Genomic DNA, 71,020 nt, shown 5'->3' with positions numbered 1-71,020 from the left:
AGCATGGTGGGCGAAACAAATGGTTATGGAGCAGTTGTACGACAGTTAGGATGAGTCATACAATGAACTTCAAGGGTGGATTTCAGTGATGCTGGAGTACGTGTGGAGGTATGTTGTCAAGCAAGATAACATTTTCATTGTCTCTAATAGATACAAGGGTCTTCTTGCTGTGATTTGGCATTTCGAGGTTCCGTAGTGGTCTGTCTATTACATTCGCCACATCTCTGTCAACTTCCACAAGGAGTACAAGAACAAAGACTGACGCAAACAAATCATGAACATGGGTAAAAATATTGTATTTGAAATTGTATTTGTAAATGTTTTGAGTCCATTAACTAAAAAGAATGGTAACATGTTTTATCGGAATACATATGCAGGATACGAGCTGGAACCACACCAATTCAGGCATAGGCTCGCCAGGTTGGAGACTAATATAGTGGGGGTCGATCATTCTCTCTGAAAATGGTTGGGTAGCATAGAGTCGTGGCAATACGTTCAATGTTTCAATGATGGGTACCGATATGGTCATATGACGACCAACCTTGTTGAGGCGGTTAACTCTGTTATGAAGCATACATGTTACTTACCAATTTTATTAGTTTTCTCAGTTATGTTTTACAGGCTGGTAATCTTGATACCGAAATTGGAGTTGAGACAAGCAAAACAGTTGGAGGTCGGACACGTGTACATCAAAGATTTCAGGAATACCATAGAAGACAACACTCAGAGGGCGAAGTCGATGAATGTAGAACTATATTCTCAGAACTTGGAAACTTTTCAAGTGACAAAGTGCATCGACTGTCGCGTAGGGATCCAAACACTTCGGTACCCGTGTGCACAAGTGGTTGCAGTGTGTGCAACATTCAATATGAATATCGAGCAATATATCGATAATGTGTACACGCTTCAACATACATTACGTATTTGGGGTAATGAGTTCCCCGTACTGCGGGATGTATTGACATAAAAAATACCTCCATCTACGTTCAAGATGTTGCCAGACAACTCACTGCACAGGAAACTCAAAGGTTGACTGGAGACGACAAGGATTCATGGTGACATGGATGTTAGAAAAGAGTTCAAACTAAAGCGTTACACCATATGCAGAACAGGTAGCCACAATTGGAGCAATTGTCCTCATCGAAACATCCGTACTAGCCAATCTTCACAGTCAAAAGGAAATTGAATGTTGTACCCGATTTTTTATGGTATTGCGGAAATGAAATTTGTAATCATGCTTGATACTTTGAAAATGAATTGTTTTCTTTAAGTTTAATTCAAAACTATTAGTGTTTAATGTTAGTTAAAGTCTTTAATGTTATGTTTTTATTTAAAATTGGCTTATATTTTTAAATAATTGTAAACACATATACAACTTTTAATAATTTAAAAGGATATTATAAGTTATACAAAAAATTCAATAAGTTGAATGAATGTGGAATTATAAATCAATTCAACAAATATGATATAACACTTGAAATTTACAGGTATCAAAATTGGAATAAACCAGGAGTGGTATCATCATTCGGGGTGTAGCGATTTACGGGCCTCCATTGGTGGCGTGGTTGTTGGGGTGTATTGAACACATCAAGAAGATCAAGCGTCGAATCGAATGTCGCCGGAGGCGGGGTGGACTACATAGTATCATCGACAAGTTTCAATCCAAACATATCAAACATCATTGGCGATTATGATTGTTGGTAATTAGAACTGCAACCTCCCATCTCCGAGTGATATGCGTTGCTGTAGGACCCCTCCCCAAAAGCGTCAACCCATTGATCCGATAAAGTGTGTGGGTTCGGAGGTTGGACCTTCAGATCGGGCTTCGCTACAGGTTGATTCCCTCATCTGTACCCGTGATCTGGTACTACCATCAATTCCCCCACCATATAAAAAAGGGCTCCCTTTGGCTATGTACCAACGTATGTACTCCTCTGAGAGACTAAAGCCAAACATACAAAAGTGCATCTGAGGTCGCCTCTTGAACCGAGTGTTCCATAGTACTATATATAGTTGATGTTCCACAGCCCAATCCGCTTCGTCTTTTCCCATATTAGTCTTACCTTGGACATCATCAATTCATGGTGGAACGTCCGGCACAAATTGTATTTCTTAACTACTTTTAATATAATACATGCACATCAAAATATATAATTTACATACCTTAATCGTATTTATTAATTTCGAATTTCAAATAACACCAACTAAAACAAACACAACAAATTTAGATTAGAACTAATAACAAATTTAACCTGCCTTTTATCTTCTCTTCTATTTGAAATTTTAGTTCTAAAATATGGGGAACCAAACCAAAGGCCCACCCCCCTTTTATATATAATAAGGAGCCAAGGGAGGGAGGCAGCCTTAAGTCAGGTAAGTGCGTTTTTTTGAACATTAAAAGCCAAGTTGACCTTTAGACCTACCACATCACTGATGTTGCTGACGCGGCCAATGTGATGCAACCGGTTAGACAACTTTCTCTATTTTTTATTTTTCGGTCCTCTCTTTTTTTATTTTTTTAAAATGTCCCAACATTTTTTATTTTATGCGTAAATATTCTTTTTCATTCTTTTTTTCAGCCAACTCCCATTCCCACTTTTTTTTTTCTTTCTCATTTTTTCCCAAACTTTTTTTTCTTTATCCTTTTTAGTTCTGCCCCCCTTATATTTCAGTTTTTTTTTAGTTACACCCCTTATCAAACAGTTAATTCACATTGCAAAAATAATTTAAATGAAAATTATTTTCCATTGCCAACATTTCAAATAACTATTAATATACATAATTCAAAAATTATATGTAACACCCCAAACCCAGCCTAGAAGTTAAGACCGAATCTAGAGGAGTTACATCAACACATCGAAAACTGATTCAGTAATTATCCAGAAAACATTCAAAACTTTACTTAATTTGTGGCGGAAAATATTTTTGGAGTTTAACGCTGAAAACCAATATCCATTTTGTTGACTTGAGTAATTTTGCAGTTGCGCGTTAAAAATTATTAGCAAAAACTAAGATAAGCTCAGAAACAGATTTCCAACCCAAAAAATCAAGAAAATTTTTACATTATTGCAAAACAATCCGAGCTCCTACACGCCATCCGATTCTAAGTCAAAGACTTACCTAAAGACACAAAGATAAACCAAAGGCGAGCTATAAAGCCTAGTGTATAACCTACATCAATTATAATTAACAAAACGTAATACATAAATCAGAGTAACACGGAGAATATAATAATGAGTATAAGAACAGAATGGAATAGACCAGGTATCCTAGAGATTTCCATAATGCTAATGTAATAGAACAATACAAACCAACCAGAACAGGATAGAGCAGAACTGAACAAAACTACGCAGAGGATGTATGTTCATGCAGATGCGGTATTTTTCAAATAGATCAGAATGCAAATTTATCAGAAAACATCTTACCTAACTCCGTTACACACCAAAATAGAGTTCCCCCAGAACTCGCCCAGCCAAATCACACCAACAGATAATTGTGAACAGTGTCACCAGAATATTTGTAGTTAAAACCGCCATATCAAATATATATGGTCAAGCCACTATATTGCAGCCAAACTGCCAGAACAGAACCGTAGATAAACCACCAGATAATGTAGACCATTAAGTTGTCAGAGACTTCCTTCCTTCACAACATCCCAAGTCCCATGCAATGCGACATGGCATGCATATATATAAGCAGAAAGATGAGCATGTAAGTCATGCTATCGTACAGTAACAGAGTCAATAGGCATGGGAGTCCATGCGTTATAAACAAATTTTCAAACTTAACAAAATATCAGATTTGTCATAAAGTCACATGCATGGTTATAAATCAGAATCAGTACCCACAACTTAACAGAATACAGATCATACCTGGATAACTCGCATATATTATACAATAGCACTTTATGTTCTGACAGATCCTACGTACTTAGGTTCAACATAACAGACATACGTACGGTTCAGAAGTTGTTCATCTTCAGATCATCAGATATCAAGTTATATAGTCTAATTCAGATCGTATGGACCCTGCAGTAGGTCTACATTCGTCTCAAACAATGCTTGTGGCCCGAGAGTAAAATTTTAATAGTGGTTTACACGCCCGTGTGCTTGCCTGTGTGTGTCACACAGCCTAACACACGTTCGTGTCACTTGCCCGTGTGGTCCTAATTCGCAAACAGTGAGTTACACGGCCTGAACACACGCCTATGTGGCTTCAATTTTTGTGAACAATGAGTTACACAGCTTGACACACGAGTGGCTCACACGGCCTACTACACAGCCTGGCACACGACCATGTGGCGTCAACAGTTTATTTTCTGGCGACTAAACTTGAAACAAAAGTTGGGTTTTCAGTACCCACCTGATACGGATTCAAAGCAGAAGCAACAAGGATGAGTTCTCGTCCCTAAACAACAAGCAATTGTCCAACAAACGATTAATTTGCAATCAAATCACTAAAAACTAACATTCCAAAATCGAAGTTACGTCGAAGAACATTCGACACCAAAACTTTAAATCGAACTTACCGACCAACGAACTAAACTAGAAGGAGAAGTCAAACCCCATACAAAATCAGTTCAGCATAACATAGTAAGGTAGTTTGAAGAGAAGAACCAAAACGAAGAAAAATAAAGAAAGAACGAAGGAATGACAAAAAATAGAAATAAAAAGTAAAAAGAAAACAAAATAATGTCATCAACCCATGAGGTTTAATTAACCACCCGAAACAAACTACCACACAAAGAAATTCAAAAACAAAACATTCATTATTACTTCCACAGGGATTCGAACACCAAACCACAGAGTACACAAAAGCTTAATCATCAAACCAGCAAGCTCATTCTTGTCATCAATTGTCTAAATTAAACTTATAACTCACATGTCCAAAGATAGGGATTTAATCAAAAATAGAAAATTTTCAAGAGGTAGGATTTGAACCCAAAACCTCACACACATAACCAGAACACTTAACCACTGAACCAGATCAATTCACTTGTTAAAAATTTTCCAAAATCTAAACTCAAAATTGTGGGATGACCGCTCTTGGTTTCAAACTCAATTTCTTATAACCCGGTTTCTAGGATGTTACATTATATTTTACAAAATATAATTTTACATCGGCAACATTCCAGAATAATTTCATATAACTTACTTTTTACATGATTTAAATTTTCCTACATTTTTTTTAAAAAAAAAGTTGAATTTTGAAGCATAAAAATTACGAAGGAACATAAACGACCAATTTTAACGACAACATGAGCAACTTTCTTAATACTAATAAAACATAAGTAAATGATGATTTCAATTTTGTTTAAGACCAACAGCATTGTGTCTTACAAATTGAAAAATACCATGTTTAACCGCAACACAAGCAAGTCGACTAAGCAAGTTTTTCGATGCTAATATTTTGCAGCTCGGACGCTACTGATATTGATAATCTCACCCGTTAGTTGTATAACCAATTTGAACCCGTTATCTTTCTACCACAGCCAACGAAAAGACTTACATAACCAATTTGAAGTCGTTACTGAATAAATCACTGGCAACCGAGACCCCTATTTTTACTTGAAATTGTCACCGCATATGAAATTAAGGAATCAAATCTACACTTCCGAAAAGGATCATTAAATTTGTAGGTGTTGGAGCTTCTCTAGATTATCGTTAAATAAAACATGCATTCAAATTATAAAATTTTCTAAACAAACAGAAACACAAAAACATAAACATAAAAAAAAAACAGTGATCTCCTTCCCATTCATTCTCTAACTTAATAAAATTTTTTAAAAAAATTCTTCACCTTAACTGAACTGCACTAGGATATATATAGCCATTTGGTTAATCTAAAAAAGGACGACTCGACCAAAATAAAAAAAATTCATTTTTTATTAATTTTAAAACAAAACTAAAAAAAAATGGCAGCACGGTGGTCACACCATCTATGGCTCCACCAAATAAATTAATAATTTTAGCTTTAAAATAAAAATAAAAAATCACTTTAAAAATTTTTTCAAACATAATAAAGTTGTTGGTGCCACCTTATTATCTATTTAGCTCCACCACTATTATTTATTTTTTGGCCTTCGAAATATTAAAAAATACTGGTATTAGAGTGGTATTTATACAGGTCACGCCAAATAGATTGGCTCCACCCAAAAAATTGATTTTTTAATTCTAGCAGCCAATAATTGGCTGACGTGGCAAGTGAGTGGCACCAATCACTTTGGCTCTACCTACTTTCAGTATTCATTTCAAGTCATTTACGTACATAATAAAAAAAGTGGATCATTTGTATAATTAATAAAAAATTCGGGTTATTTTTATAAAAAATCCAAGTCCAGTTCTCTCTGATAGTTTCATACTACTGATATGAATGTACGATTCTCTCATTGAATTGTGATTCATTAATTTTTTTAGAGGCTAGTGGAATAAATTTTTTTTATAAACGAGATATTTTACGTGTATTTATAAAAAAAAAGTATGCATGATAATATCTTAAAGTTACTTGTAATTTTTTTTATTTCATTAGTAATTTATAAAATAATTATCGTATTATTAAAATTATTAAAATTATTAATATTAATTTAATCTCAATATTATGTTTTAACTAATCATATATTATTTCAGTAAGGTGTTTTTTCTTTTATAATTTTATCTCATCTCTAAGGTACATTCATCTTAAACTGTAACAAAATAATAATAATAATAACAACTTGTTATACCATTTTCTCACATCCCCTACACGTGTCCTTAACAAGTGATCTACATACCATACATATGTCTCCATTAGACGAACCTTATGTCCAGTGAACCTTAGGTATCAGTCAACTTCGTGGCAAACCTTTCCTAAACCACCTTTGCAAGGTGCACGTGGGGTCTCAAGTTCATTAATTACCCAACTGTCCTAAGATGTCATATCCTCGACCTAAAATATCATATCATCGCCATCACAATGAGACAAGATATAAATCTATTGTCAGCAAGTCCAAAACGCATGGACTCCCTTGTCTCTCATATATAAATCCAACCATAAAACTTGATAAAAGACTAAGAAGAAAACAGTTAGAACCTTCTTCCCCCTACCAACCTAAACCAATCCCTCTAATTATTTTCTAATTCACCAAGAACAATGACTCTCAGCCCCAATCCAGGGTGAACCGCCTCCATCATAGCCTTCTCCTCCTCTTTATTGGTTCTACCTATCAACAATTTGGTGTTATAACACCCCATACCCGACCCGATCGTTGAGTCTGAGCTATGGGATGCTACATTTGTTGTTAGAACAACTACGATTGAATTTAAAAAAATTTCATCATCAACCATTTAGTTACAAGTATTACCAACTTAAAACACAATATATAATCATTCCCGGTTCATATGCGAGCTTATGAAAGCTTAATACCAACCCGAGATTGAATTAGAACTAAATTGAAAAGTTTCCAAAGTATTTTAAGTGGGTGTTGTGACTTTCAGGACTTAGTGTCGCGACATTGAAAATAGTAGTCAAACCTCCCAACTTAAGGACCAAATTATAGAGTTTTCAAAATAAAACAAGGCCAACATTGTGACTTCAAGCTAAGGACATCGTGACATGATGGCTTGATGTCGCGACATTCAAGGTGTGAAGTCGCAACATCTATGGCAAACTGCTAATCCTCTATTTTTCAAATTTTTCCACCTAACAAGTTTAATAACATTTGGCCTTAATACCCCAATTCTTCCAATCAACATAATATACATGCATAAAATACCATTTCAAGTCATTAATAAAAATTCCATACATGACCAAAACCATTATAGATATATTTAGAACTTAGGTACATTTAGGTGACCATCTCAAAAGTTAGACCAAGAACTTCCTAGGTACATGTCATTGATATAATAAAAAGGTTATACAAACCTAGGTTGAGTTGATTGTGGCAATCTAGATGCTGAATTTACTTTCCTGAGGCTTCAAGAATACATGTACTTACGCATGGAATAAACAAATCGTACGTTGAGCAATAAGGCTCAGTGGTACATTCATGATTCAAGATATGTATAACAAAATATGCATACATGCATCTAATATCCAACCAATTCATGTTCCAGAGTGTCAAGCCTTTTTAATCATCAATTTGTATATTTCGCATACTTATATCAATACCAAAAAGAACCTATTCAACATTGTAACATATATAACCAACTCCATCTTGTTTAACAATTAATAATCATTCAATACATATGAATTCCATATCAACCGAAAATCAAGCATTCACTTATGCATCTTTACAATATGTCTTTAACTTCAAATCATTCATGTTCTATGAAACTTATCTCTTTTACTTTGATTTCATACCATTCAACTCATTTGTAGAGCCTATCAAATCATTCGTATTCACTTCGGTCCCCAAGGCTCATTTTCAATTAATTTGCTTAATCAACAGTATAATTTTAGTATTTAAATCATATTTATACATGATTCAGTCCAATAGCATCAATTGATATTACATTTACATTGTTTACCAATTTGTACATTTTTCAAACCCTATTAACTCGGACGGATACTCGAATTATCCAATCGACACATCAAACTGCACCAAAGTGCATCATTAGATAAATCAAAGTAGGGTAACTGGCACGTATTGTGCATATTGGCGCACAAAGTGCATACTAGCACACGAAGTGCATTCTTGGCACAGAATGTGCATCTTGGTTCACAAAGCACATATTGGTACATGAAGTGCATCCTAGTGCATAAGCGCATAACCCATACACAAACCAATCCTGTAGCATTCTAACTATATCTGACTCAACCCGACTAGTTAATAGGGTACTAATGTTCACTTCCATTTATAATCTAGTACATATATCATTTCTCAATCAAATTCACTATCATCAGTCCAATTTATTAACATGTCACATATATCTCATATCATTCAATACATTTCCACCTCCATAACACATATCATATTTCAAGCAATTCATGTTACTTTACATTTTATTCAATTTAATCCTCTATCTTGGCAATTCACATTCAATCTCAATCCAATAGTTCAATTTATCACTGTATACGCACCTTAACATTCCCATATGCAAATAACATGAAAATGCAATCAAATTGATATGACCTTAAATCATAAATGTACAAACTAGAATTTTCGGTTACTCGTTGACCACCTTCATTTTTTCTTTCCCTCTCGAAGGTTCCACGTCAACCTATCTCGAACATCATCGTGACGAGAAAATACCTATAATGTCACGACTAGACAAGGAACCCAGTCATCTTGATGAGGCCAACACAGTAAGTGACGTCACGACGTCAAGGATGAACATTTCATTTAATCAAAATTGTAATAAATATTTAATCAAAATTGTACATTTAACATTCTTTAAAGTAAGTGACATCTCTGGTAATAAAAATTTAATCAAAATTATACATTTTCGATTCGTCTAGGATGAATGCTTCAATCGAGTAGTCTTCTCTCCTATCTTCAAGCTCACATCTGCCGAGTGTGGGCTCGCTTCGAATTAGAAAATTTTCCACAAAATTACCAGTAGGGCAATTTCACAAATTCTCTATATTTCTAGGTCAAGTTGTAAATAAGAAAAAAATCTTTAGAGATCTTCTAAAATGATTTCTTCACAGAATTTTATCTCTACAACTTTCTTTTGAATTAAAGTGTGTGAAAAATAATGACTCATGGCTCTTTTTATATAGGAAGAGTTTAGAGAGTTCAACTATAATTAAACTTAATCAATTTAATATTAAATTAAATTTAATATTAAGATAATCACTTTAATTTTTAATTAATAAGATCCTATTAGAATAAGTACTAAATTAAATTTAATATTAAAATTATTAAAATAATATTATTTTGGAATAGTTAATCTATAGTTAAATTATCGAATAAAGTCTCAGTAAGAGTGTAATTCTTCCACTGCTCAACTGCCGAAGAACCACCTGTTGGCCATCGAAATGCCGTCATTGTTCCTGCCAACATCGTCGTGTCTGGTGGTGCCATTGCAGGTGCGACACTTTCACGACACCACAAGCCGATTCATTCCGGGCTAGTAACGGCTCGACTAGTCCAGTCTAGCCATCGATTGGATCGTCGATCCAATTTCACATACCAAGCCCAGTTCAATCAGTGTTTAGGTCTTGATCTCGATTTTGGGTTCATAGGCCCAATTTTCGTTCTCAAGTTCAATTTTCAAGTTTAATTACCCATTATACCAATTGTTTGACTTGAAAATTAATTTTCAAAAATATCATATTTATTTAAATTAATTTGATTAATTTAATTTTACTTGATCAAAATTAATTTTCATCACTAAGATTTTCCAAATTAATTTTAATAAAATTCTTTAATCAAATTTTCTAGTCGAACAATTCTCACGACTACTTAATTTAATTCCACACCGAATAAATCGACTTAATTAAATTATTTCCAAAGTCAAAGATTTTTCTTCTAATTCAAATGCAGTCCAATCGAAATTTTGTTAAGCTAGCGGAGGGACCAATCGAACATATACAATTAGGCTTTAGTAATTACAATTATGTCCAAAAGCATCGTTCCGATAATTCGCAATTTACTTAATCATGGAGTCAGTCCACAAGAAGTATCATGATTGAAAACTCCTTATTATATACTCTTTACGAAAGCAATTCATCCAACTGCTTTGTCCAATAACCTCGTCATGTGTGTTTTACCCTCATATGATATCCTTGATTCCTTTGAGTTAAATTTGTTTACTCAATACAATCATATTTTATCTCGTGGTCACCATTTTTTCTTCTTAATGATTAATATGATCATTATTAACAAATGACTGTGATAAATTGTTTGTTCGGGAACAAGCAACCCGTGTTTGTCGCGTGTGAAATGATATGCGAATTGTGTAAGTATACACATCGAATCAAGTAATAAAGTGATAAGTGAGATCGTCTCCACATGGATTGGTTAGGTATAAAATGGTTGAGTTATTATAATGAAGTATGTTTAATGTCATGACAGAAATAGTGATAAGAATGTAGTGGTAATTTGAAGGAATAATGATGTGTGTAATATGAATAACTGATAAATAATGGAAATGTTATGACAAAACAAGAATAAGAATGCAATGGCAAATTCGAGAATAATCACGTGAATAATATGTAAGAGAACAAGTAAACAACTAAAAATGTTATAGCGAAGATACTACGGCAAAGGATAGAGGGTTTTCGATGTTGATTAGAAGGTCGGGATTACTAAGAATATGCCCTTACTAACAATAATGCCTCGGCAAAATCATACTCAATCTACTTCCCAGAAGAGTTCTAAAATGGTCTGCTTCTTTCAAGAACAAGACCTCAAGTTACTTTGCCTTAAGCTATATATATTTATAGTCCCTTAGCAAGGTACCCTCAATTGCATTATTTTCTTTTCGTATAAACGTTGCTCTATGTCTAGAGGCTTCTACAAGTATTCAGTCGAACACTCGCTCATATCATTCAATTTCAATCTCATTAACCTAACCTTGTCAGAATTAGATTAATGTAATGAACATGTTGTACATCCATCTATGTCTAGAGTTTGCAAACATGCAATTCTGTAAAGAACCATTGAATGAAATAGTATATTAAAGTAGATCTAGGCTTCAGTCATTAAAGAAAATAAGAGTTTCATCAAGTAATTCCAACCCTATGAGATTTAGCTCATGGGTTGGCAATTAAAATTCAAATCCAAAATATCATTCAACATCGTTTTCATCAAATTAATTTATGAAGAGTAATCTAGAAATAACGGAAGAATGTTAGGAAGATAGCTTCCTCTTATCTTGCCCACACTCCAACGATGCAGTGTCCTGTGGTGGCTAAGGGGATTACCTTCGTCTTCCTCTTCTCGTCTCTACTCAGCCACTACCCTTTATTTTTCTGCTTCAGGATCTTCCTTTTGTTTTTTTGCCTCCTTTAGGTTTTCCTCCTTTGGCTTTTATAATTGTTTTCCCTAGGTAAATCCAATAGTTCCTGATTTTCTTCCTTCTTTTTTAGATAGTTATATTTCGTACAAGTTCAACTGGGCCTAAGATTGATTCACTTTGAATACTGATTGGACATCTTCCTAACATTGCCATGGCATTCATGTTGACAAACTGTCCAACCTTTTGCCCCAGTAAACTTTCACTCCTTTATTTCTTGTTCCTCATCCTGCACCTGCCAATCCACCACCACACACAATCCTTCCACAAGTAATTAAAAAGAACTAATATTTAAGTACAATCCAAGCTCCTAATGTAATGTTAAAACAAGAACAATACTAATGAACTGTCCTAAAATGCAATTAAATGTACCTAACTATAGGCAATTAGCTAGATCTAAAGGCATGAAATATAGCTCTTTTCAAGAGTTATCAGTGTCCACGTTCCATATTTATCAATCCACTCAATGCCAATGAGAGGATATTGTTAACTTTTTTAATCGAGCTATAAATTCCATTGTTGTTAATAAAGCCATGCCATACACAAATCATGTACCCAACATACCGTGTAACACCCTAAACTCGGCCGAGTAAGTTTGATTTAAATCTAGCGTGCCACATTAGCCACCAGAGTGACTCTCCGTTAACTCCTAACCTAACCTCCAACACACCACGAATTCACAACATAAAAGTTGTGCTAAGTTTCACACATTGCAACGGCATGTCATAACATCATGCATATAACATAAATCATGCGAGCTTATTAAACAAATAAAGGAAGTGTTCGCATGTTAACCTACAACATCTTAAGGGTTCGCAAACATCATTCAGTCATAAGTTCACATAGTAACTTTCAACGTAAGTTCACATCACACAAAAAGTATGAGTTCGCACATCAACCTAAGTTCGCATACAGTTATATAAGTTTGTTAAGTACACAAACTTTGCAATAAAGGAATCGTCCATGCATGGGTTATCATACTATAATAGGGTTCACATAAACATATAGGTTAGCACAATTTACCTGGGTTCGCTAAATAGTAAAGCTATCGCTAATAGGGGTACGCATGTAATTTTTTTTAGGGTTGCAAACATACAAGGGTCACAGAAAACAATACTTAGCAATAAATCTAACTCGCATATTTTGATAAGAGTTATGGTAATACAACATAACGCTTATGCATGAAAAACATCAACTTTATTCATAATGAAAAGATAATTAAATCATAATAAGTCTAAACTCATATAAATAAAACCCCATCGCCTATTTTTCGGGGTTCGTCGATATCTATTTAGGTATGAGTCTCACCAAGTCATCTACCTCGCCATTTCCATCCGCGACCTACTTACCTACAAAGTAAGAGAGGAGTGAGTGAGTTCATTGCGAACTCAGTGAATAATTAGGAATCAGTATAGTATGCTTAAAACACAGAGTTTAAAATAAAAAGAGGACTTAGTCTAAAAATCATGTCACAAGCTGGGTTCGCTGTAAAGATGCGAGACCCAGTTCGCCATTTTGCCTGCTTGTTAGAAAAACATATAAGTCTGTGAAAATAGTTTCATTTGTGCTTGTAGAAAATCATACTTGAAAACTTAGCTTGTTTGAAAAGGAATCTTGTATAGCATGAAATATGTTCACATACTTGTCTTATCAGAATGACAGAGGAACATAAGATATGTCATTGCCCACACTTATCTTATAAGAATCTGTTAGATAATTTGGATCTTCTTATAACACCTCAGAATGAGTCAAAAAGTTTTTAACATGTCTCATAAGTGTAGCATCAGCTAAACACTCTCATGTACGCCAACATGTCTCATTGAATGGAGCATAGCTCGACATTCCCTTATCTATTCACAAGTCCTAGGGTCTCAATGCCCAAATCATAGAAAACTTATGGTGAGTACTCTCAATCCTATGGCATGCCATTATATCCAACATAAGGGCTTGAAAAGGAGCACGCACAAAATCTTATCACATAGAGCTCGCATAGGGAGCTTGCTTGAAAACACTTGCTCACAGAGCTCGCACCAAAGTGAGTAAAAACACAATTTATAAAACTACACGTTAAAAATACATCTTAAAAAATACGCTCTTATAAGAGCACGCGTAAAACTTTTTTGTAAAACATAGCTTTAAAAATATGACTTGAAAACATATTTTGAAAACAAAGTGTCAGAACTTAAAAACAAAGTTTCAGAAAAACTTGTTCTTGGAGCTTAGTTTAGAAACCTTAAAATTTTCAAAAAAATATAATAGTTTGCACACACATGGTAATTCTAAACCACTCAGTGAAAAAAAAAGCTTGAGAATTTAAACAAGTTTAGCTTTGCCTTTATCATTGTTGACTGATGGTTTGACTGGTTCGCAACACACATAAACACACAAATACTTAAACAGGCAAAGCTTACAGAATTCACATATGCAGGTGAGCCTAGTTTTCTAGACAATCAACCCTAACAGAACAAAGGCTTACCTTGGTTGCTACGAACTTGATTCGAAACAGAGACTTGACAAAATAATATCAATGAGAGAATTTTCATGGAATAAGGGTAGTATTTATAGGCATTAAGTCTCCTAGAAATCTTAAGATGCCCTACTTGACTTGGGAAAGGTGTTACTTGCACGAAAAGTATTCCTAGATACACCATATCTTTATTTCCTAATTTGAGTCTAACTTCAACTTTGACTAGCGAACCCTCAGTTCGCAACTTACTTGGCGAACCCTAGTTCGCCAAACAAACTAGCAAACTCTAGCTCGCCAAACAAACTAGCGAATATGATTTCAATGAATTTGGCCAAACCCCCTTATCGTATCTTTTAGCATATATTGCTTACTGATCCCTACTAAAAATCTTTTGGAAAACTTCTTACTGATCCTTCTGACAGGCATCAGTTCACCAAAACATTGGCAAACTTTTTTTTGGTATTCGTTTGGTGAACTCTTAGTTCGTCGAAACACTAGCGAACTCTCACTGGTGAGGCTAAAACTTCCAGGCCCTATCTCGGGATGTTACATACCGGCTATGGTCTCGATCATCTTTAAAGCATAAGCTTCCACTTATATCAAAGCACATGAGTTACATACACATGATCAGTGACTAATTCAGGATTCAGGTAAATCACACTATGAACTTCACAAGTGAATTAATTTACAAATGGATTCAGAATTAATCCATCTTAGGTCTAGTCCAATGTATCATTCTTCTAATGAATACATTTATGTCTCTACCCGTGGAGTCAACTACTCCGCTAACCAAGATTAGCCATATCCCCAATTAGAACTATAGACAACATAATAATCTTTCTACGTATTTGAATCAAATGTTCACTTTGGTTCTTTTACGGCATTGCGGACTCGTTTAGATTATCTACTGAAATAAGTTGTCTTTCTCGTAATGTAAACGTTCTTACAGTGCCACTTATCATAAGTTTGAATTTAGACAATCAATGAGCTAATATTTGTTTGTCACAATTTTGCTATGCATGCAAAACATGAAAGACAGAAATACAAAAGACATAATAGTGAAATGTGAAATTAACTTTATATATTCATTCATCGTTCAAATATATAGAAAATAATTAAACGTTTACTACAATACAGGCACATTTCCAAATATTATCCCCCTAGAATTCTTATAATAGTTCTCTCTTCAATGCTTGCATTTGCTCTTCCAAAGGAGTGCCATTATCACAGAAACCTCTGCCTTAGGAACCTGTCAGGCAAACATTGTCATCAGAGGGTCATCGAGTTACCTTTGACCCTGTTGTCTGTAGAGAATGAATTAGGTAGTTTCTTCCTCTTAAGGTTGGTTGTCATGTCTGGTTGGGTCCCTACCTACATTAAACTCTTTAATTAGCTGCCCATTCTAAGCATTCTTCAAGTCCAATAGGTGTTGACGCTTCTGTTATTCTTGATATAGGCATTGCTACTCAAATAGATAAGCCTCAGGGCACTGCATCTCCTCTTGCATCTTAGTGAACTGTTGTTGAGAATTGAAGTTAGGGTGTTGAGAGGTTTGGTCCATAGAAGTGGTGGTGGAATTGCCTTAAAGAGGTTGAGTGTACCACCAAAGTGAAAAAGAAAACTGGTTAGTAGGGTGGATAACAGTAAATATCTCTAGGGAGAGTGGAGGGGTTCCTGGTAAAGGTTGAGAGTGGTGTTGGGCATTTAGTTAGGGTTGAAAGGTGGTTCTTGGGTGATTTGCATAGGTGGTTGAGCTTGCGCTTGGGGTGAAAGAAGCTCTGGGTTAAGGTTTTTTAGACTAACAAGTGTATTAGTTGAAGAATAAGCCATGGTTTTCGGTCCATGTTTATCGTACCAATTGTATATAAAGTGAATTATAAGTGAAACAATGAGGAGAAAATGGAGGTTGTAATGAGGTTGGTTCACTTCTAACAAGCAAAGAGCCAGAGGAGAGAACTAAGAAAGGAGGAGGATGAGAAAGGAGAAAGGAGAAAGGAGTGGGGAAGATTGAAGAACACTGAGTTATTAGGTGGGAATGCTTGGATGAAGATCCTTGATATCTTGTGTGTAGGGGTGTATATAAGGGGTCCCCTTGTCTAGTAGTGACATGTCAACGACAATACGAATGATAGGTTACTTGTGTGGTCGACTAGGTGGCAGGTCCATTACATGTCAGTTGTCGTCAAGCGTAGTACTATATGGTCCTGTTTTGACATTCTTCTTGTTATAGTAGTACGATATTGTTATGTATTGGTGGTCCTTCAATGGTCCCTTTGGAGGATAAAAGCAAGTGACTTATTGGAGACCAAAAGTGAGTCGCTATTCATGTATGACCAATCGGCCAGTCATCACCGAGGGCCAACTGGATGGTCACTACTAAAGATACAAGGTGATGGGTCATTCTTCATGTTGCCATGTATCCAAGCTAGAGCACGGATATAACAAAGTGAAAGTTGTGAGAGACATTTGAACCTTTTAAATAATTCAGTGTACAAGGAAAATATATATAAAAAGCTTCTGGATTAGCATTAGCATTAGCATCCAAGAAGGTACAACCTGAAAATGTAATATAATTGTTCAAATAATGTAATGGAGGCTGAACCAAGCTACACATCTTTACATAGCATGGATATGTTCACAAATTAAAAAACCTTATTCAATGCACGCACCAAGGATAAGCTCAGATTTTTCAGATTCTAAATTTGAAAAATGTAAAATGTTTATAAATATTATTGCAAAGTAGCGCTCAAGCTCCGCCCAGTGGAACCCCATGTTTCCTGAATTTTTCATTTTTTCCCCCCAAGTATTTATATCCCTCATTTGGATTATTTTTATACATGTTAGGACATGGTATGAGAGGATAATCCTTTGAATATATGAAAAGAACATGCAAAATTTTGAATATACCTCTGTTGGACAAATCTATGTCCGGTACTCAAACCCAACCAGGATAATATAAGATGGAATTTGGAAGAAGAAAGTGCAGCTATGGTCATATGAAAACGCATCGTATTAGGAGCTTTGGTTGTTGGTCTCTTGTAGCATTTCATCATCACTAACAAAAACAAGATGGTCACCATCTGTAATCACCTCAACATCATCAATTTCAGCTCCATAGCACATAATTTTAGCACCAAAGATCCCAAATTTCTTAGCACCAATGTCAAGTAGCTCCTGAAAGCTCCCCGGAAGTAGAATGAGTTTTCCGGTGGTTTCTCCCTTTTCCGGGCAACTAATTACCACTCTAGCAGAGTTAACAACAGAATGCTTCACAGCCTTGGGTTGATTAACTGACAGCAGTAAATCACTCTCCACGTTGCCTGCAGATGACATTACCCCAAACAGAGAGTTGTGGAAGTTACTAGTCCTACGCCTCGGACGGGATTGGCTCCAGGATCCATCTGTTTCCGTGGTTTCTGCAGGCAGAATGACCGGCTCGCTAGTAAACCTCCCAAGATAACGTGTTTGCTGCTTCTCTGGAACCGGCATGACAGATTGGGGTTTCTTTTCTTTACTTGATTCAAATATCATCTTTATTTCTTCATGTCCTTGTTGCTCAGCTAAATCCCTTGGGGTCCAATGATGAACATCAGGTTGGTCGATGTCAGCACCTAGTTCCAAAAGGAACTTGACTATTTCAATGTTGTCTTCACAAACAGCAACATGAAGAGCTGTGTAACCATTGTTCCTCGGGCATGTGACGTCGCCCCCATAACGAACAATTTCCTTGAGCAAGTATAAGTTATTCTGCTCGGCAGCAGTGCACGCAAAGTGGCCTACATCTCCAGCATTGATGTTCCCCCCGTTATCCTTCAGCAGTTGGGCCACTTTATCATGGCCAGCTAACATTGCTTCCCATAGTGGGACACTTCCTTCCGAATCTGCATAAAAATCAAACAAATCAGTGGAATCATAAAGTAAAACTCAAAGCATTTCCTATTGCTCGAAGAAACGGTTGACCGAGTATCTTGAAAGGTTCAAACCAAATAAGTATTTTGGCTGTTCTATCTAATGGCGAGTGCAAATTTATAGCATGAAGTAACAAACATGAATTCCTACACCCATAGATTCATAAACAGTGACATGTTATAAAACAGAAAAGTCAACTATATAAACACTTGACAAGATAATCTTGTTTGACATTTTTGGGCTCTTTGTTTATATATATATATATATGACTTCATGTTAGGACAATAACTGACTTAAAAAAATGAGGATGACATCAAACAGTTGTTGGGCAATATTAAAACCTGAAGAGCAGAATTCAGAGCTTAGCTCAATTGGTTTATACAATTGTCTTTGAATGGTGACATCCAACAGGTTTGGGGTTCAAATCCCAACATCTGCAAGTGCAGCTCTTCCCCTATCTCAAGTTGCAGTTCCATTTGTACAAAAGAAGAAGAAAAAACCCAAAAGGTATTTGTACCAGACATTATAAAGCAAAGTAAAACATTTCTTTTAACTCCTTAGTTATTTTAGGAAACCGGCTTCAAAGTAGAAGAGCTTTTCAGTTTTGGAGGTGTAATGTGGGTTAATAAATCAACATATGGGGTTTGTTTTTTTATTTGGATAGGTAATATGATTATTTTCCCCCTAGCATGTGCAGAAGTCAACACATAACACCATTATTCATCTAAATTATACAAATAAATAAATGTTAAAATGAATTGACAAGTAACTGATGTGCATGCAATGATTTAATATTTGTTAAGAATTTCCACATTAGCTATCAAGGGTACCTGTGAGAGTAATGAACTAAGAACCGCAAGAATTGCCTAGAGGAAAACAAAATTCAACAAGACAGACTGGAGAGTACCTTTGCTGTTAGGATCTGCACCATAATCCAGCAAAAGAAGAACACAGTTCTCACTTCCTTTCGATGCTGCTATATGCTAATTTTATAGAAAATAAAATAAGATTAGCGCTGCTGCAGTACTAAAGAATTGAGGAGATGACCAAATCAATAGCTGAAAAGAGTGTAACAAACCAGAGCTGTTCTTCCGCTGTTGTCTGACTCATTAGGGTCAAGCCCCCTTTTCAATAGCTGATGCAACAACAGATCATCTCCCCGGAGTGCCGCGAAGCAAAGATTGAGAGGTAGATCCATTCTCCCACGAGCTAGCATGTTTTCCGTTTCAATTAAGACTCCTTGCATAATTGGATCATTCATGTCTTTCAAATGCTGCCCAAAAAAGAATTTCAATAGTTCAGAACATGTAAAAAGCTTTTTCTTCATGGGGCCTTCCCCATTCCATCATAATGGAACAATCTTTGATAATTTACTGCTTACATTGTTCAATGACATTAAGGTTAAAGCAATTTATTGGATAATTTTAGTCAGGTTATGTCATTAAGTACATGAGGTATACCTGAAGGAGATTATTCATGATTATGGTCCCATCTCCAACATTGGCCTGAATGATATTAAGGAATGTAGTACGGTTTAGACGTAGTAGTTGGCACAATCGTTTTGTGCGTATCGTGAAGAGCTGCGGTCTATAACAAAGTACACCTATCTCACCACAGATATCACCTGTATTTGCCTCTCCAACAACCTGAAACCAATTGGCATTTGATTCAGTTGGCATCCATTAATCGATTACTGATCGATAAGGCTAGTGTTTGAGCAATGCAACTTGCCTGTTCTACTCCATTTTTTAGAATCACTAGATCCTGGGGAGCAATACAAAACATCAGTGACTACTTTGAGAAACAAAATTAAGTTTCAATAGGATATCATAAATCCTAAAACGGAATAACCAGAAATTTGAACAAGAAACAAGGCTTTTTACCACAGCACCGGTGACAAGGATGTAGAAATCTGTAGGTGCTTCATTCTGCAGGATAATGTCTTCTTTTGGAGGAAAATATTCAGCTTTCATCTCTGATACCTTAAGACATTTATTCATAAAGATGGATAAAGATGTTGAAAAGAAGAAAACTAAAGAAGAGAATTTCAGTACAAAAGCATAAGCATTGTTTCCACTGTATTACCAGCTGAAAAAGTAAGTCATTAGAAACGCCACGAAACAAGTACACCTTATCCATAAGAGAGTAGAAAAGATAATGAGAAATGCTTGATCGGATGGCTTTGGGAAGGGCATCGAGAGTCTCTTGCTGCTGCAGCCCCTCCGAATCTGTCCTGAACTTCAGACATAAATGTGCAAGCATCTGATCTTGTAGGCGGGGAGGCAATTGATTTCTTTGAGCAAAACTTGTGGCAGCTTGAATGGTATCCCTCTGAGAGCCAAAAACACAAACAAGACTATCGAAGAAAATCCAGTATCGGCGAGAACAAAATAGCAGAATTAAGGTAACTCAAAAGTTAACACACCCATATCGAAAAGAAAAAATAACTCGAAGCTAGTTGATTAGCTAGATAAACTATAATGATGTCACTCACAAATCTTCTAGTTCGACTGGTTCCATGGACAACCAAGTTTGTCATGTTACCAATCAAATATGCTGTCAATCCGAGGTTGAAAAGCATGTAGAAAATGTCAAATATCATCTCCCTAGTATTCACAGGATGCAAATCCCCATAGCCAACAGTAGTCAGTGTAGTGATGGACCAGTACATCGATGTCACATATCGAATAGACAAGCTCTGTTCGTGGAAATTTTCTCCCAGAGATGCTCCAATCCATGTTCTTTCCGGATCATGATACTGTGCAGCTATAAGATAATAGAAGCATCCGGCACAATGAACAGCAAAAAGTGTAACCTGCAAAAGAACCATCCAGAGCCTCATGAATGCTGCATTAATAGAAATAAAATTCAGGGTTAATTGTCTCGTATCTTTTTTGTTGTACTCACACAAACAAGTTTAGCACATCGAACCCAAAAGTAGTTGTAGTTCTTGTCCTTCTCCAATCTATTGAAAAAGCAGCAATAAGACATGCCACAATCAAACAAGTGGAGAACAATAAACAGAACTCTCACAATTATTGAAGTTAGAGAGTTAGGTGATACCTGGAAAACAAGGCACTAACTCTACGGAGACGCCAAAGGCGAAGCATATTAAATAAGCCATAAGAGTGCAGTCGCCTAGGGAAGAACTTTTGAGCTAATTCAGATGGTATTGTGGATATAATATCAAAAGCCAACCAGGAACTAGCATATTTCCAAGCAATCTTCTTTGGATCATCAATGAGTAGATAGGTAGCTTTATCAAGGTATGCAACAAAGAAGGTAAGGACAATATCCAAGGCAAAGAATCCATTAACAACGTTATCAATAATGGAGAGTGGTGCTTCTGGTTTTCTAATGAATCCAAATTCAAAGGGTGATACCCAAGCTGTGTAGACTACCAGAATAATCAAAAAAGTCTCCCATACCCTGCAAGAGTCAATATAATTATATAAATTCCAGTCATCATTTAATCCTTTTTATGGACTTTGAATTTGCTTATTACCTTTCAAACCAAAGAAACAAATTAACATAACAAAGTAGTATCAGTAATAAGTTCAATCATTTAACCACAGCACCATTAGAGATTCTGATGTCAGACTAGTCCTTTTTCATATATACCCCCCAACAACAAGTATAATAAAACCATAATAGTACTAATAACAACAACAAAATAAAATAAAATAAACGATATCAAGGATAAGAATAAGGAAGAAAACAGATGGCAAACAAGAAAACAAAAGGCAAAAAAGTCAAGGACCGAAAGAAAATTAAAATAGAGAAAAATGAAAGAAAAATAAATAAAAACCCGAAAAGGAACAAACTTTTGTAAGCCGAGATTCCAAAGAATGGCGTTAATGTAAAAATCAGCCTCATAGTCGCATGGAATATTGTGAACAGAATACTCTCTTTGCTTTTCTCGCAAAGAACAAGTGTAAGCAAGACGTAAATAACATTGAACAACTCAGCAAATAAGATGGATTTGTTTTACTTTGTATTTTCCAAAACAAGTTTTACGAGATTCAATGCCGTGATTTTCCCGAAAACAAAAAAGGAATTTATTATACGCATGATGATCGTAATCCCCCCATAACAGACCCCTTAAGTCAACATTAAGGGAATTTTTTTTTTAAAAAAAAAGAAGAACCCAGAGTTCTAAAACTTTTAGAGAAGGTGATTAGCTCATCAATCAAAAAAAGAAAAAAAAAACCCAGAATTACAAACAACAGAAGAAAAAAACGAAGGTTTTGTTATATGGACCTGTAACGGCGATCATAAGGAGAAATGATGGAACTCCTGAGCTTGACCCTACGGTTACTTCGGGCACCAAGCGAAGGAAGTATGCCGGTGGATAGACTGTATTGGCTACTCTCTCTAGAGAGATGTTCAACCTCTTCTTGTCCACACACTGACACCCGAAATACGCCTTTGTTCCTAATCAGACTATCCATAGTTGAAGTCTTCTCTCTCTCTCACCCCCACCTTCTTCTCCTTCAAAGACGCACTCACTTGTGGCCCTTTCCTATAATGTTTTAAATCTCTAGATTATTTATAAGCCTTGTTTTCTGACTCAGTTTGGTATTATTATCAAATCATATCTACTTACTATTTATAATGAATAATCAATTCAAAGGATTCAGTTTCACGATTCAACAGTATTGAATTAATAAAACTAGACTACAGCAGTGTGTGACTCTTTTAAATCCTAATGATTCTTGAAAAACCTGTCAGTGGAATAATAATTTAAAAACTTATGCGAGAAACTTTTTTTTATCACTGTTGTTTCCATATATGGCAAGTGTTAGGTTCCCTATTTATTTAACTATTCCCTTTTTTAGACAAATTTTTAGAATTTAGAATATATTCACTTGGCATTTCTTGAAATTATTAATAATATTAAGGTCAAGCGTGGCTATATGACTCATGCCCTCTCAAGCTGTCCAAGTTTCTAAGTCGAAAGGCCAAAAAAGAGTTGACTATTTCCTTCCTGAAAAGGAATTTCACAAAATATTACAAGTAACATGTAGATGTGAATTAGTGGACTAATTAATTATTCATTCATTTCTACTTTACGAATACAAAGAAGGCCCCTTTTTTTCCCTATATTAAGAAGGTCGGCTGGTGTGATCATTACAATATTGAAGTCCAAACGGCTGTGGTAATTTTTTTTATCATTCTATATATATAATAATTTTAAAATATTATTTTTTAAGTATTTGATTGAATTTATATAACTCGGCAATAAAAACTATTCTTTTTATGAATTATGAATATTTTATATATATATATAAAATCTAAAAAAATGCAGCTATTGGATTTCAATTTCTAGATCGTTTTAATGCCAACCGGATTTCAATTTGAAGTTTTAACCAAGCTCTCCCAACGAAACAGTTCATTGCTCAGCGTGGTTTAGATATCCCAATTTTGTGCCCTCCTTGCGAATGTGCCCTGGAGAGTATTCAACGTCTCCTCCAAGACTGCCAACGCTCAAAGCAATTATGAGATTCTGTTTTTGCTCACTTTAATTTCACCCTTCTTTGTTTTGATACTTGGGATGACTGGATTCGAGCTAATATCTCCTCCAATAACTAGGTTTGGAGCCCCCAAGTCCCTTGGCCCATTGTATTAACCTTTTCCTCATGGAAAATTTGGCTATGTCGAAATGCTCTAGTTTTTGGTCAATCTAGACTCTTTAAAGGATTTGTTCAGAGAGTTGTTGCGAGTGTTGGTGAATTCATTGCACTATCTTCTCCAATCAAAATCCAAGGCCCTTGATGTAGGAAATCAACTATAAATCTGACTAAGGCAAGTGCATCTACCAATTAATAGTATAGCTATGGTGAGCACAGATATTACTCCCATAAAGACTAAAATTACTAGTAATTATCGTCTTTCTATTATATAACCGACAAATTATACTGTTTGATTAAAACTAAAATTAACTAAATTAATTAACTAAAGAACACGACAAATAACAAATCAAGAAAATAATCGATTAACAACCAAAAAGCGAGACAATACCTAGGAAAGAATCCACCTAGACTTCATCTGTCATTATCAATCTATATTACGCAATTTCTTATCTTAATATCTTGATCCGTAGAAATCCCTAAATTATGCTAATATCTCTCTTTAAGACTAAGAGCAACGGACTCTAATTTGATTAATTGAAATTTCTTTATAATTAAAACCCCTATTTTCGCATTAACTCAATCTATGGATCCCCCTAATAGATTTGAATCTAATCCGGTAGATTTATATCATCATATTTCTAAGATTGCATGCAACTCCACTCAATTACGCTAGATCTACTCTTAAACAGGGTTTATCCTCCTCTGATTTAAGCACATCAAACATGGATTAATAGCCTAGAAATATTAAACCAAGAATTAAGCACACATAATTGGGGACAAGACCCAAGTATTTATTGCGTAAAAATAAAAATCAAATAACAGAATTCATCATAGGATTCATCTCCCCTAGATATTTAGAAAATTAGTTCATGCTAGCAAATAAAAACATCCAAAACACAGTATAACCACAAGAAATAAAAAAACTTATGATAATCTCCAAAGAAATCAAAAGAGAATCTTCAATTTTGATGGAAATCTGCTTTAGAATCTGCTTCAATGGTGTTTTTCGATTTGTTTTCTTGAATATTCTATGACGGCTCCCTCATATTTTATTATTTTTTTCATAAATAGGTCTTAAAATACTCGAAAAACCTAAAAAATGCACTTTCCTGCAAGTTTGGAGTGCGATTCACGATTTTCACGTGGTCTGGCACATGGTCGTGTGACAACCCGTGTATCCAGTACGTGTGGCTCCTGTAACTCACTCCAATTTTTCGATTTTCACTCGTTTTTTGCTCCTTTTGCTCTCAAATGCTCTCTTAAGTATAAAAACATGAATCTAAAGGATTTGGAGCATAAAATTCACAATTTACATCGAATAATCACCCAAAAACGTATTAAGAACGAGATTAAAACATATTACTTTTAGCACTTATCATCCCTCCTAAGCTTTTCCCTGTTTCTTGGAAACCTTTAGTAGACGACTAGTTTAAATTGAACACGAATGGCTCATCCCTTGGTACTCCAAGGAGGGCCGGAGTAGGGACCCTCATTCATGACCATCTTAGGAATTGGATTTTCGGATCCTATCTTTTTATCTCGAGAGCAACCAGTGTTGAAGTGAAATTATGGACCCTTCGAGATGGTCTTTAATTACTGATAGAAGTGGATGCTACCACAGATATACACTTTATGAAAAGTAGCTTTGTTACTAATATTTTGTTTTCTCCTCTGATAACTCGTTGCAGGATGTCCTCCATTCTATGAGTTCTAACTCATTAATGCATGTCTTTTGTGAAGGGAACAAATGTGCAGATGCACTTGCTTGTTTGTGGAGTAAATTTCAACCTTCCTCTCCCTCGGATATTCTTGTTGTGAATGACTATTTTTGTTTGTGTTCTACCTCACTCGTTTGTTTAGCCCATTTACTTATAGATGATGCTCAAGGGTACCTATGTATCAAACTCTTATTTAGTTTAATTTAATTATCGTTCCCTTTCTTAAAAAATTATAAATTCGAACATATTTAAATACATAATGTCTTTTAATTTTAAAAGTTTAAAAGATTATATGTCTTTCGATTTTAAAAGTTGAGTCTTTTAACTTGAATGAAATGGTGATTAAATATCTCTTGTCAGACATTTGTTTGATACGTATTCAAACTGTATTATCCCATTTTTAGCCCTAACATTATATAAAAGAAAAAGTGGAAAAGGATTAGAGTAAATTAAATTTATATAAAAGAAAACAAAGACGAAAGGAAGGAGTTTGGTCCAAACTGATTTCATGAACCAACATATTGGAAACGTTTGGAAAACATGTGTTTTCCTTGATAGATTCTTCTCCACCAATCCAATATTAAGACAGGGAAGCCAAATCGTGCGAAATTGCCTGCTCCACAATTGCATGAATTTGTCTGATTCAGTGAATGTTAAAATTGGCTTAGCAATTTCTGTTTTTTAAGTTTTTATCCACTGTTACATGACGTCTTGTCTCAAAGTTTAAAGTCGCTTAAATTTTATTAAATGTACGATGAATATAACACTTCCCACTCGATTTAAACCCTAAATTTAAATGTGAAACCTCATATTTTATTATTACCATTAAAAATTAAATTCACAAGTGTAATATAATTCATACATTTCGGGATATAAACCAAAAGTCAAATATGCCCATACGTAATGACTTGTGGTCAAATTAGAAATAAATACAAAGTCTGAATAATTATTAAAATTAAAGTGTCTTTTTTTTTTAATTGAGACAATATGTTTCGAGCTTGACCTCATAAAATTCATTAAATGTGAGTTTATTCATTAATACACAATGTTTTAAGTCACCTAATTTAATTAATGTTTTTCCACATGCCCTACCTTGCCTTTGTATCTGTAACAATAATGAACTGTCAATTTCTTGATTTTATGTGTAGAGTTTAAAAGCATTGATAATAAACTAAATATTTTCTCATTTATTATTTTATTACATTAAAAAAAAGGTATAAATAACCTATTTAATGTTATTTGTAGTATTTTAAATTTCATCCCCAATGTAACCGAGACACTGAATTTGGGTTAAGATGTGAATTATTGGCTTATCACATGGGTTTAGAGGCATGTATATTTTGTGGAAGGAAATAATGTGTTTGTAGTTATTTTAAGTGTTACGGATTAATTTGAGATATGGATTTATTAAATTATTTTTTTACATATTAAGTTATATTTTATGATTTTTTATATAATAAATTAATAAAATTTGAACTCGAAACACCATGAACGATAAATAATGGCGTAATAACAATTTTAGCCCTCATTGTTTGCATTTTTTTTAGTCTGGTCCTTATTCTTTTTTTGAGATAAATTTGATCATTAATCTTTTAAAAAATGTTAAATCACATTTTTTAAAGAAATGCTGACAAAAATATTAATTTTTTTAACAATGTTGATATGGCATGTGCACTTCATGTTGGCATGACACTATTTGTTTTATATGTCACATCAACAAATAATTTAAAAAATATAAAAACTTAAAATTCAAAAAAATCATAATGTGTTCATAATTTTTTAAAAATAATAATAATAACATGAAGTACATGTGGATTGCCATGCAGGCTGCCATGTTTAAAAATTTAATGCTTTAGTCAGTATTTCCGTTAAAAAATAACAATTCAACCTTTTGTGAAAGGTAAATGGTTTAATTCGACTCTCTTTAGACAGTGGAGGGCTAAATTTAGCTCAAAATAAGAAGGGCTCAATTGACAATATGTAAACTTTGAGAGTTAAATTTGACATTATGCCATAAATAATTAACGTTATTGTTGTAGCTAAAGCATGAATTGATTTTTATGTGAGTTTTAAAAAATATATATTTGTTAAAAAAATTCACTCATACCGTGAATATACTATTAATCTAGTTTCTATATTACACATTAAAAGGGTGATTGATATGGTGTCATCTATCAAATGGGTCCTAACTCAATCAGTAAATTACTAAAAGCCTATTTCTTTTACAAAGCAAAAAATATTATTTTGAGGGAATCCATCTTTTTATATTTTGATAAACTTAAAAAAATTAAAGTATTTGAACCCAAAACATCATATTCTTCGTTAATTTAACTTTACCATTTAAATAAAAACCACCTATAATTTTTTATAATTTTATTATATAAATATTTTCATCTAGTCGTAATTTATCATAATTTAATATATAAATAATAGGTGTCGGGCCTAAGCCCAGAAATCGCCATAATCATTTGGGCCAAAACATGATTTCAGCACATTGCCATCAGAACTTATGTAAAGATCCCTTGGCAGGGTGGTAATAGATGCTATACTCCTAAGCCTACCTATTAGAGGATCTTCGTAATTCAACAGGTAGCTTCCCATCAGTCCAACAGTGTTGTACCCTCCAACCGTGTCCTATCTCAACACACTTCCCATTATATTACCCACATATTCTCCCTACGTGCACTCTGTCACCTGCCAAACTCCATAATGTTCTAGATAACATGGCAATCGCAGTGGGTATCCTAATATATAATTTATTTTTAATCAAAATAGAAACTAGAATTTAGATGTATATATAATTTATCAAGAAATTAAAATTTATATTATAAATATGTATATGCGAAAAATATTTAAAGATATCAATAAATCTAAAACGGTATACCAAAACATGCAGATACAGGTACGTACCAGTACCAAAACAAAAACAATATACTCACCAGTACGGTACTTACTACCTTGCTTAACAAAAACAAAAACAATGGCATATTAGTTTTTTTCTTTATTTCTTGGCTATTCTTTGGGTATGGTGAGGAATGTTTATTATGGGAGAAATTGTAAAAAAAAATATAAATGATAATTCCTTAGAATGAATGATTTGGTGAACCAAACGAAGGAATCACTATTTATCACTGAATTGATCAGTAATGGAATGACTATTACAGCCAACCAAACATGATGTTAGTTCCTAAGCTTCAATCAAGCCGTTCACCTCTCAGTTCCTTACCCGAGACTTCTTGTACTTGTCAAATCAGAAGCCCATCACAATCTCTAGGAGAACTGCAGTTTCGTTCATCCCTCATCGCAATCCCCACTCGACGAATCAAGCGATTGGATTTTTAAATTATTTTTATACAATATTTATTAAAGGTGAGATGGGGTAACACAATTTAAACCCGTGTCAAAAGAATGTACGATAAAATTTTTAATTAAATTTTAAAATTTATTTGGTCTCTCCTTGGCCTAATTATCTAATGCTTCCTTCTCACTCATAAATTCGCAAAGGTAAAGCAAACAATGTAAAGGAAAATGAAGTAATCTAGTGTATATTCTAAACTTAAGATATCTCACAAGACATGTTTGATGTTGAATAGAATAGGCTAAACCATAACCCATAAACAGCGGATGAGCGGTGCAAGCTGGTCAAAAGTGGTCCAAAGTCACTATTGAAGTCTTCTATTTTCTTAGAAAAAAAATCTTATGCAAACTAATTAAATAAAGAAAAGAAAAAAAAATGCTAAATAAATAAATGGTAATCCTATTCCTATATCAAAAAATGGGAAACAAAGAGGGTAAAATAGTCAACGCGATCATATAACATCCGAGGACCTCCGCCATCTTTTTTGTATATAACATCTTCATTCTCATGTTTCACTTTTCACTCTCTTCCAATTTCTCGCTATTCCCATTAGCCCCCGCTTGTTGATGGCTACCCATCTTTTCACTTTCCGTCCCGCCAGAATCCACGCCTCTGCTATTCCTGCTCACCTTAAGCCGGACTCCGACCGCCGGAGGACTACTACGTTATCTACCCCGACCAACTGGTGGGCACCGCTGTTTGGATTACCGTCCGACCCCGACTACATTGATTCCGATAACAAAACTGAGCTGAAGCAAAGACGCCAAGGCGAATCGCTAACGGACGTGGGACAAAAATGGGCCAGAACAAAGTTTTCCCCGGCTCGCTTCACGGAAGATAAGGCCAGGCAGCTCCGTATGATGACTACCACCACCTCCTCATTTCACGACATTATGTACCATTCAGCCATCGCTTCTCGACTCGCTTCCGATTTCAAGGATCGCTAGGCTCTATGACACTCTTCCGCCATTCACCGCTAAAATTTGTACCTATTATTTATTTTCTTCCTTACGGTTGTATGTCCATTTTTCATTATTCTTATCAAAGGACTGAAATTTTTTTGTTAGATAATGAATATTCCAGGATGATGATGCGTAATTACTGAATATCTGATATGAATATTTTGTAAATTGTGAATTTGATTCATATATGTCACGACCTAACCTGCAGATTTCAATTGCTCTTAAACAGCGAAGAAATGAAGGATTCAAAATGGTGTTAAGATGTTGCATTGCTTTATTGTTGTTCGGGATCCCAGACCCACGGTAGTTGTCGATAAGCCGTCAAAGATTCTCCAAATATGCTAACTAAGGCCCATTCAAGTATCAAAAATAGGTATATGCTTCGTACCCAAAAAGATAATAGTAATATGCTAAGTTCTCTTTCAATTGTTCCCATTATATTTGGCTGCCTCGTAGGGATAGGATAAAAACAAGAGGAGAGCGGAAAAATATCATCTCAAAATCCAACATGTCAAATAATATTTGATTCATCATGTAATTATAAAGTTGCTTTCTTTTTTCACGTTAAATTCAACGGCAAATAATGCATCTCTTTCTTTGTCCATTCGAAGTTTTTATGGTTAAACTTTGCCTTCTTTTTCAAACCATCCTCGCATACGCAAATAAGCACCAGAGGTAAAAAAAAAAAAACAAAAAGGGTTGTCAAAGAACACCCCTTTGGCATCGTCAAGGGTTTCTCTTTAAAAGATCCACGTACTACTTGCAAATTTCCCAAGCATGAAAATTGCGTGACAATGAAAGCAAGAATCACGCCGCCACTTTTAACACTGCACCACCACACAACTACCCACCACTTGTTTTCCCTTTCCTCTTCAAACCCAACCTACACACCCAAAAGTTAGAAGCAAAGCAATTCATGTATACGATACCACATAACTACTTGCTTGATAATGATGCATATCAGCAATGAATAATGTATGGATGGTAGTTTGGTTTTTTTTTTCCTCTTTAAAAACGTTAAAACCTAACGATTTCACCTTGTAATACCAGGCAGAGTTCACAGCATTGTAGTTCTGGCTTCTAATGCATAGACGTGACCTGCACATCTATCACATTCGATAAAGAAATTACAGTTTAACAAAAAAGCAGCTCACTCAATCTTATTTCTCTTTAAAATTGAAACTAATTCCGTAATATGAAGCTTTAAATCTTACGCCTAACTTGATTACAACTGTGAGATACAAATTATCATCCCACAACGAAAGGAATGAGAAGAATACAATTCAAACTTGTTCTAAGGCATAATAGAAGAATAATTATTAGAGGGGTAATCAGTTCCTCAAGCCAGACTCTGCAATGTTCACTTGCTCTCAGCATCATATAGATCCGAACTGCAAATTTATTAAGGAAAAGAAACCAGAAGAGGAAAAGCAGAGAACAAGGAGCATAACTAAATGACAAAGTTAACTAATGCAGATGTATTTAATGGAACAATACAGAACTCAATTATAAACTGACTCCAGATTTCCTAGCTTGTTGTAAAACCATGAATTATTATATGAGTGTCATGTTTTTAAAAGGCATATCACAGATTTCCCGATTGCCTCCTCCCACCACCCAATCCCCAACAGAAGGAAAAAAAGAAAGATGACTGGTAAATTTTCCATCTCATGTAGCATGTAAGTATGCAATTTTATTAGGAGCCAGAGTGAACAAGTTCTATATGAGAAAATGTTCAGCATACAATTAATATTAAGCAAAACAAGGCTGTAAGCTAAATGTCAAATAAATTGAACAATTAAGAGAGTCAATATTGTAATTCTCAATGCATGTCTCTCTCTTGCACAGTTCTCACACATCTATATTGAAATGCATTTTACGTTTCTTGTTTGTTGTTCAAGTGAAAAGGAAGAGAAACATTCCCTTGAAACACATTTTAATAAGTAAGACGAGGATAACACAGTACAATTAAACCTTTTCCTTCTCTTGGAGAGATGCCTCACCACAAAATAATCGGGAACACAAAGGCATTGCTTTTACAAATGTGATTATTATAAGTTTGCACCTTAAAGTGACGTGAGATAGGTTGTAGCATGACTTTTAAAAATAGAATGCACTGCTTCCCAAGGACAGAACATCAATGAAGGCATATTAGATTCATAAGATAGAAATCAATCATCGTCTGCTTGGTTATAGAGCATTAATTTAGCTGGCAGCATAAGCATAAGGTATAAATTTTAACATTTAGATTACTTGTGGCTATTTTCATTACTACTGGTGAGAAAATATGATCTTCTAATATTTCTTGGCTCTTGCACCACACATCTACCCCCTTATAAAAAATTCTTTAAAAAAATCCCTATATATCCAAAAGCAATGGCACTCTTAACAATCAATGAAACGAATTGGAGTTCACGGGAATCAATTTTCAGTTTAAAACATTTGAGAAACCGATATACTGATGATTTAATGCTTTTCCTTATTTTTCCTCACCAAACAAATTCTTCAAAGGCATAAAGAATCCAAATAGAAAGCCCAATCTTGCTTATATGCATCCCCATTCTTTACAATCCAATGAATTAATCTCTCAAAGGCAACACCTGCATGATGCATTGTAGAGACACATGTATTGTTGAAAACAAATGACCTCCTATTGATAATAAGTCACATGTAGACATCATTGCAAGATATGTGGAAAGCCAACTTTTTAAAGCTGGAATATACATGCACCTATCATTCAGCCAAATACCCAGGTCCGTAATTTATCAATACATTAACGTTGAACCAATTTTATTAGACAACACACATGCCATTGAACCAATTTTATTAGACAACACACATGCCATCATTGAACTCAATACTTGTAAACAGTCAAAACTGGGAATACTGATGTAAGTGTAGAGCATACAGCGTTCAGATCATAGAAAATGGAACAAGATTCTCCAATTTACATAAAGACTAGGAGCACATAAAAGAATATGCAGTAGCAGCCACTCAACAATTTAAGCACGAATGATTAAGAGGAAGGGGGAGAAACAGAGAACCAACAATCAGGTACAGTAATTAAAGCAAAATAAGGCAACAAATAATAAGGATACACCAAATAAGAACCATGAATAAAAGCCCCAGCCAACACAATAGTAAACAGTCGGTCCCTTAAAACTGGGTTCTTCCTCAAAGAAAGTCGAACTGACAAAGGCAAAAAGAATTAAGAACCCATAAAAGATTAATATCTGAAAAACAAAACCGAGGTATCAAAATCACCCAAAAAGGGGAGAACAAGAGAGATTGTAGACTTACTTAAAGGGAGAACAGGGGCATAGACTAAAGGGACTAGGAACTTGAAAGGGGGTCCTTTGTTCTGCCTCCTATAAACAACTTCCCTATGAATAGATATTGAAAAAGTAATATTAAAACGTAGTGGCGAGAATCAGAAAAGAAGAAAACGAAAGATGGTTAACAAACATATGGGGGGAAATTTAAGAAAAATGGAGAATTTTCGAAAAGACTTACGAATTAGAGTGATCGGAAGGGGAGGCCATGGAGGGGTTTGAATAAAAGTAAAATTTAAGAGGTTTGGGAGGAGATTTAGTTCTGCGGGAACTGAAGATGGCGGGTTTGGCGATGATCTGATCTGGATGAAAGAAATTAGAGTAGCGTATCGTAAGCCTTGCTTATGACTTTTTCTTGTTTGGAGTCGCCCACCGTTTTAGGAGGCTGTTTTAGGTTTTTTTACTTTTGTGTGGATTAAGAGAAGGGCCTGTACGATATTGAAATTCCATGTCATTTTTATTTATTTTTAATAGGAAAATAATAAATTAAATTTTTTCTCTTAATTTTTAAAAATAAGAAGAAAAATCTGATTTGTTATTCTCTTATTAGAAAGGAATATGGATAGAAATAACGTAGAATCACAATTTGATACAATCTTTTCTTGTAGATTAATATATACAGAGTTAACATATACTTTGTAACTATTTTTTCTTTCTAACCTAAATTAAATCTAACCTTACTTAGAAATTCGTAACTCATTTGGTTATTTTTTTGTTGATAAAATATTTATATAGTGCTGAAATAGTATTATTACTTAAAAAATATATAAATTAACTTGTAATTTTCAAGTTTAGATATTAATCAGATAAAAAAGGTTTAATTACTAAATAGATACAAGTTCAGATATCTCTATATGTACTAACCCTTTGTCTAATCATTTATGTTATATAGATAGAGACAATTGCATAAATGATTAAAATCCATGTATTTTAGGCTAAAAAGTAAAAGAAAAAAACAATAAAAAAAATTCATTTCATCTCTTACGAAGAAAATGTATACATTTGAACTTTCAATGATTAAAGCAAATTATTTTGCCCTTTCCATTAACCATCATTTGATAGATTTAATCGTTAATGGCGCTAACCTGACTCAAAAAAGCCACAGATAAACTACCCCAGACTTTTCCTTCTCTAGAACCAACAACAATGACTGAAACAACTACGCCATCAGTTTGAAATTAACTCATCATCATGCCAAGCTTTGTGTCCATTACTCCAATGCCTACTTTCATGCTCATCAAGACTATGGGAAAATAACCTCTTTTTGGTGGTTTTCAAGGAAAAAGAAATTTGAATTTTTTGGGGTTTTGAAAGAAAAGAAGATTTGAGGGAGAAATGAGGATACTTCACTACACTAAAACAGACTTTTAGAAGCGCCGCAAAAAACGCCGCTATAGATTAGGACCTTTAGCGGCGTAACCACACAAAACGCCGCTATAGATTAGGACCTTTAGCGACGCTTCTTCACAAAACGCCGCTATAGATCAGGACTTTTAGCGGCGCTTGTTCCACAAACACTGCTATAGATAAAGACCTTTAGCGGCGCTTTTTCCCACAAACGCCGCTATAGAACAGACCTTTAGCGGCGCTTTTCACACAAACGCCGTTAAAAACATATCTTTTAAAAAATAATTTTTTAAATAATATTTATTTCTATGATAAATATTATATTATGTTTTAAGGATAAATAAAAAATATTATTTAAATTAAATTTTTTACGAAAATTTTAACTTTAAAACTAAATATAAAAATTAATGAATTTAAATTTAGAATTTAAAATAATAAATTAATAACACAATTAAAATCCAAAAGTTAGAACTCTTAAGTAAAAATAAAAATTTAGAATCAAAACTAAAATAAATAATACATATGCAAGGTAATAAAACATACAATGCATTTTCTTAATCAAATAAATAATACATTTACTTAATCAAGGAAATCTTGTACATCATTGAAGTCACACCATCAAATCTGTACCCATCAAACTTATACTCCTCCAGCCACCATCTTGCATTTGAAAGAAGATACCTCAGTACCTAAAGCAACAATTAAGAAATAATATTTACAACTGGAAGGGAGGAAGCCAAAATCTTTAAACAAGCTATTCATTAAGAAATGTTTAGGTAGAAGTACATACTTACCAGCTTCCATAATTAAAAAGGCGAGAATCCCACACCGAGTGGTGACCCCTTGACCCCGTGTGGAAGTAATGACCATCAGTTCCATCAAACATGTTCAGCCCATCTAACACATTATTGGAAGCATGGCTGTTTTCATAAAACATCATTCAGATACAGGTAGATAAGAAAATAAAATTATGTTTATTAACTCTTACAAATTAAATCTTGTAATTGGATAAAGATTGGGACTGATACCCACTCCACTACAACAAATATGAAAATTATATGGAAAGAACATAGGAAAATATGTAGAAATAGAACAACGATGAAACTGTGAAGATAAATAGAAAGAAATAAAACAACAAATCACAGTTAATTGGTCTCTTATATTAGCAAAATAGAAGCTAAAATATTTAATCCAGCACAGCTCCAGTTTAAGCAACTCAGTAAATGCATTTGACCTAAACGTGTTACTTGAGCATAAAACATACAGGCATAGTAAACTGAAATCCTCCTCTTCTACATGCCTCTATTAGGAAAAAGATAATTTAGATTTATACCTGCCTATAATTTAGATTTATATCGTAGGGAATAGGGAGGGTTTTTTATAAAAATATTATAAAAAAATAAAAATTTATCAAAATATTATAACTTTTTTATTTACCAAAATACATATAATTTTTTTATTTACCAAAATATATAAAAAAACAAAAAAAACCTGCAAAAAAAATCTGGCCGATGTGACGGCACATTGGTCACGCCAATGGCATTGGCGGCACCAAAGGTGCCAAAACCATTGGCGGCACCAATGGTGCCAATGCCATTGGCGGCACCAATGGTGTCATATTGATTGGCGGCACTATTCGTATTATAAATTCGAGATCTGTCAGCTGAAGGGAGAAAAATCAAAAAAAAAAGAAGAAGAAGAGTTGCTGCGGAAAAGAAGAGAAAAGGAAGGTATTTTTTTAAAATTTTTTTGATTATATTGTTGTTATTATTTTGTATATTTTGTAATATTTTTTGTTTTAGTTTAGTTATTAAGATTAATAAAACTCAAAATAATAGTATTAGTTATTATTATTATTATTGTTGTTGTTGTTGTTGTTGTTGTTGTTGTTGTTGTTAGTATTAAGATGTTATTAATGTATTAAGATGTAACTTAGTAATATTATTGTTAGCAAAAAACTAGTATTATTATTATGGTTACTTATTATTTTTATTTACCAAATTAATAATTTTAGCGTGTATTATTTTTCGTATAAAATTATTAATATTATTAGTGTATTAGTTATAAGGATTAGTGGTTAAACATTAAATTTTTTTTAAGTAATTTAGTTACCGTTCGAGAATTTTTATGAGATTTTTTTTTTACAGATTAAATATTGAAGATGGATGCTAAGTTTCTTGTATGCGTTTATTTCGATGGAGTCATCTTGACAACAAGTGTTGGATGTGGATTTGAATGTCAGCAACAATAGCAATGAGATTTAATAGAAATGTATTGTTCGATGAAATGAAGGCAATGATTAATGCAAAAATTCATAGACGTTGTGGGAGAAGGGTATCAAAAATTTTCTACAAGTTTCCAGTTTCGACAAATCCGGTCAAATTCGTTGAAATGGAACTTGTAGACGACGAAGACGTGGAGACAATGGTCAATCTCTACTGTGGGAATGGGAGTGAGAAGAATGCACCGATTCACTTATTTGCTGAGTTAGTTGGTATGGAGCAAAATGAAGATGTTAATGCATCTGATGAAGAAGACTGGGCTGAAGAACCGCGGATGGTGGCTCCAATATCATACATTGATAGTGAATCAACTATGGGTGGGATGGGTATCGACCTGAATATTACACCCGATGTTGACATGGTTGGTGGTGAAGAAGAAGGTGCCAGCGAAGAAGAAGGTGGTGACGATCATTGGGATAAAGAGGTCGATAGTGATGCTGATCCCGATGTGGACGATGTACCTGATGATATTGACGATGAAGATGTCAACAACGATGAAGGCATTAACACTTCTTCGGTCGGGGAGCAGATACAGCGTATTGTGATACATAATAATCCTGGGCCACACATGTCGCTCATAGACCCCGACGTAGCGTATGTAGCTGAGTTTCCGGAGTATCCTGAAATAGTTCATTCTCACGGGCTGGCCGTAACATCTGATGATGATGAGTTATTCATAGGCCAGAGATTCAGCTGTAAAGAAGAGTGCGTATATGCCATTAAACGGTACAGCATGAAGATATCGGTGGATTATAAAGTCTCCGTGTCTACTCTGACAATATATGTTGGGGAGTGTTGGACGGCAGCGGAAGGCTGCAATTGGCGGGTACGAGCTGCATTCATTAGAAGTTCTCAGATGTGGGAGATACGAAAATTTGTTGGTTCTCATACATGCACATCAACACGTATGACAGAAGATCATAGAAAACTTAATTCGAAAACTATTTGTATGTGTATCATGCCAATGGTGAAGGACATGCCGACCATTAAAGTTTCGGTACTCATTGCGAAAATGCAAGCACGATTCCAGTATCGAGTCTCATATCGGAAGGCATGGATAGCTAAACAAATGGCGCTGGAGCAACTGTATGGGGATTACAATTCGTCGTATAACGAGCTTCAAGGTTGGATAGCTGCTATGCGGGAGTACGTACCGGGGACTGTGATTGAGTTGCAGAAAAGTCTATATTACGGCCCGGATGACCAATTACAGGCGGCAAAAAGGATTTTCCATCGGATGTTCTGGACGTTCGATCCATGTGTGCGGGAATTTCCCCGCTGCAAGCCACTTGTGCAGGTGGATGGGACCTGGCTGTATGGAACATATACACAGATACTGTGTAACAGCCCGATTCTAGGCCTAGTCGGAATAGTGGTTTCGGGACCACAAATCTGACGAGGGAAAATATGGTTATTATTATATTTTTATGGTCTACAATTTCACGGAAAATTTTCGTAAAAATTTCGTTCGAAAATTTCGACGTTTGGGCACTCAATTTAGTCAAAAGGACTAAATTGTAAATAGTGCAAAAGTTGAGTTCTACATCTTAGAGGTGTCTAATTGTTATGAAATTTTAAATTGGAGGTCTTTGTGTGGTAATTAGACCATTAGTTAGTTGATGGACAAAAATAGACATAAGAAATGGGTGAAATAGATTTTTTTTAAATGGGGGCATTTTAGTCATTTGGTTATTAAATAGAATTAAATGGGAAAAAGATGGCAAAATATGCTCATCTTCTTCATGGTGACCAAAATCAGCAAGGGGGAAGCCATATTTAGGGTTTTTAAGCTTTCAAGCTCCATAGTAAGTGATTCCAAGCCCCGTTTTTAATGTTCTTTATGTTTTTGGAATCCCGGTAACTTGGTTTAGCTTATTCTACCATTAATTCGTGTTAGGGTTCATATTTGGAAAAATACCCATAGGTGAAATGTGTTTATTTTGTTGTTTTATGGTGGAATATGAAGCTAGAGATTATGTTAAACAACTTTTGCTATGCAATTTTAAGCGAAAACGAGTAAATAGACATAATCGTAAAAATAGTTAATGTTCAAAAGTATGTGTTAGAGTGGGAATTTGATGTTGCCATAGGAGAGAAAAATGTTCAGCATGTCATAAAACCTAAGAATAAGTGATGAAGTTTAATTTCCGAGCTTGGGGACAAAAGTGTAATTATGCAAAAGTTTGGGGGTAAAATTGTAAATTTTCAAATAGTTGGGTGGTGGATTATTTTAATGAATGTGAACATTAAATGAGTCAAATTTGCTATTACAGATCAAGAAAGACGTGAAGATTATCTCAAACGAGGAAAAGAAAAGATAGTGGAGTGAAGTGCAAAATTACGATATTTTGCACCGAGGTAAGTAAACACGTGACTTAATGTACTATTTTGATATTATATGACAAGTGTTGAGATTTATTAGAAATTAAAATAAATGTTTGGCAATATTCCAAAAATGTTGTTAAATCGGGAAAGGTGGTAAGGGGTTGCAAAACGCGGTTTTTGGGTTGAACACTTGGAATAGGCCGGAGTATATTACATATAAAGGGGTTGCTGTGTGCTGATTCCCCGATTCATTGGTGGTTGCTAAGTGCTGATTCCACCGTATTTTTAAATGTGAAAGGGGGTTGCTAAGTGCTGATTCCCCCGAGGGGTTGCTAAGTGCTGATTCCCCTACTTATTGGTGGTTGCTATGTGCTGAGTCCACCGTATTTTTAAATGTGAAAGGGGGTTGCTAAGTGCTGATTCCCCCGAGGGGTTGCTAAGTGTTGATTCCCCTACCCACTGGTGGTTGCTAAGTGCTGATTCCACCATATCTTTGAAATGAAAAAGGGGGTTGCTAAGTGCTGATTCCCTCAAGGGGTTGCTGTGTGCTGATTCCCCAATTCAGTGGTGGTGCTAAGTGCGGGATCCACTGATAACGGTTAACATTCCGAGTGTTCAACGAGAAAATTGGAAGGTGAATATTACTATGTGGTGGATGAGTTTATGGGGTAAATATTGAGTTAGATACTAAATCAACCCATGTATGAGATGGGAGAAAATATTAAAAACGCAAAAGGAACGATTTAAATACAAAACTGTGTTGAACAACAGCAGTTGGGTAACTTTGAAAAATCACCATAAATGGTGGGAATTGAATGGGTGGTTTAATAATATATGAAATTGAAGTTGAATGAGTCTATTTTCATATGAAAGAAATAGAGTAAGCAAAAGAGTTGTATTTTTGGAGATATTTGAATTTTACTGAGACAGGGCTGGATTAATTTCGAAATCCCATGTTCCAACTTTGTAAGATCACTAAAAATTTTACAAAAATAATTATGGCCTAAAATTTATATCCCTGGATTCCTGATTGAATCTATTTTTAATAGAAACAAACAAAACCATTTTTCAAATTTTTTACAGTGAGTTAAGTGAATTTTAGTAAGGAAGGGTCAGAACTGTGGGGCAGTGAAACAGGGAAGGTTTAAGGAATAAACTGTACTAATTTGCTGGGTCAAAAATTCTGAAATTTTTATGGTGAAAAGGTATATGAGTCTAGTTTCAGGGAAAATTTACAGAAATTAATTTGGATCCTTATAGCTCCAGATAAAATTAAATTAGTGACTATGATGCAGAAAAACAGCTTGCTGGAAATTACCCAAACAATGAAATTATGTGTGAATAAATTTATATTATGGTGTAGTGATGTGAGAAATTACTTAATTATCATGTGTTTACTTACTAAGCTATATGCTTATTTGATTTATTTTTCCCTTGATTATAGTGACTTCCATCAACTTGGAATCTGGAACGGAGTCAGACAATCATCTACACTACCCTCCACATTTGGGTATTTTGCTGCTAGCATTCCGGAAAAATTATGGCATGTATAGACAACTTATGTAATGTGGAATCATCATGTAAATATATGTTATGGTTTGATTTAAAATGTAGTGGTTATTAACGGTTAAATTGTGTGTGTTTATACAACTGAACTTGGTTGGTATATTGAAATGTGTTGTAAATTTGCAGGAGGTTTTAAGCAAAATTGAGCAGAAATGCTGTCGAAATTTTTAAAAAAAACTTAGTAATACCTCATACTCTGTTCCGAGCCGGAATACGAGTAAGGGGTGTTACATTTTAGTGGTATCAGAGCTATGGTTTAGTCGGTTCTCGGGCCAATAAAATATGTGTGAAAGTCAGTCTATACATGCCATAAATATATTGTGATAGTGTGATGATTTCTGACAATGTAAAATTTTGTTTTATATAGTAAATGGATCCTGAGCGAAGTGTGACAGATGATGTTGAAAGTAACGCGCCGGCTCCCGGACAAGGGACCGCGCATGAAAATAGTAGACATGAGACACATGGACAGGATGAGGCTCGGGAAGCCTTCCTCCGGATGATGAGTGATTGGTATACAGAATATGTCCGTGTAAATCTGAATGTTCCACCTCCTCCACCCCCTCCTATTCCTCAACCGGTTCCCGTAGCTCCGCAAAGTGCTGAATTGGTGAGATCAAGTAAACCACCCGTGGTAGAATTCGAAAGCATGGGGCTGAAGATTTCAGGGCCAATGTTGATGATGATCCGGAAAAAGCCGAGTTTTGGCTTGAAAATACTATTCGGGTATTTGATGAATTATCTTATACTCCCGAGGAATGTTTGAAATGTGCTGTGTCTTTTTTGAAGGATTCGGCATACCGTTGGTGGAAAACATTAATAACGGTGGTTCCAAAAGAAAGAGTTACTTGGGACTTCTTTCAGGAAGAATTCAGAAAGAAATATGTAAGCCAACGGTTTATTGATCAGAAGCGCAAAGAGTTTCTCGGATTGAAATAGGGCCGAATGTCAGTAGCAGAATATGAACGGGAGTTTGTCCGGCTTAGTAAATATGCCCAGGAATGTGTGCCTACGGAGGCTATTATGTGTAAAAGATTTGAAGAGGGGCTAAATGAAGACATCAGATTACATGTTAGAATTTTAGAGTTAAAAGAATTTGTGGTATTAGTTGATCGTGCCTGCAAAGCTGAAGAGCTGAGTAGAGAAAAGAGAAGGGCAGAGATGGAAGCTCGAGATGTAAGGAAGAGGTCAATGGGCAGAACATTTCAATCTCACCCGAAGAAGTTTAAAGGGATGGATCCACGACCAACTGGTTCAGTTGGGTATTCACGCAGAGACCGAGGGAGGTCATATTCTGGAACTACAACTCGAGCTACCTCAGTGGCAAGTGTGGGTAATGTAGGAAACACCAGACCTGAATGTCAACAGTGTGGCAGGCGACATACTGATGAGTGTTGGGGATTTAAATGAGCTTGTTTCAGATGTGGTTCCCAAGAGCATTATGTAAAAGACTGCCCTGAGAGGATAGAAGAAGAAAAATTACAAAGAGCTGGATCGGGTGATGTTGTCAGTAGAGGCAGACCACCGAGAAATGTGGGAAGCAAAGCCAGTGGTAAGAGTGTGATAAAAGATGCAGCTGGAGGATCAGAAACTAGAGCGCCTGCCAGGACTTATGCCATACGCGCTCGAGAGGATGCCTCATCTCCCGATGTGATTACTGGTACATTTTCTCTTCATGATATTGATGTTATTGCTTTGATTGATCCCGGCTCTACTCATTCGTATGTATGTATGAATTTGGTATCTAGTAAGAAATTGCCTATTGAAAACACTGAATTTGTAGTTAAAGTATCAAATCCTTTAGGCAAATATGTCTTAGTCGATAAGGTTTGCAAGAATTGTCCCCTGATGATTCAAGGTCACTGTTTCTTGGCTAATTTGATGTTGTTACCATTTGATGAGTTCGATGTTATTTTGGGGAGGGACTGGTTGATACTGCATGATGCCAAGGTGAATTGTAGACAGAAAATTCTTGAATTAAAGTGTGAAAATGGTGAAATTCTTCGGATTCAAACAGAGGAGCCGAATAAGTTGCCTATGGTGATTTCGCACATGTCTGCTCAGAAATACTTGAGAAAGGGATGTGAAGCTTATCTTGCTTATGTGTTGAATACTGATATAACTGGGTTGAAGCTTGAATCAGTGCCGGTAGTCTGTGAATTTCCAGACGTATTTCCAGAGGAATTGCCTGGGTTACCTCCGATTAGAGAAGTTGAATTTTCTATTGATTTGTTACCTGGTACTACACCGATTTCTATTGCACCGTATCAGATAGCTCCAACTGAATTGAAAGAATTAAAGGCTCAGTTACAAGAGTTGACAGATAAAGGATTTGTGAGACCGAGTTTTTCTCCCTGGGGTGCTCCTGTGCTATTCGTGAAAAAGAAAGACGGTTCTATGAGACTTTGTATTGACTATCATCAGCTCAATAAAGTGACTATAAAGAACAAGTATCCTTTCCCGAGAATTGATGATTTGTTTGATCAATTAAAAGGGCCAACAGTGTTCTCCAAGATCAATCTGAGGTCTGGTTACTATCAGTTGAGAGTTAAAGAGTCTGATGTGCCGAAAACCGCCTTTAGAACGAGGTATGGACACTATGAATTTCTGGTAATGCCTTTTGGGTTAACAAATGCTCCAGCTATTTTTATGGACTTGATGAACCGAATTTTCCGGCTGTACTTAGACAAGTTCGTGGTAGTGTTCATAGATGATATTTTAATCTATTCTCGGGATGAATCGGAACATGCAGAACATTTGAGAACTGTGTTGCAGATTCTGAGAGAAAAGAAATTGTATGCTAAATTCAGCAAAAGTGAGTTTTGGCTTCGTGAGGTTGGATTCTTGGGACATATAGTTTCAAGTGAAGGTATTCGGGTTGATCTAAGCAAAATTTCAGCAATTGTTGATTGGGAGCCACCAAAGAATGTGACTGAAGTTAGAAGCTTTCTGGGCTTAGCTGGGTATTACAGACGGTTTGTCAAGGGATTCTCGATGATTGCTTCTCCTATGACTAAGTTACTACAGAAGAATGTCAAGTTTGAATGGACCGATAAATGTCAACAGAGTTTTGAAAAGTTGAAGGCATTATTGACTGAGGCGCCAGTGTTGGTACAACCTGAGTCCAGGAAGGAGTTTGTAATTTACAGTGATGCATCGTTGAATGGCCTTGGGTGTGTGTTAATGCAAGAGGGCAAAGTAATAGCTTATGTTTCGAGACAGTTGAAACCGCATGAGAAGAATTATCCAACGCATGATTTAGAATTGGCTGCCATTGTTTTTGCTTTAAAAATTTGGCGTCATTATTTGTATGGTGAAAAGTGCCGAATCTTCACTGATCATAAGAGTTTGAAGTATTTGATGAGCCAAAAAGACTTGAATTTGCGGCAACAAAGATGGCTCGAGCTAATTAAAGACTATGAGTTAGTGATTGATTATCACCCCGGGAAAGCTAATGTGGTTGCTGATGCTTTGAGCAGAAAATCTTTATTTGCTTTGAGAGCTATGAGTACGAGATTAACTTTATCTAATGATGGTTCAATTTTAACTGAATTGAGAGTTAGACCGCTATTTCTTCAGCAAATTCGGGAAGCTCAAAAGAATGACAGTAAATTGCAAGCCAGGAGAGCTCAGTGCGAAGCAGGTGTTGACTCAGATTTTCGAATTAGCTCAGATGATTGTCTGATGTTTCGGGACAGGGTATGTGTATCGAGAAATGATGAGTTAATTCGGACCATTTTATGTGAAGCACACAGTGGTGAATTATCAGTCCATCCAGGTAGTGTGAAAATGTATAATGATTTGAAGAAGTTGTATTGGTGGCCGGGCATGAAAAAGGATATCTCGGAATTTGTATCGAAGTGTTTAATTTGTCAACAAGTAAAAGCTGAACATCAAGTACCATCGGGTTTACTTCAGCCGATAACGATTCCAGAGTGGAAGTGGGACAGTATTACGATGGATTTTATGACAGGATTGCCTTTAACTCCAAAGAAGAAAGATGCTATTTGGGTAATTGTTGATAGATTGACAAAGTCAGCTCATTTTATTCCGGTACGCATTGATTACTCACTAGACAAGTTGGCGGAATTATATGTTGCTGAAATAGTAAGATTACATGGGGTGCCTAAATCTATTATATCGGATAGAGATCCGAGATTTACTTCGAGGTTTTGGATAAAGTTGCAGGAAGCCTTGGGTACGAAATTGAATTTCAGTACTGTGTTTCATCCGCAAACTGACGGGCAATCAGAAAGAGTGATTCAAGTTCTTGAAGACATGCTCCAGTGTTGTATTTTGGAATTGGAAGGCAGTTGGGAGAAATATCTACCATTGGTTGAATTTGCTTATAACAATAGCTATCAGTCAAGTATACGAATGGCACCGTATGAAGCATTATATGGGCGTAAGTGTAGAACTCCTTTATATTGGACTGAGCTCGGTGAGAACCGGATTCATGGAGTTGACTTGGTGAAAGAAACTGAAGAAAATGTGAAAATAATTCGTGACTGCTTAAAGGCTGCTTCAGATCGGCAAAAGTCGTATGCAGATTTAAAGAGGAAAGAAATTGAGTTTCAAGTGGGTGATAAAGTATTCTTGAAAGTATCTCCATGGAAAAAGATTCTGAGATTTGGTCGTAAAGGCAAATTGAGTCCACGTTTTATTGGACCATATGAAGTTATTGAAAGAGTTGGCCCTGTAGCTTATCGGTTAGCTTTACCGCCGGAGTTGAAAAAGATACATAATGTATTTCATGTGTCGATGTTGCGACGTTATCGTTCGGATCCTTCACATATAGTTTCTCCTACAGAGATTGAGGTTCGACCAAATATGACTTATGAGGAGGAACCGATAAAAAACTCTAGCTCGGGAGGTCAAACAGTTAAGGAATAAAAGTGTAGCCTTAGTGAAAGTGTTGTGGCAGAAACATGGAATGGAAGAGGCTACGTGGGAACCGGAGGAAATTATGAGGAAACAATACCCAAACCTCTTTTCCGGTAAGATATTCGGGGACGAAAATCCCTAAGGGGGGAGAGTTGTAACAGCCCGATTATAGGCCTAATCGGAATAGTGGTTTCGGGACCACAAATCCGACGAGGGAAAATATGGTTATTATTATATTTTTATGGTCTACAATTTCACGGAAAATTTTCGTAAAAATTTCATTCGAAAATTTCGACGTTTGGGCACTCAATTTAGTCAAAATGACTAAATTGTAAATAGTGCAAAAGTTGAGTTCTACATCTTAGAGGTGTCTAATTGTTATGAAATTTTAAATTGGAGGTCTTTATGTGGTAATTAGACCATTAGTTAGTTGATGGACAAAAATAGACATAAGAAATGGGTGAAATAGATTTTTTTTAAATGGGGGCATTTTAGTCATTTGGTTATTAAATAGAATTAAATGGGAAAAAGATGGCAAAATATGCTCATCTTCTTCATGGTGAATGAAATCAGCAAGGGGGAAGCCATATTTAGGGTTTTTAAGCTTTCAAGCTCCATAGTAAGTGATTCCAAGCCCCGTTTTTAATGTTCTTTATGTTTTTAGAATCCCAGTAACTTGGTTTAGCTTATTCTACCATTAATTCGTGTTAGGGTTCATATTTGGAAAAATACCCATAGGTGAAATGTGTTTATTTTGTTGTTTTATGGTGGAATATGAAGCTAGAGATTATGTTAAACAACTTTTGCTATGCAATTTTAAGCGAAAACGGGTAAATAGACATAATCGGTAAAAATAGTTAATGTTCAAAAGTATGTGTTAGAGTGGGAATTTGATGTTACCATAGGAGAGAAAAATGTTCAGCATGTCATAAAACCTAAGAATAAGTGATGAAGTTTAATTTCCAAGCTTGGGGACAAAAGTGTAATTATGCAAAAGTTTGGGGGCAAAATTGTAATTTTTCAAATAGTTGGGTGGTGGATTATTTTAATGAATGTGAACATTAAATGAGTCAAATTTGCTATTATAGATCAAGAAAGACGTGAAGATTATCTCAAACGAGGAAAAGAAAAGATAGTGGAGTGAAGTGCAAAATTACGATATTTTGCACCGAGGTAAGTAAACACGTGACTTAATGTACTATTTTGATATTATATGACAAGTGTTGAGATTTATTAGAAATTAAAATAAATGTTTGGCAATATTCCAAAAATGTTGTTAAATCGGGAAAGGTGGTAAGGGGTTGCAAAACGCGGTTTTTGGGTTGAACACTTGGAATAGGCCGGAGTATATTACATATAAAGGGGTTGCTGTGTGCTGATTCCCCGATTCATTGGTGGTTGCTAAGTGCTGATTCCACCGTATTTTTAAATGTGAAAGGGGGTTGCTAAGTGCTGATTCCCCCGAGGGGTTTCTAAGTGCTGATTCCCCTACTTATTGGTGGTTGCTATGTGCTGAGTCCACCGTATTTTTAAATGTGAAAGGGGGTTGCTAAGTGCTGATTCCCCGAGGGGTTGCTAAATGCTGATTCCCCTACCCACTGGTGGTTGCTAAGTGCTGATTCCACCATATCTTTGAAATGAAAAAGGGGGTTGCTAAGTGCTGATTCCCCAAGGGGTTGCTGTGTGCTGATTCCCCAATTCAGTGGTGGTGCTAAGTGCGGGATCCACCGATAACGGTTAACATCCCGAGTGTTCAACGAGAAAATTGGAAGGTGAATATTACTATGTGGTGGATGAGTTTATGGGGTAAATATTGAGTTGGATACTAAATCAACCCATGTATGAGATGGGAGAAAATATTAAAAACGCAAAAGGAACGATTTAAATACAAAACTGTGTTGAACAACAGTAGTTGAGTAACTTTGAAAAATCACCATAAATGGTGGGAATTGAATGAGTGGTTGAATAATATATGAATTTGAATTTGAATGAGTCTATTTCATATGAAAGAAATAGAGTAAGCAAAAGAGTTGTATTTTTGGAGATATTTGAATTTTACTGAGACAGGGCTGGATTAATTTTGAAATCCACTGTTCCAACTTTGGAAGATCACTAAAAATTTTACAAAAATAATTATGGCCTGAAATTTATATCCCTGGATTCCTGATTGAATCTATTTTTAATAGAAACAAACGAAACCATTTTTCAAATTTTTTACAGTGAGTTAAGTGAATTTTAGTAAGGGTGGGTCAGAACTGTGGGGCAGTGAAACAGGGGAAGGTTTAAGGAATAAACTGTACTAATTGGCTGGGTCAAAAATTCTGAAATTTTTATGGTGAAAAGGTATATGAGTCTTGTTTCAGGGAAAATTTACGGAACTCAATTTGGATCCCTGTATCTCCGGATAAAATTAAATTAGTGACTATGACGCAGAAAAACAGCTTGCTGGAAATTACCCAAACAATGAAATTATGTGTGAATAAATTTATATTATGGTGTAGTGATGTGAAAAATTACTTAATTATCATGTGTTTACTTACTAAGCTATATGCTTATTTGATTTTATTTTTCCCTTGATTATAGTGACTTTCATCAACTTGGAATTTGGAACGGAGTCAGACAATCATCTACACTACCCTCCACATTTGGGTATTTTGCTACTAGCATTCCGGAAAAATTATGGCATGTATAGACAACTTATGTAATATGGAATCATCATGTAAATATATGTTATGGTTTGATTTAAAATGTAGTGTTTATTAACGGTTAAATTGTGTGTGTTTATACAACTGAACTTGGTTGGTATATTGAAATGTGTTGTAAATTTGCAGGAGGTTTTAAGCAAAATTGAGCAGAAATGCTGTCGAAATTTAAAAAAAAAACTTAGTAATACCTCATACTCTGTTCCGAGCCGGAATACGAGTAAGGGGTGTTACATATTGCTTCTTGCAGTTGCTCAAGACGGTAACAGAAACGTGCTCCCGATAGCATTTGCTATCGTAGATAAAAAGAACATGGAGTCTTGGGAATTCTTCCTCACAAATCTGTGGAGGTATGTTATTAGGAACGATACAATTGCATCATCTCTAATAGAGGGAAGGGTTTAATTGCAACTATTAGGCGTTCCGGTGTGCCGTGGAGATCCGTTTACTGCATTCGTCACATTGCGTCTAACTTCCATAAAGATTATAAGAATGCAGACTAGAAGAGACAAGTCGTGGCAATGGGTAAATGATAACCTTATCTTTTCAATATAAGTTGTAATGTTTGATGTTATCGACTTACTAGAACTTATTTTTCGTATGCAGCGTACGAGTTAGAGCCACATATTTTCCGGCAAAGAATGATCCGACTTGAGAGTGACATGTAGAGGTAGACAAACACATCTTTCTGACAATGGTTGCGCACATTGGAGCCATGACAGTAGGCTCAAAGTTTTGACGAGGGCTTTCGTTACGGCCACATGACCACAAACTTAGTCGAGGGGATCAACGCTATCTTGTTGAAAACACGTCATCTTCAGATTGCATCGGTATTTTCTGCTACTTTCTATAGGCTGGTTACTTTGATGCCAAGAATGGGTCAGTAGCAAGTCGACCAGATTCAGGCGGAACATGTGTTTGTCAAACATGTCCAGGATGCAATGGTCGTAACCCGTCAATTGGCGAGGTCAATGAACGTGGAAATATATTCACGACGACTGGAAACGTTTCGAGTTACTGAGAACATCGGTCGTCGACCTAGGTCCTACGGAGTTGATCTCCAGAACAGACAGTGCGAGTGCAGGAAGTTCGGAACACTTTATTATCCCTGTACGCATGTCGTGGCAGCGTGTGCTAAAGTCAACCTTGATGCTGAACAATATGTCGATGATGTGTACACGCTGGAGTGCACATTGCGTGTCTGGGAGAACGAGTTCCCCGTCCTGCCGGACCTATCTACGTGGGAGGTGCCGCCGATCACTTTCGAGCTTGTCCCAGACAGAGGGCTACGGAGGAATCTAAGGGGTTGTCCGCAGTCAAATAGAATTCGTAATGAAATAGACATTAGGGAGAAATCTGACGAAAAGCTTTGTGGAATATGCAGGTTAAGTTTTGTAATAGCCGGAATAAATGCCCTAACCGAAACTTTCATGTTGGGTAGTCGTCGGGATCGGGTCGAAATTGAGCTAATGCTGTAAAATTTATATATATTATTATAAAAGGTAATTTTATTAATAATAAATTTTTTTATTCGGCTAATGCTTACGCTTAAATTGTATCCAAATTGTTTGCAGATTAAGTTATAAAATATCATGTGCACATTTGGAATTATTAAGATTATATCGAAAATAGAGGCATTCATAATTCGATTAAGCTTTAATATAATGAAAAAATAGAATAATGAATATTTATACATAAAATTCAGAAGTAAGCAATATATAAAATACAAATATTAAATTTATACAAAAAGTACCCTAAACCCCTAAAATTGATGGTTCGATGGTGTTGTCCGGGGGGTATACCTACACGGAGGTCGACGCTCATGGCCTGGGCGACGACTAACATCCTCATCGTCCGCAGTTGGGGGCGTGGAAAACATAGAGGAAAGGTCCTGTTGCTCGTTCGCCGCTGACGAACTTGAACCATCATGAGTCCCATAATGCTGCAGATACGTGTCGGACGGGCCGGGCATGCCGTACTGCGGCCAGGGGGATCTAAACAGTTCAAACTCGTAGGCGTATTCGCCCTCCGCGAAGCTCAGATAATATTCACCGCCCACCAAATCCGGACGATAGCCATGTGAATCCACATTTGACTGTGATTGTCCAGTATCTGGCTGGGGGTCCTGCTCGGGCTCTGCCTGTTGCGGAGAATAATATGCTGTCAAATCCGGATCCAGCGCGCTCGCTGCGTCTGATCCCCAAACTTGCTACACGTATGGGGGATTACAGTCGATTGCCCTCCAAGTAAATATGGATTCCCGCAGCTATGGTACCATTGTGTATACTCCAATGATGGTTGTAGGTCGGTAGCCATAACCATCTGAGGAATTCAACGCAATCGATCGTTCCATATTGCGACGTATTTCCGGTGCTTAATTCCCCAGTCCAATTGAACTTTTCCTCTCTTTGTCAAGCCGTGATCATCCCCCAACTGGCATGGCGGATCCGGGATAGGTTAGATGCAGCCAAACTGCCGAAGCACCCGATCGCCGTGATACCACTCGACGACGTTGAAATTTATAATTGGTGTGTTAGTACACCATATGTGGGAATCAACGAGTGCAGACGAGGGTACAACATTTGTAATTTCTGGCCTCCGGTATGACATCCATATAAACTGCATGAGTAATAACATTGTAACAAGTTCGACTGATAACATGTGAGTAAGATATAGAAATAGAATAGATGTCACAAATATTAGAATAGCAACTTACCTCTTCCCGGGCATGCTTTTCAATCCTGAGGCGGTATATCGGGACATCACTCGACTTCCCGATGGCTGGACGAGTCGTCCACCTACAAAAAATAGTATAGGGTTTAGGGTTGGTAACATTACCATATATATTATGACTACAAATAATGACAATTTATATTTTATCACGTGAGTGGCAGTGGATACAGATAGGGTTGGTGACTAACGCATGCCAAAAACGGCATCCGATAAAGGGCCCATGACTCACTTGCGGCTCTACCGCCCGACAAAGCTCCCGGTACAGCGTTGCTAGAACGGCGGAACCCCAGCTATACGACTTAGCAGTGGAGAAATCAGCTAGCAGGGGCAAGTACGACAAATGCACACTGTCGCCGTTTGCATCAGGCATAAGTACTGCCCTTATCATATGTATGATGTACGCTCGAGCAGCACACATCAACTCACCTTTAGTGGCGGTCGCTGATAAGCCACATATTTTGGCTTTTAGCCATGTAAATTTTATGCTGGAAAAATATTATCACCATCTTCTGGTGACTCTCCTAGGAGTTGATAGCAAACTGCAGCTGGATCGGTGAATGAAGATACTCATGTTACGGGACTCCCGTCAATTGGGAGCCCAAGCTTCACTGCAACATCCTCCAAGGTCACCGTTCACTCCCCGCACGAAAAATGGAAAGTATGAGTCTCCGGATGCCACCGCTCCACTAGCGCAAATAATAAATCAAACCGCAAGTCGGAGGACCGGATCAATGCTACTGACCCAAATCCAGCTAGCTCTAGGTACGACATAAATCGTGCGTCCGGAGCTATCTTTAAAACACTCACACGGCCCCTTAATACTCGGAACGAGTCCTGATAGTGTAAAACTACAGAAAATTATTATGATAACATAATTTTTTTTTGTATATACTGCGTATATCGTTTTTAAATAAATAGAACTCCTGATTAACAAATAATAAATCATACCGCGTTATTAGCCGCATCAGATATGTGTCTAATATCGTTTCGTATCAATCGAGCCATTGCGATGCCTACAAGTTGAAAAAAAAGTTAGTAAAAAAACTTACTTCGGCCATTTATTCGTATTTTTTTCTCCGCATTTTATTACTTTAAAAAATATCATAATTTCTAATTTTATAATTTTACATTATTCCAGTGCATAATGTTTGAAATTTATTACTCTAGTGTGTTATTTAAATTAATTTGGTATAAAAAAATAACCCTTACCCCTGCCATTTGCTCTATTATTTTCTCGATTTTTATTACTTTAAATAAAAATATATTATTCTCGTATTTTATTGTTTTATATTATTTCAGTGTATTTTCTTTGAAATATTTTGTATTAATTATTTCTGAATTTTATAAAAGTTAGTAATACACTCTTACTTCTGCCATTTATTCATATTTTTTTCTCCGCATTTTATTACTTTAAAAAATATCATAATTTCTAATTTTATAATTTTACATTATTTCAATGCATAATGTTTGAAATTTATTACTCTAGTGTGTTATTTAAATTAATTTGGTGTAAAAAAATAACCCTTACCCCTGTCCTTTACTCGTATTATTTTCTCGATTTTTATTACTTTAAATAAAAATATATTATTCTCGTATTTTATTGTTTTATATTATTTCAGTACATTTTCTTTGAAATATTTTGTATTAATTATTTTTGAATTTTATAAAAGTTAGTAATACACTTTTACTTCTGCCATTTGTTCATATTTTTTTCTCCGCATTTTATTACTTTAAAAAATATCATAAACTTAGTCTTTTATATTTTTACATTATTTCAGTGCATCATGTTTGAAATTTATTAATTTAGTGTGTTAAGGGAGAATAAAAGAAAATAATAAATAATGAGGGATTAAAATGTAATTAGCCACATATTTGTGTCGCCTTTTTTTTCCCTACATCACCCTTTTTTTTCCTCTATTATTTCTTTCCTCTATTATTTCGGTAAATAAAGAAAAAGTTTATAATATTTTGGTATTTTTTGTAATATTTTGATAAAAAAACCCGCAATAAACCCTTTCCCTGCCCTTTAGTCGTATTATTATTTTCCTAATTTTTATTACTTTCAATAAAACTATATTATTTTCGTATTTTATTATTTTATATTATTTCAGTACATTTTGTTTTAATTATTTGTATAAATTATTTCTAAATTTAAAAAAAAAATTTACTAATACACTCTTACTTCGGCCATTTGTTCATATTTTTTTATCCGTATTTTATTTTTTTTAAATATCGTAATTTTTTATTTTATAATTTTACATTATTAATAATTTATTATGTTTGAAATCTATTACATGTGCATTTTTCGCATTTTTTCCGCATTTTATTATTTTCGATAAATATACAATTCCCGTTTTTTCTTTTCGTATTTTATGTTTTCTTAAATATACTTCTTTGTCATTTTACTTTTAATGCTATTTTCCTAAAATTTTAATTTCAAATTCCTACGTAAATTTCATAAAAAAATCCCTAATAAACATACAATGTACATACCATTATTTTTTCATTCTAAATATATTTCATAAAATATATATGCTAAATAAAATAATAAAATAACTATAATGTACATAACATAAATTTTAAATACACAAATATTACAAAAAAATTAAATTTATAAATAAAATTACCTTTTTTTTTCCTTCCTTCCCTCTTCTTCTTCTTTTTTTTTTCTCTTCTCCTTTCCTTTCCTTTTCTTTCCTTCTTTCTTTCTTTTTTCTTCTCTTTTCCTTTTTTTCTTCTTCTTTCTTTTTTTCTCTTCTCCTTTCCTCTCCTTTCTTTCTTTTTCTTTCTTTCCTCTCCTTTCTTTCTTTCTTTCCTTCTCCTTCTGCTCCCACCACCACCGACCCCCCTATTATTAACTGGTGCCGCCAATGGTATTGGCACCATTGATGCCGCCAATGGTTTTGGCACCTTTGGTGCCGCCAATACCATTGGCGTGACCAAGGTCCCGCCACATCGATCTAATTTTTTTTGCAGGTTTTTTTTTTTGTTTTTTTTGTTTTTTTATATATTTTGGTAAATAAAAAATTATATATATTTTGGTAAATAAAAAAAGTTATAACATTTTGGTAAATTTTTATTTTTATTTATAATATTTTTGTAAAAACCCGAATAGGGATTTAGATTTATACCTGCCTATAATTTGCTTCTTTTGAAGTAACATGTAGCAAACAATTAGTCTATATGAATAAAAGAAATAAGAGTATATAGTAATATCCCTCTGCTGAAATACGCATATTCAGTCATATTCCAGTTCATATAACTACTGCTAGGATTTAGATTCATGACTGTTGATAATTTCTTTGAATCAATCTATAGGAAACAATCATCATCACATAAAACCAAAATCAGAGAGCAAATAGCAATTTCACTCTGCTAGAATATAAGAAGATATTAAATCATACTATACCATCAATGCATGATCCATCATATTCCAGTTTATATAATTATTAGATATAATATGATTAACCCAAATGAAGACCAACCAACATATTTAAGCATAAGGGTATGGGCAAATAAATTACCTTGATTAGCTTTGGATTATTTTCAACGACACGCTTAAGACCTTCATCAGTAATCCTTTGGCAATCAACCAGGCTCAAGCATTGCAAGCTACCTTGGCCTCTACCAGTTATTTGTAAAAGAACATCATCCGTAATTTTCTCATTCAGTGGCAGATTTATGTGAATATCCCTTCATAAAAGAGGATCATTCTGAACTACAAATCGCAGAGATGTGCAAACATTCTCAATAAGAAAAAGATCCCGCACACCCAAATAGCCAAGCGCCAAAATAAGAGCTTCATTAGGGGTTCCTTCATGTCCCTCAGCACGAACCTCACAGTCCTGAAATTCTTCATTTTCCTGATCAACCGAAACCATATCTTCATCCCCAAAAGACAAAACAGCATCTACATTACAATGGAAAACCACTGTCAAACTACCCAATACAAATAAAAACTAACACCAGACTAAACTAAGTTACAGGGAATAAAACAATTGAAAATAAAGGCACGACCTTCATTTTCAATGCAGCCAGCTATGACATTATCTGACAACTCATGCTGAAGTAAAAAGCTAGCAATAAGAATATTTTCCATACACACTTCTTCTCTTTGCTTCAGTACTAAGCAAAAAACAGTTAGCAAAAGAGTTAGCAAAAGTAGCAACTAACTGCTACCTGATGAACTAATCTCAGCTTAACGAAGCTCAATAGTTTCAAATTCTTAGCTAATTAATCTTTGAAGCTAAAAACAACATGAAAAAAATGATAAAAGAAGGCAAATAAAGGAAGCTTAAATAATAATTCGATTGCTAACGTGATAAAATCTTTGTATTTGATCTTGCGCATCAGAAGGTATCTCTCTTCCAGGGACGAAGGGATTTTTCTGTTACAGCAGAAAATCAGATACTACTTAAAATACAAATAAAATGAAATAAGTAAATCCAAGAACAAGTATTAGCATAAAATGAAATAAGTAAATCAAAAGCAACTATAGAACTCCAGAGAATAAAATTTTAATCCTGTATGTAGCTAAGATCTTTAACCAATCAAATATTCCACAATGAACCAAGATAAGAACACAACCTCATCTTGAGATGGTAGCATGGAATTTTTGGACTCCTGTACAATTTGCTCTTTGGCATCCTCCATGCCTGACGTAGCTCCTTGTAAACTCCAGCCAATAGCACCTATGATAGCACATAAGTAATTTGAATAAAAACTTCACTAATGCTAGAAGTTCGACAAATTAGGCAGCACGAAAAAAAAAAAACTAGGTAGAAAACAAAATACAAAATCTTTGTAAACACAAGGCAAACATCATAAAAAAGGCTATGATGCAAAAAAAAAAAAATCTCAGAGAATATCCATATCTACTCAATATCAATTCGTAACATAACAAGCCCCAAATAATTACTAAAGGAGTTCACCAAAATTCAAGAAAAAATTGAACAAAAATTATAAGCAGTATTCAACCTATTAATGACTTTTCAGGCTTAAAATACAAGTATCCCATCCCTAAATATTTACTTGCTGAAACATATATGTTCTGCATCAAAACCAATTATATAATTGCAGTAACAATGATTTCTATTTGGTCTAATGATTTTTGGGCCCTCCAATTTTATAACAAAGTTATTTTAGCTCTCCATTTAAATTTTTTTGTTTTTTTAGCCCTTAAACTTACCAAATGAAATGCCATATGTCTTCAATATAAGCTCTAAAATCATCTCTAAAGCAATTAGACACACATAATATGCATCCAAAAATTGACCAACATTTCAAGATTTACAAATCAAACATGAAAGACAATAAAAAAGAAGAAAACACTATGTTTCATAACATTATGAGGAAAGGCAACTAAGGCTTATGTTAAATTGGTAAATGACTAAATTTTGGACAAACCAAAGCAGGAATTGAGTTGAAAACATAACATGGAACACAGATCAAAAGATGTTATGTAATTGCAGATCCAAATAGCAAATAAAAGATAGGAAACTACATTAAAGAAAACAGCTTTTTAAAGTGATCAAAAGAGCAAACAAAATGCAAAATTCCAAAATCAAAGTCAAGATCTAAACATCCATACATCAAGAGGTAAATTTTTTAAGAAATATAATCAAGGCATAAAAGATTTTGCAACAAAAGTTGTACATAAAAAAGCTTCACTACACTAACATATCATTTACCATAAACTTTCCACAATCATCTGTAAATTAATATTCAAATACATTACCTAAAGTTGAAGAACAGGAAACCACCAATAACAACAAATGAGCAGAATGCTACAAGGAGAACCACAAGAAACCTACAAACATTAGAAACAAGAGAATAACTCAATTCTTAACACACAAATTCTGAACTATAAAGTCCATACAGACTCAAGAAGGGAACGGAAGTTATATATATCGAAGAAAACAGAGGCAACATAAACAACTTTTAACTTGCGACATTTTTATTCAGCAAAAGTAAGTTGATTGCGATCATACATAATTTACATCTTTTGGGATCTACCAAGAATTTAAACTAATTAGCAATATATTAAACAAGTGTCATATACAAGGTCTCCTGTGAAGCTCTACACGAGACTTAAAACCAAAAGTAAAACAGTATTAAAAAAGTTAGATCAAACCCAGATCTTTAAAATGAAGACTGTTTCGGAGAAACCCACCAAAACCCAAATTCAAAAACAAAAAATAGAAGAGGGAAGAGACGAGGGTTGAGCTTACAAAGCAGTCATCATCAATGGTATAGATGTATTTCTTCTTGGAAACCATGTACCAAAAGCACCTACAAGCAGAATCCTTGAAAGAGATAGAAGAATCCTTAGGACCCAAAATCCTGTTGATGTCGTTCCTATTGTAAAGCTCATAATCGAAGCCTTCAGGGACCTTGATAGTCTTGGTTACAAATTAAAAAGACATAACGTGCGTGGATATACTGGCATTGGGTATAAACAAAAAGGTGTTTTTTGTTAAACGTTTGCGGCGGGGATAGCCATTGGAGAGCAGAAGAAGAAGGGGAGTAGAGAAAACGGTGAAGAAGGAGTTCGAGACATCGTCGTCTGGTAGCGAGATGGAAAGCTGGGTTCCTTTGATAGGGTTAGGTGAAGAGGAAAGAGAGAAAGGGAGAGGGGAAAGGGTAATAGGAAAAAGGACTTGGTGAATAGAAAGGGAACGTGTATGGCCATGGGAAGATTAGGGATTTCACCGGGGGGGGGATTTGGGGTAAAATGGCGCCCTTTTAAAATGATTTTTGAAACGCCGCTATTGTTTTTTTATCTATTAAAAATTATTTTATTTTAAACAAAACGAGTTACTTTGCTCTACTAAAAATCTTTTATTTTATCTGTTAAAAATTATTAGTTAAGTCATTTTATAAAATATTTTTTATTTTTTTAAATTAAATTTTTATAAAAAAAACTAAGTACTATCAAAATAAATATCTTAATTTTTAATAAGAAAAAAATATTAAATGGCTGTAATTAATTATTAAGTTAGAATGATCCAATGTAAGCAATTAATCCTCACATATCAAATTTCTATTAAAGATTAAGACGTTAATAATGATTTTATATTATTAATTTTCGATCTAATCTCCATTTTATTAGAGATATTTCTTTCTAACTAAAATATAACTATTTTGCTAGATGTTCGATGTGGAATGATTTTAGTTTTTGTATTTCATTTTTATTTGTTATAATTTGGTCCTATCAAAAATAGATAGTTACCTATCCATAACCCCTAACCCCTAATCCTTAACCTCTAACCCCTAACCCCTCTTTTACAATTATATAAGAACTTAATTAATATAAAAGTTAAAAAATACTAATTAATCTAAACCTTAAACCCTAACCCGACCCCGAGTCTTTAAACCCCAAATCACAACTCTTAACCACTAACCCCTAACCCCTAACTACTAACCCCTAAACCTTATTTAATATATAAATTTAAAAACACTAATTTATCTAAACCCTAAACCCTAAACCCTAAACCGAATCCCTAACCCCTAACCCCTAAATCTTATTTAATATAAATTAAAACACACTAATTGATTTAAACCCTAAAATCTAACCTGACACTGAATCCATAAACCTTAAATCTCTAACTCTTAATCTCTAACCCCTAACCCTTAAATCACAACCCTTAAACCAGAATCCCTAATCCATAATCCCTAATTCCATAATCTATAAACGTTAAAATTGTAGCTTCTAAACCGGCCTTAAATTCTAAATTAACCATATACCTTAAACCATATATATTAAACCCTAAACTATAATGATAATTAATTAAATATTTTAAAATTAATACTATCGTATCTTTTACAATTATATATGAAATTATTTAATATATAAATTAAAAATCAATCAATCATGTGCCTAAAATTTTTTAAAATTATTTTAAATAATAGTATTTTAAAAAAAAATTTAACAAATATTTTTCTAAGTTTTTTATTTCAAATTATTTCTATGTGTCATTATTTCAAATTTATCCATTTTTAACAAATATTCAATTAAAAATAAATTGAATTTTAATTAATTTATAAACAAATTAAATAGTAAATAATCAGATAAAATGTTTTAACGGCGCTTCTCCAAAAACGACTCTAAAGTTCTGAGCATTAGCGGCGCTTTTCCAAAAACACCGCTAAATCTCTGAGCATTAGCGGCGCTTCTCCAAAAACGCTGCTAAAGACCAGGACATTAGTGACGCTTTTTAAAAAAGCCGCTAAAGCCTCGAAAGGTCCCGTTGGGCTTAGATTTTTTGCGGCGTTTTTTGGAAATCACAGTTAATGCTCGATTTTTAGCAGCGTTTTTTGTACAAACGCCACTAAAAACGCCGCTAAAGCCTGTTTTGGTGTAGTGCTTCTTGCAACAATGGCCTAAGGAAGTGATAAAGAAGCAATTGCAACAATCCTTCGCTTATATGGAAGAGTATTCTTGCTGCCAAGAATTTGCTTGTGAAAGGAATCGGATGGAGATTGGAGAACGGTACTGATATCCAAGTATATAACGATCCATGGTTGCCTGATGATGCTAAATTTTTCATGGAACCGGCTCCTTTAATGGGTATGGAATTTATTATAGTTAGTGAGCTCTTTTCAAGACGATGGCCCGACTTAGGATAAATCTTTAATTGAAGGAATAATGGCGTTGTGTGATGATCAACGAATATTTAAAATTCTGGTATGACATTTCAGTAAAAAAGGGTTACTCTAGCTTTGCAAACGACTACTAATACTTTGAAACATATTATCGAATGTCCTTGGTAGCAAATCTAGAATTTAAAGCTACCTCCGGAAGTAAAAGATTTTGTGTGGCGATGTTTACGCCAATTTGTGTTGTTCCAATAGGGTCGGAAGCGTGTAAATTATTGTACTAAAAAATCACACAAAGTTCAATTCCCAGGGAAGAGAGGTGGATCACATGGATCTCTTAAATACCAAGTCTTTCCTTAGACAGAATGTCCCTTCTATAGTAATTTAATAGCACAATTAAATACTACTATTATACCCTCAAATATTGAAAGAAAAATAGGACAAGAAAGAACACAAGAGATTTAACGAGGTTCGGTAAATTATACCTACGTCATCGGGCACTAACACCAGATGATAACTTTACTATCTCCAAAGTATTACAAACAAATAGAATTCCTTAAGAATTCTCAAATGGGAGAAGAGAGAAAACTAAGAGAGAAAGATTGGTTGGGATGAATTGAAATGAGAAATGAGAAGGCCTATTTATAGTTGAGGTTTAAGGACCAAACAATAAATAGCCCATTATCTCAAGGACCAAAAAAAAATTATCCCATGCCACTTTTTCAAAGTCAACTTTAGGGTGCTAAACTTGCACCACTTTGTATTGTTTGCCATTAATGTTGTCTCCCATTAATGTTAACAATCTCCACCTTGAAGATTTGATTAGGATAATCACATCTTCACACACTTCCTTCAACTCCCCAAATTCGATAAAGCTATCTTTTGTAGTGCCTACAAATGCACTCTCGAGCGCCATACACCTGAAGGTGCTCAAATTCTCAGGATGTTAATCAAGTTCAAACAATGATTAAACTTGATTGTTGTTACCACCTTGGTCATCATATCTGCGGGATTATCTGCTGTCGGAATCTTCTGAAGTAGAATTTTTCCTTTTTCAAAGACTTCCCGCACAAAGTGATATCTTACGTCAATATGCTTGGTTCTTGAATGATAGACTTGATTTTTCGCTAAATGAATAGCGCTCTGACTGTCACAATATAAACTTATGTGACTTTGAACAACTCCTAAGTCTTTCAACAATCCATTAAGCCAAATAGCCTCCTTAACAGCTTCTGTAACTGCCATATATTCTGCCTCTGTAGTAGACACAGCTACTGTAGACTGTAAGGTAGACTTCCAACTCACTGGGGCTTTCGCAAGAGTAAACAGATACCCCGTAGTTGAACGACGTTTATCTAAATCACCATCAAAGTCGGAATTAACATATCCAACTACAAACTGACCAAGTGCTTCATCCTGTTCAAAAATTAAACCAACATCTACGGTTTTTCGAAGATACCGTAGAATCCATTTCACAGCTTGCCAATGTCCTTTTCCAGGATCATGCATATACCTGCTCACAACTCCAACAGCTTGTGAAATGTCAGGCCTCGTACACACCATCGCATACATCAAACTCCCAACTGCATTAGCATATGGGACTTTCGCCATATATTCTCTTTCATCTTCAGTCTTCGGAGATAATTGAGCACTAAGTTTCAAATGAGAAGCAAGTGGGGTACTTACATGTTTTGTGTTTTCATTTACACCAAAACATTGTAATACCTTTTTCAGATATTGCTTCTGATTTAAACAGAGCTTGCCTCTCGGTCTATCTCTACTTATCTCCATGCCGAGAATCTTCTTGGCCTCACCTAGATCTTTCATCTCGAACTCTTGATTCAACTGAGCCTTCAGCTTATCTATCTCATTTTGGCTCTTCGAAGCGATTAACATATCATCAACATACAAGAGTAGATAAATGAAAGATCCGTCATGCAGCTTCTGCAAATATACACAATTGTCATATTTGCTTCTTGGGTACTTCTGCCTTCTCATAAAGCTATCAAATCGCTTGTACCACTGCCTCGGGGATTGCTTCAATCCATATAGTGATTTGTTAAGCTTACAAACCCAATTTCTACCACCAGCATCTGTGTATCCTTCTGGCTGAGTCATATAGATCTCCTCTTCTAACTCACTATGCAAGAAAGCCGTCTTAACATCAAGTTGAGCTAGCTCCAAATTCAACTGTGCTACCAAGGCCAACAAAATTCTAATGGAGGAATGCTTCACAACAGGGGAAAATACATCATTGTAGTCAATTCCCTCCTTCTGAGCGTAGCCTTTAGCTACCAATCTTGCCTTGTAGCGAATATCCTTCTTGCTAGGAGATCCATCTTTCTTTGCGAATACCCACTTGCATCCGATTGCCCTTTTACCTTTCGGTAATTGCGCCAACTCCCAAGTATTGTTCTTCCGGAGAGACTGCATTTCTTCATCCATGGCGCTTTTCCATTTATCACTTTCTAAGCTTTGCATTGCTTCTTGATAAGTGATAGGAATATCATCAACAACGGGAAGGGCGTAGGCCACCATATCAGTAAATCGAGCAGGTTTATGAATTTCTCTTCGTGGCCTTGCAACTGCAACTGGTTCTGGTGTACTTAGTGGTTCTTGGGTCAGAACCTTTTCAACCTCTAATTCCTCCATTGTGGCTGGAGAATTAGACTTATTAACTGGGCAAATCCCCATCTGCTCAAACTCCACCTGTTTTGGAGTACACTCCACCTGCTGTGGAGTATTGCTCATCTGAATATCTTTATCTGCTACCTTTTTCAATGTGGCAGATTCATTAAAAGTAACATCTCTGCTACAGATCATTTTCTTTGTGCTTAAGCACCAAAGTCGAAATCCCTTCACTCCAGAAGTGATTCCCATAAAGAGAGCTTTCTTTGCCTTCGGATATAACTTTGACTCCTTCACATGGTAATATGCAGTGGTTCCAAACACATGTAAGGAATCATAATCTGTAGCCGGTTTTCCAGACCATCCCTCCATAGGAGTTTTTCTTTCTAATGCAGATGATGGCAAACGATTAACAAGATGGCCAGCGTATGTCACAGCCTCAGCCCAAAATTGCTTGCCCAACCCAGCATTGGACAACATACATCGAACTTTCTCCAGCAATGTTCGATTCATACGCTCTGCCAATCCATTCTGCTGTGGTGTATCCCTAACTGTGAAGTGTCGAACAATACCATACTCTTGACACACATCGAAGAACGGATCACTTTTATATTCCCCTCCATTGTCCGTCCTAAGCAGCTTGATTTTCTTGCCAGTCTGGTTTTCGATCATAGTTTTCCATTTAAGAAAAACTCTAAGCACTTCATCCTAAGTTCTCATGGTATACACCCAAACTCTTCTGGAAAAGTCATCAACAAAAGTAACAAAGTAGTGTTTTCCTCCCAATGAATGTGTCTTGGAAGGCCCCCACACATCTGAGTGAACATATTCCAAAATACCTTTTGTATTATGGATAGCAGTACCGAATTTCACTCTTTTTTGCTTTCCCAGAACACAATGCTCGCAAAATTTTAATTTGCAAGCCTTTGCACCTTTCAACAATCCTTGCTTTGCCAAAATTTGCAAGGATTTTTCGCTGGCATGTCCCAACTTCATATGCCACAACTGTATTGAGTCCAATTCTTTGTTGCCGGAAGCTGCAGCGACTGCTCCAATAACTGTACTACCTTGGTAGTAATACAAGTTATTTTTCCTGATGCCCTTCAATATCACAAGTGCGCCAGATGTCACTTTCAAAATCCCATCTCTCATAGTAACAACTGAACCATTGGATTCCAAGGCTCCCAATGAGATGAGATTTTTCTTCAAACTGGGTACGTACCGAACATTAGTCAGAACTCTGGTTGATCCATCTTTATTCTTTAATTGGATTGAACCTATCCCAACAGTTTTACAGGCATTGTCATTGCCCATATAAACAACTCCTCCATTTAGTTCTACTAAATCAGAGAACCACTCCCGGTTAGGGGACATATGATAGGTACAACCCGAATCCAATATCCACTCATCTGAATGGAACGACGATGATGATGCAACCAGTGATAGTTCAGAGTCACTGGTATCATGCTTTGCAACACAAGCATCTACAGCAGCTTTTCCCTTATTCTTCAGCTTTGGACAATTTTTCTTCCAGTGGCCTTTCTCATGACAAAAAGCACATTCATCTTTCCCGAGTCTGAACTTTGACTTTGATCTCCCCTTTTGAGTTTTCTTCCGAGTGTATGAACGACCTCGGACTACTAAAGCTTCTGTATCTCTGATTGAGTTTTTCTGTTTGTCCTTCTTTCTCTGTTCATAACTGTATAAGGCTGCACAGACTTCGCTCAGAGATATATCACTCCTGCCATGAAGTAGAGTAGTTTCTAGGAACTCAAGCTCCTCAGGAAGTGACCCCAACAGCATCAAAGCCAAATCTTCATCTTTGAATGTCTCATCCATATTCAGCAAATCAGTGACTAACTGATTAAATTTGGTGATGTGATCATTCATTGTGGTACTTGGGACGTATGTGAAGCGAAACAGTCTTTTCTTCAAGTGGAGCTTATTTTGACTGTTTTTCTTCAAAAATTTTTCTTCAAGTGCCACCCATAACTTATTTGCAGAAGTCTCCTTCGAAAAAGCATACCTCTGCTCTCGAGAAAGGCATGATCGAATTGTGCCACATGCCAACCGATTGATCGCCTTCCAATCTTTCTCCTGTACATCATCTGGTTTCTCTTCATCAATGGCAATGTCTAGACCCTGCTGAAAAAGGGCATCTAGAACCTCACTTTGCCACATACCAAAATGGCCCGTGCCATCAAAGATCTCCACGGCCAATCTTGCATTTGCAATTGTCGGTCTTGTCTACATGGACGATGTTGAAGCTCCTACACCGACCGTTTTCTCCATAATCTTTCAATATACCTAAGGAAATCTTTTCTGATGTGGAAGATCAGTTTAAACTGCAACCACAGAGCATACTACGATTAACCTTAGGCTCTGATACCACTTGTTGTTCCAATAGGGTCGGAAGCGTGTAAATTATTGTACTAAAAAATCACATAAAGTTCAATTCCCAGGGAAGAGAGGTGGATCACATGGATCTCTTAAATACCAAGTCTTTCCTTAGACAGAATGTCCCTTCTATAGTAATTTAATAGCACAATTAAATACTACTATTATACCCTCAAATATTGAAAGAAAAATAGGACAAGAAAGAACACAAGAGATTTAACGAGGTTCGGTAAATTATACCTACGTCCTCGGGCACTAACACCAGATGATAACTTTACTATCTCCAAAGTATTACAAACAAATAGAATTCCTTAAGAATTCTCAAATGGGAGAAGAGAGAAAACTAAGAGAGAAAGATTGGTTGGGATGAATTGAAATGAGAAATGAGAAGGCCTATTTATAGTTGAGGTTTAAGGACCAAACAATAAATAGCCCATTATCTCAAGGACCAAAAAAAAATTATCCCATGCCACTTTTTCAAAGTCAACTTTAGGGTGCTAAACTTGCACCACTTTGTATTGTTTGCCATTAATGTTGTCTCCCATTAATGTTAACAATTTGTTCCATGTAAAAGTTGATTAATGGACAAGGGTTGTAATATCGATCCTAGTTATACGAGATGTGGTGCAATAGAGAGTCTCGATCGTGTTATTCTCTAGTGTCCTAAAGCTGTCCAAGTGTGGAATATTGCTGGCATAAAATTTTCGTTTACATCTAGTGCAGACGCTAATTGCAGAGATTGAGTACTGGTTATTGCATAGAGCTTACGGTTCCATAGGAACCTCCTGTCCTGGAAATTCATACAAGTTTTATCTTCTAAAATAATATCGTTTGCTGAACAATTTCCGCAAGATTGGAAAGACACTCAGGGGAATTTTCAACGGGTGCAGTATTCGTGTACAATTTATATAGCAGCTCTTGTGGTCTGGGAGAAACTGTCTGCGGAGAGGGTAAAATGCAATGTCGATGGAGCAATCATTAGAGACAATATTGGTAGCTTTGTGAAAGGTTACACTAGGTTTCTATCATACTGTTCTGGAGCCCCATCTGATGGAAGTTATGGCTATGATCTTTGAATGTTGACTATGAGGTTATAAATGCATTGATTATGCTTAGGTGGAACACTTTCGAGTTTGATATTTTAATCCAAGATTGCTTGTGGTTGAAATCACAATTTTAATATTTGTCTTGTGGTTAATTATCTAGTTGGAGCCACTTTATCTCATGCAACTTGTTTTTAATGGGATTATCCCCCTTTTTATCTCTTCATGCAATTTTAAATTTTGATGTTTACTTCCGATGAATGTCCCCCAATCTCATTGGTAAGGCTTTTTGTTCTTTGGTTTTTCATCACGTTTTATTTTAAAAAAGATTTTAGATTGGGTTATGAGCGAGTTTTTAGAAAGGCTCTTGTTTAACTTGAATTTTATTTACAAAAATAATATTATAGTAACAATTAATAGATTTTTGTATGTATATCATGGGAATGAAGTTTATTTCAGATTTAACCGTAGAGGGACTGAAATTAAATTATAATTTTTATTATAGTAAAAATATAATTTCACTATTTTAATAGCCTATATCTTTATAATTTTTAAAAGATTAAATCAAAATTTTATCAATTTTAAAAGGTCAAAATATAATTTTACCTCTACTAATTTAAAATTTTAAAAACTTTAAAAGGGATTAAATGAAAAAAAATTATTTTAGTGAAACCGAGATATTAAAATCTTAGTTGGAATATTATTATTTGGAAAGATGTTTTAGATTTAGGTTTTAGTTTTTTAAAAATATTTATATTTTTTAGAAAATGAAAATAAAAATGGTGTGATTTATTATATTTTTTCACTAAAAATGTTTTTTTAAAACTAAAAGATTTGTCTTTTTTTTAATATATTTTTCATGTACATTTTATTGTTCATTTTTAAAAAATTGGTGATTGTTTTCTTCCAACAATTTAACTTTAAAATCGTAAATTTAAATATGGATTTGAAAATTTAATATATCTTGCCATTATCTAAAACATTTTGTTGATGAGAGTGTAATACTCTGAAATGGGAAATTTGAAAAAAGAAAAAGAAAAGAAGGTTTGAATTTGTTTTGAAATTAAGCTTGAGCTGGCATACATTTCTATCTACGATATAAAAAGGAAAAAGAAATTAAAAAAGAAAACCCTTGCTTTCTTTCCTATGGTATTTACCAAATTACCATCCACTCCCTCAAAAACCGGAAAAAGGCAGTAGCGCGGCATAATTGAAGTGGACCCCAAGCGAAACATGATTGGACGGTAGATACGAGATGAGGAAAGGTGGGGAAGTAATCCAATCCAACGGCAGAGAGAGTTGCGTCAATTTAAAGCCGGGGGGTCTAAGAGTAAAGAGCTTAGACTCTCAAAAGCCCTCGCTCTTATAAACCCTTTGGCTATCGCCGTCTCCCAAATCACTCTACTCCGATTTGCTCTGCTTTCGCCAAACAAACGCGAGATTTGTAGATTTATTTCCCTTGTCTATCTGCCTCCGAATCAATGGTGAGCCCCTTGCTCATTCTCTTCTTTTTTTTTTGTTGTTCTCGATTTCTTAACTATATTCTAGGGTTTTAGTATCGAGATGGATCTTTATTTTTTTCCTTGATTCGTGGTGCAGGCTTTGCCGAACCAGCAAACTGTTGATTATCCGAGCTTCAAGCTCGTTATCGTCGGTGATGGAGGAACTGGTAATTTCCATTTTCTTTACTCGTAGATTCGACTTGTAAGGTTTTAATTCAATACGTTTGATTTTGATTGTTTATGAAATTGTCGGAAATTCGAATTTTCGTTTTATTTTCTCTTCAAATCGTTATTATTTGACGCTGATAACTTCATATTTTGAATTTTATAAAAATAAAGTAAAAAAGAGTATTTAATACGCTTTCATTTCCGAGGTTTGTGATCTGAATATGTATGTGATCTCTTAGATGTATATTTTTTAACCTTCTGTTTTTGTTTTAGTTATAAAAAAATAGGTTATTTTGTTTCAAGTGAGCGCATTGTTTTGGACTTTGCTTGAACTTTCTGTTATGGTTGCAGGAAAAACTACCTTCGTGAAGAGGCATCTAACTGGAGAGTTTGAAAAGAAATACGAGCGTAAGTGTTTTAACAAGCACTGTTCTGGCGTTAGTCCTGTTTGAAGCAAGAGGTATTTGATTAAGTGGTTACGTAAGTGGTTTTATCTTTTTGAATGTACAGCAACCATTGGTGTGGAGGTTCATCCCTTGGACTTCTTCACTAACTGTGGCAAAATCCGTTTCTACTGCTGGGATACTGCTGGACAGGAGAAGTTTGGTGGTCTCAGAGATGGTTACTAGTAAGTGATGCTATTACTTGTACTTTTTTCTATAAATTGTTGAATTATCTATAGTCATTGATGAGTAATGCTGATGAATGTTTTTTTTTAAATTATCGTTATATTGACATGGTGAAGTAATTCTTTTTACTTGTGCTACAGCTTTTTCATGACCTTTTCTTTTATGAACCTAAGATGTTATACCTATTTATTATTGCTTATCGTTTTATATCTGTCAGGCATCCCAGAAACCAAGTTATTGCTTTGTTGAGTGTTTTTCTGACGTTTTTAATGTTTATGCGTTGCAGCATCCATGGGCAATGCGCCATAATTATGTTTGATGTTACTGCCCGGTTGACATACAAGAATGTTCCAACTTGGCATCGGGATCTTTGCAGGTGTGTTAGAAATGACAGTCTTTACCCATTGATGATTTTGTGTAACAGCTTTGTGTAACAATGTTGTTTTGGTAATGCAGAGTGTGTGAGAATATTCCTATTGTTCTATGTGGGAACAAGGTTGATGTAAAGAACAGGCAGGTTAAGGCAAAGCAAGTCACATTCCACAGGAAGAAGAATCTGCAATACTATGAAATTTCGGCCAAGAGCAACTACAATTTTGAGAAGCCTTTCTTGTACCTTGCCAGGAAGCTTGCGGGGTAATATAGAACATTGCTTTTGTTGTGCAATTGATGATTTGATGCCGATGCTTTGATCAATGTCTAAAATTGGTGATGTTTTGATGATTCTAGTGATCCTAATCTTCACTTCGTGGAGTCTCCTGCACTTGCTCCTCCAGAAGTACACATTGACTTGGCTGCACAGCAACAGTAAGATAACCCACTGCAAACTGATTTTGTATCCATCATTTATTCTCACCCGCGTTCTATTGAAAAACTGATTGGTTTGTTGTTAGGCATGAGGCTGAGCTTGCGGCAGCAGCCAGTCAGCCCCTTCCAGATGATGATGATGATGCATTTGAATAGAGAGGGGTTTGAGTTGCCAGAGAGCCATCAACAATTTCTGCTGCTTTTTCATTTTCACTCCCGTCTGAATGTGTGCTCTCATTTTCGTATTTAAATTGCAAGTAGGGAGGAGTGACGGAGGATGAATTTGTAGTGTAGGATTTTACGAATATAATTGTTGTTATGGTGGATCTTTGGTCGTGTTTTCGACTTTTGCTTTTTGTTGTTATGGATTTTGCTGCCTTTAGTGAAATCCTTATGTGATAGCTCTATATGTTTTTGAATATGAAATTCTTGAGAAGAATATTGGAATTCCCATTTGCTCTCATTTTCATTCGGTTCTTCATCTTCCCATTTCCGTTCCTATAATCTATTGTATCATTACTAATTGAAACAATATTTGATGTTGATTGGTAATAGGCAATCAATTAGATTGAGGCAGGTTCGATCTTCGACTTCTCTGTATTTCGACTAGAACATCTAGTTAAGCAATTCTCCATGGTTTCTCGAAAATTGTTGAAGTATCAGGCTTGAACTTCTTTACCATGAAATCACGTTTGGCGTTTTCGTCTTTATTTTTCTTTTCTGATTTCTTTCGTGCTACTTAAATGTCGATATTAAAATAATAAGTTATCATTTATACTATTTATTAAGTATTTTACAGTATTTTACTAATCCGGTGTGATGCTCAATGGACCACTTGTATTATTTAAGAGTATTTTAATTTATTTTTAAAATAAATTTAATTAAAATATGCATATGTTAATTGGATTAGTAACATTTTAAATTATTACCCATTTAAAATTTTATTTTAAAATGTTTTATATATTTTTTTAATTTTAATATGCACAAGGTATTATATATATTAGTTATTCGTTTTACTCACAATTTATTTTATTTTATTTTAAATATTATATATATTTCATGTGATATTATAATTAATTAGTTTCAAATCATACGTTTTATTATTTATTATATTTTTTTTAAATACACGTTTATATTCTAAATTTGTGGTTTCCATACGCTTACGCGTGTGATAACATTTCTAGTATTAATAATGTATTTGATTGAGTTGGTGTCACAAATTAATTCGACATCAACTCAAGATTGATGACAATACCATAATAAATAGTCTAATCTAATTCTTTTCATTTGACATAATAATTTTTTTGCCCTTTAACTTTACAAAAAAATCATTTTAGCCTTCTATTTACTTTTTTTTTGTCTTTTTTAACCATTAAACTTGCTTTTTTATTATCAATTCACCCTAAAATAAATGAAAAAATTAATATTTTTTTAACTTTACTGATATTGCATACACGTGGATGACACATCTGACATTTAATTAATTAAATTTTAAGAATTATTTTTAAAATTAAAAATCATTAAAATTATTATAAAATATTATATAAAAATATTTTTTTAATATTATAAAATATTATTGTCATCTACTTGGCAATTTGTGGGTATGACACATCAACAAAGTTAACATTCGTAATTTATTGTATGTTATTTTTAAATACACATTCGTATTTTAAATTTGTGGTTTCTACACGGATATGTGTATAATAGGATCTCTTTTAAATATTGAATTTTAATATTGAATTTTTTTCACTAACTTGATAACTTTTTGATGTACTATAGAAAAAAGACAATATCATGATAAACAATTAGAGTACATTTAATATTATTAATATGATGTATTTACCTACTCCAATTTTCTTTTACTGACAAGTTAAATTATTTTTTATTTTTGATTTCATAAATCATGTGATAAGATTTCTAGTAGTATATTAATTTTTTTAATTGAAAATTTAGCAAAATAAAATTAACTTAATTTAAACTACTTTGGTATATGTATTTTTTTAGTCTATTTTGAACTTAAAAATTAGGTTCATTTTAATCACTGAATTTGAAAAAAATTAAAAGTTTGATGATGTGACATTTTGAGATTGC

General features: G+C 34.9%; 6 protein-coding genes across 12 annotated transcripts; 2 read left to right on the top strand and 4 right to left on the bottom strand.

Annotated features, from left to right (window-relative positions):
* Nucleotides 1-16,909: 16,909 nt before the first annotated feature.
* On the bottom strand, nucleotides 16,910-22,981 carry LOC107901189 (potassium channel AKT1). The gene is made up of 11 exons (XM_016827088.2): nucleotides 22,576-22,981; nucleotides 21,379-21,744; nucleotides 21,223-21,280; nucleotides 20,810-21,130; nucleotides 20,401-20,646; nucleotides 20,199-20,297; nucleotides 20,047-20,079; nucleotides 19,776-19,961; nucleotides 19,394-19,588; nucleotides 19,223-19,298; nucleotides 16,910-18,287 (listed from the first exon to the last, which is right to left on the bottom strand). The coding sequence occupies exons 1-11, from the start codon at nucleotides 22,764-22,766 to the stop codon at nucleotides 17,419-17,421; spliced, it is 2,640 nt and encodes an 879-aa protein (XP_016682577.2). The 5' UTR covers nucleotides 22,767-22,981; the 3' UTR covers nucleotides 16,910-17,418.
* A 6,348-nt stretch (nucleotides 22,982-29,329) lies between these two features.
* LOC107901187 (uncharacterized) lies at nucleotides 29,330-30,706 on the top strand. The gene has a single exon (XM_016827085.2). It carries the CDS (start codon nucleotides 29,591-29,593, stop codon nucleotides 29,969-29,971), a length of 381 nt encoding a protein of 126 aa, XP_016682574.1. The 5' UTR covers nucleotides 29,330-29,590; the 3' UTR covers nucleotides 29,972-30,706.
* A 413-nt stretch (nucleotides 30,707-31,119) lies between these two features.
* On the bottom strand, nucleotides 31,120-33,752 carry LOC107901188 (uncharacterized). 2 transcript variants are annotated; one of them, XM_016827087.2, is made up of 4 exons: nucleotides 33,500-33,752; nucleotides 33,287-33,369; nucleotides 33,085-33,175; nucleotides 31,120-31,377 (listed from the first exon to the last, which is right to left on the bottom strand). In XM_016827087.2, exons 1-4 carry the CDS (start codon nucleotides 33,526-33,528, stop codon nucleotides 31,347-31,349), a joined length of 234 nt encoding a protein of 77 aa, XP_016682576.1. In that variant the 5' UTR covers nucleotides 33,529-33,752; the 3' UTR covers nucleotides 31,120-31,346. The 2 variants fall into 2 exon arrangements, with proteins under 2 accessions (XP_016682576.1, XP_016682575.1); XM_016827086.2 differs by lacking the exon at nucleotides 31,120-31,377 and having other exon boundaries at nucleotides 32,871-33,175; nucleotides 33,500-33,748.
* A 1,443-nt stretch (nucleotides 33,753-35,195) lies between these two features.
* LOC107901186 (UDP-arabinopyranose mutase 3) lies at nucleotides 35,196-57,885 on the bottom strand. Of its 6 annotated transcripts, XR_005914478.1 has the most exons (8): nucleotides 57,388-57,885; nucleotides 56,895-56,966; nucleotides 55,745-55,848; nucleotides 55,476-55,544; nucleotides 55,175-55,282; nucleotides 54,682-55,067; nucleotides 35,456-35,585; nucleotides 35,196-35,354 (listed from the first exon to the last, which is right to left on the bottom strand). XR_005914478.1 is itself a non-coding variant. In XM_041095256.1 (4 exons), exons 1-4 carry the CDS (start codon nucleotides 57,433-57,435, stop codon nucleotides 55,043-55,045), a joined length of 246 nt encoding a protein of 81 aa, XP_040951190.1. In that variant the 5' UTR covers nucleotides 57,436-57,885; the 3' UTR covers nucleotides 54,346-55,042. The 6 variants fall into 6 exon arrangements, 2 of the variants coding, with proteins under 2 accessions (XP_040951190.1, XP_016682573.2); XR_005914479.1 differs by having other exon boundaries at nucleotides 55,175-55,544; XR_005914481.1 differs by having other exon boundaries at nucleotides 35,456-35,562; nucleotides 55,175-55,544.
* LOC107901185 (serine/threonine-protein phosphatase 7 long form homolog) lies at nucleotides 50,062-52,137 on the bottom strand. The gene is made up of 3 exons (XM_041095257.1): nucleotides 52,106-52,137; nucleotides 51,141-51,222; nucleotides 50,062-51,043 (listed from the first exon to the last, which is right to left on the bottom strand). Exons 1-3 carry the CDS (start codon nucleotides 52,120-52,122, stop codon nucleotides 50,882-50,884), a joined length of 261 nt encoding a protein of 86 aa, XP_040951191.1. The 5' UTR covers nucleotides 52,123-52,137; the 3' UTR covers nucleotides 50,062-50,881.
* Nucleotides 57,886-67,038: 9,153 nt separating the features above from the next.
* LOC107901183 (GTP-binding nuclear protein Ran-3) lies at nucleotides 67,039-69,380 on the top strand. Its single transcript, XM_016827080.2, has 8 exons — nucleotides 67,039-67,307; nucleotides 67,423-67,492; nucleotides 67,845-67,901; nucleotides 68,004-68,121; nucleotides 68,409-68,498; nucleotides 68,579-68,758; nucleotides 68,852-68,929; nucleotides 69,016-69,380. The coding sequence occupies exons 1-8, from the start codon at nucleotides 67,305-67,307 to the stop codon at nucleotides 69,083-69,085; spliced, it is 666 nt and encodes a 221-aa protein (XP_016682569.1). The 5' UTR covers nucleotides 67,039-67,304; the 3' UTR covers nucleotides 69,086-69,380.
* The last annotated feature ends 1,640 nt before the right edge of the window (nucleotides 69,381-71,020 follow it).

The sequence above is a fragment of the Gossypium hirsutum genome, chromosome D06, assembly GCF_007990345.1.
Source record: "Gossypium hirsutum isolate 1008001.06 chromosome D06, Gossypium_hirsutum_v2.1, whole genome shotgun sequence".
Taxonomy (NCBI): Eukaryota; Viridiplantae; Streptophyta; class Magnoliopsida; order Malvales; family Malvaceae; genus Gossypium; species Gossypium hirsutum.
This window is presented reverse-complemented; position numbering and strand designations above follow the sequence as displayed.

Excerpts from the sequence above, each read along its gene's own strand:
- LOC107901185 (XM_041095257.1), bottom strand. Across the intron at positions 51,044-51,140 it reads AAAAGCATGCCCGGGAAGAG|TTTATATGGATGTCATACCG; the intron begins GTAAGTTGCTAT and ends TTACTCATGCAG.
- LOC107901188 (XM_016827086.2), bottom strand. The coding sequence starts at position 33,528 with ATGGCCTCCCCTTCCGATCACTCTAATTC. Across the intron at positions 33,370-33,499 it reads CCTTCCGATCACTCTAATTC|GGAAGTTGTTTATAGGAGGC; the intron begins GTAAGTCTTTTC and ends ATCTATTCATAG. Across the intron at positions 33,176-33,286 it reads TGCCCCTGTTCTCCCTTTAA|TTCGACTTTCTTTGAGGAAG; the intron begins GTAAGTCTACAA and ends TGCCTTTGTCAG.
- LOC107901187 (XM_016827085.2), top strand. The coding sequence starts at position 29,591 with ATGGCTACCCATCTTTTCACTTTCCGTCCCGCCAGAATCCACGCCTCT.
- LOC107901183 (XM_016827080.2), top strand. Across the intron at positions 68,122-68,408 it reads GGTCTCAGAGATGGTTACTA|CATCCATGGGCAATGCGCCA; the intron begins GTAAGTGATGCT and ends TATGCGTTGCAG. Across the intron at positions 68,759-68,851 it reads CTTGCCAGGAAGCTTGCGGG|TGATCCTAATCTTCACTTCG; the intron begins GTAATATAGAAC and ends TGATGATTCTAG.
- LOC107901189 (XM_016827088.2), bottom strand. The coding sequence starts at position 22,766 with ATGGATAGTCTGATTAGGAACAAAGGCGTATTTCGGGTGTCAGTGTGT. Across the intron at positions 20,080-20,198 it reads TCCTTGTCACCGGTGCTGTG|GATCTAGTGATTCTAAAAAA; the intron begins GTAAAAAGCCTT and ends ATTGCTCCCCAG. Across the intron at positions 19,962-20,046 it reads TAAAAAATGGAGTAGAACAG|GTTGTTGGAGAGGCAAATAC; the intron begins GCAAGTTGCATT and ends AATTGGTTTCAG.
- LOC107901186 (XM_016827084.2), bottom strand. The coding sequence starts at position 57,530 with ATGAGCTTTACAATAGGAACGACATCAACAGGATTTTGGGTCCTAAGG. Across the intron at positions 56,967-57,387 it reads CCATTGATGATGACTGCTTT|GTTTCTTGTGGTTCTCCTTG; the intron begins GTAAGCTCAACC and ends TAATGTTTGTAG. Across the intron at positions 55,849-56,894 it reads TTCCTGTTCTTCAACTTTAG|GTGCTATTGGCTGGAGTTTA; the intron begins GTAATGTATTTG and ends GTGCTATCATAG.